At 35.5% G+C, this 61664-nt stretch overlaps 1 protein-coding gene and 1 long non-coding RNA gene across 2 annotated transcripts in view; both read right to left on the minus strand.

Moving 5' to 3' along the window:
* Nucleotides 1–5507, minus strand: part of LOC123556395 (U4/U6 small nuclear ribonucleoprotein Prp4-like) — a gene marked incomplete at its 3' end in the record, with an annotated part of 10126 nt that extends 4619 nt beyond the window's left edge. The window contains exons 1-3 of the mRNA XM_053534842.1: nucleotides 5392–5507; nucleotides 2431–2601; nucleotides 1226–1302 (exon numbers count right to left, since the gene is read on the minus strand). Coding sequence (XP_053390817.1) covers nucleotides 1226–1302; nucleotides 2431–2601; nucleotides 5392–5395 — 252 coding nt within the window. The remainder of the gene's footprint in view (nucleotides 1–1225; nucleotides 1303–2430; nucleotides 2602–5391) is intronic.
* A 17143-nt stretch (nucleotides 5508–22650) lies between these two features.
* LOC128553669 (uncharacterized) lies at nucleotides 22651–37818 on the minus strand. Its single transcript, XR_008369402.1, has 3 exons — nucleotides 37679–37818; nucleotides 34857–35000; nucleotides 22651–22782 (listed from the first exon to the last, which is right to left on the minus strand). It is a non-coding gene; the product is annotated as an uncharacterized LOC128553669 (long non-coding RNA).
* Between the last annotated feature and the right edge of the window lie 23846 nt (nucleotides 37819–61664).

The raw sequence follows: 61664 nt of genomic DNA on the forward strand, positions 1-61664 counted from the left end.
CTAAAAGGAATACGTTAAAAAACTCGGAATATCCTTGCTAAGAATGCCTCGTTTAAGGCACGATCAATGCCATCAGGTCATTGGCATGGTTGACGCCGAACTTTCATGTCACGAAATTGCATGTCGTATGTGCTGTTCTCACCTGACATTCATGAAATGGGTTGAGAGACATGATCGGACAGGGTCTATGAGTAATAGAGCGTGCACAGGCCATGAAAAAGTGACATCGATATTGTATAAAATAGTAGAGGTATATATTAGGTGGTAACTTTTCAGTGACGCTGAGTATATTTAAATTAAATGTTATGTGGAAATTTATTGATTGTAAAACAATTAAAGGGCGATTATAACTCTGGTTACTGAAGAGATCCCAACAAAATTTGCACAAACACCACTGCCCAATAGTGATTTACATTTGTGTAAAGTTTCATGAAGATCATTCAGTAAATAAGATACAGTCAAAAATCCCTATTTTTTAACCAAACACAGGGGAAAACACTGGGTCAAGGATGATTATACTAAAAGTGAGCAGAACTCTTGTGCTAATTGATAATAAAATGAGATTAAGTGATTCTAGTTAAAACACTTTTTGAAAATTGAGCATTTCAATTTTTTTACCAAATCAAGAGGAAAAAACTCTGACTTTACTGAGTCAAGGGGGATAATACTACATACATAGTATGGGCAATGGTTATGCGCTTATTAATACCAATGATTTATTAAGAATACATAAATGAGGCAGGCTATTGAAATTTCTTTATCCATTTCTACATTTGTAGCAATATTTGAATGAAACCCTGCCTGCTGATGAATAGATAGCTAGAACACTAGGGCAAGCTGATGTAATTAATCTGGCCAACAGCTTTTCCCCCTTATAAAGATTCTCTATTTTTTGTAATGTTTTTCTTGAGTTTTATGTCACACTATAACAAAATTACAGGTCAAATCGAGACTTTTCAGTTTCTGATGGTGGAGGCAAGTTCTATGAGCCCTTCATCATGGACAGGCATCATAGTAGTACTGCCAACCTTCTGAAAGCCAGCTGGATGGCTTCTACACATCAGCGGTGAGAGGCAATTGATTCGAAGTCAGCAACCTGAATCAAGCTGCCACAGAGGCCGCTTTCTATGACAGAATTTCTCAAGATTTTGTTCATGCACTTGCAACTACAAGCGATCAGTGTAATTCTCATAACATCATCCTTAATCTAATATAATATAAGTACCTTCTTCCTTTTTTCAAACTCTGCAAGAAGTTCTGCCTGACTTTGTTCATATTCCTTCTCCAAGTCCATTGTGGCACCTTTAAATGCAAGCAAATGTAGGTCTAGTTTTTGCAAGCACCTTAAAATATGACTGAAAATAGGTCTACTTTTTACAAGCACCTTAAAATACAACTACAGATAGGCCTAGTTTTTATAAGCACGTTAAAACACAAGGTCAAGTTTTACAATTGCCATAAAATACAAGTAAATATAGGTTTAGTTTTTACAAGCACCTTAAATACAAGTAGATGTAGGTCTAGTTTTTACAAGCATCTTAAATACAAGTAAACATAGGTCTAGTTTCTACAAGCATCTATGAAATATAAATATACATAATACATCTTTCTCGATTTTACAAGCACCTTAAGATACAATAAAACATAGGTCTATTTTTTACAACCATCTTAAAACACAAATAAATTCAGGTTTAGTTTTAACAAGCACCTTAAAATATAAGTAATTGTAGATCTAGTTTTTACAAGCACTTCAAAATACAAGTAAACGCAGCACCTTAAACACAATTAAAAATAGGGTCTAGTTTTATAAGAATTTAAACTACAAGTAAACATGTCATCATGTGGGTTTTACAAGCATCTTAATATACAATATACATATAGCATATAGATTCAATATACTGTAAATCCCTCAGAATAAACATGCCAGTGCTGCTGCATTCTGTAAAAGGTGAACTTTTTTCGATCAGTGATCTGGTACTATAGCCACTAACCTACATGTATCATTAGGACAAGTAAATGAAAAGTTTACAAACAACAGACTGTGAAATCATTTCATTTCATGGTCATTAACATTCCTGGTTAAAGTAAAAATAGCCATTTCCTATGCATCTGAATTCTGTGAAAAGTTATTTTTGTTTGCTAGAATTTAATATTCATGGACTGACACATTATTATATGTTACCAAGAAAGCAATGAAAAATAATTACACACAATTATCAGTGATTTTACAATGCATTTGTGTATCTATAATAAAGAATCTTTATTAAAGATTTACAGAGTGACAGATGGTAAATTTATACATTGTGTAAATAATTACCTGCAGAAATATTGATGTTTCCGGAAGCTAATCCGGCTTTAATGGCTTCACTCGCCAGCGAGCCCTCCGAGCCCCCAGCCAATCGTAAATTTATACATTGTGTAAATAATTACCTGCAGAAATATTGATGTTTCCAGAAGCTATACCGGCTTTAATGGCTTCACTCGCCAGCGAGCCCTCCGAGCCCCCAGCCAATCGCTGCTTCTCCTTCTGTTCGAGGCTGCCATACTGTAACACCTTCTGCCGCTTTGCAATAAACTGTGTTTCACTCTCCTCATCAGAATCTTAAAAGAGAAAAAACAAATGTGTCATTTTAACCTTTAGCTGCTGCCAGCCATTCTCGCATACCAGAGGTCTACCGTGGTTCCCCGGATAAACCTCTGGCACATTTCGCCGATATTTATGATTTGGTTACATTACAGGTAAAACGTTTCAGCCAATCAGCGTCGTTTCGCGACAAATCGTAGCGAACCAATCAAAATCATCCGTGAAAAGCGTGACCGCGTTCTTTCCATATCATCGAGGGAATACGATGTCCATTTACGACGAATATTATTATTATTTCTTGATGTAAATCTCTTAACGTCGAATTACAGGAATAAATCTTTATTTATCGCAATCATGGAATACAGCCTTTATCCATCGTAAGCAAGTATCCTGTTTACATATTTTTTGAAGTTTCAATTCGGAGTTCCAAATAATGGCGAACAATGATTGGCTGAAACCACTCCCGATAGTAATTACGAGTGCGCATGCTCACCAAGTAAACGATAGAAATAAATCAGAGGTTCGTCTCGGGATTTTGACGGACCTCTGATGGATGAGAATGGCTGCCAGCAAGTCACAAGTGATTTTACCTTTACGACCAGTGCCATTAAGATCAGCCTGCTGTCAGTAATTTTTTAGCAAATTCCCATTAATTTTGAATAATAAATTGTACTGTCTAAGATAGATCAGTAAGGGTTAAAGTATAAGAAGGGCAATAGCTGTGATAAAATGTAAGAGAATGATATGGTCAGGGCCTCCTTTGCCATTCACCAATTTAGCCAAATGCTACAAACTCAAAGAACTCGCTACACCCATGACTGTTAAACAAACCCAAACATATTATTTTTTGTGATTATGTTTAGGGCATGCCGTAACTTAAGCATGCTATTCACATTAAAGGATATTTCTATAATTTCTCATTGCTTTCTTTGTACCAAATGTTCTGATGCAATACTTTATCTTTTTATTTCCTTTGAAACTTCTGTCAAATATCTGCTGGGCCATCAACAATATTACTCTTGCATGGTATTTGTAACACTAACACGTTAAATGTTACTATTTTGGAAGTGTCTAGGGGTACGGATCCGTACCTCTAGACAAGCCTGTTAGGGGTTTTCTAGGGGTACGGACCTCCTTTTTCTAGATATGTTGGGTTACATATATCTTACATTTTGTTGAAAATAAAATAAAAATAAGACCAGTGTTCACTTAAAACTTGAATCTTGAATGGTTTACAGATACCAGAGTTCATCCTATTGTTTACCTTCTCTTTCAAAACCTAAATAACCGAGAAACTCCAAATGAATACACTGTTCCGTGCCGCTAAGTTTCTTGTAAAATAAACTGTTGATAACAGATAAATGAGTGCCTGTAACCCTTTAAGGAATTCTATTTGAAATTCAGCAGAAAAAATAAATTAAGCATAATAGTATGCACCTATTTATTTTGTTATTTAACAAGATATAATGATGATCGGCACGGACCTGATTGTTTAATAATCAATTAACTGACATTAAGTAAAAGAAACTGTTTGTGAAAACATTCCTTATATCTCGTAACGGTTACTAAATGTGTGGAAAACATAAATAACCTAAGGGCTAATCATCATTAAAAATATTTTTCCCCAAAATATTTAACTTTTTTTTGTTTAATCTTTATATCTTTTTTTCTGCCAGTTCGAATCATCATGATTTATTCGGTGTACCTCGGGTATTTACGTTTCGAAAGAAAATGTAACAATTCAGGTGAACGTTGTTATCAGTAAACCATTTAGATCCAAGTTTAAAGTGAATTCTGATGAATTCTTATTTGTTATTTCATTTTCAACAAAATTTGAAATGTAAATGACCCTTAATCGCTAGAAAATTCGAGGTCCGTACCCCTAGAAAACCCCTAACAGGCTTGTATAGAGGTACGGATCCGTACATCAGGTTCTAGAGGTACGGATCCATACCCCTAGACACTTCCTACTATTTTGGCACTGTACTGTTTGAAATCATGAGGCATCAAACATAGATAGTACAGTGCTTTAGGGTATAGCGGATTTTAGGGTATAGAGGATAGGTTGATAAATTTTATATTTAAACTTGAATTATTGTATAAATTTTCATATCATTCTTTTACTGGCATGCAAACAGACATTCTGACATACATTTTAAATATTTGCTCTTGTGTTATTTTTCATATGTCATCAAATGTAAAATAAAGCTATCCCCTATAGACTAAATCAGTGCATATGTAAAAAACGTCAGTGAATGAAAAGTATTTGATAGAAATTTAAAAAACTGAATGTTTTTGAAAAGAGAATACATTATTATTCTGATTTATAGTAAAGAAGTCTTGGAAAGTTTGTTAAGATGTGGATTTTAAACTAATAATGGAAAAAACGACCAAAGATATCCTGTACACCCTAAATCAGCGCATATGTAAACAATGGCTTGGAGAGAAAAAACACATGAATTTCTTTTAAAAGCTGAATGTTTTAAGAAGAATAGATGTTTTCTGTCTGATATACTGAAAAAAACCATACTTTTTTTCATTTCTTTGAATTGGAATGCGGGAAAAATTAGTTAGCTATCCGCTATACCCTAAAGCACTGTATATTATTTCATATTTACACAAATTATGTTAAGAATAGATCTCAGTGCAGAATATATTCTGGCTGGAAGCTGTAAACAGAATGTTTTCTTAATTTTGGGTCGCGAAAATATATGACAATCTAAGTGTTTTGAACATGTTTTATTTATGAAAGGTAACTTTCATAATGCGTATGAAGGTACGTATGCCATGATTTAAAAACAACCTACCCATGTCTTGTTTATTATGATATAACTTAGAAATGTAAAGATAATTAAAAATACTAAAATTCAAAAAACGTTTTCATGGGCGCCGCCATGATTGTTGTGAAGGTTGAACACCACTAAATCAAATTCGGGTGCTACTTCCATAATTATAGGTTACACTCTACCAATTCAAGTCCTTATTTATTTCATATTAATAACAAAACATTCAGACCTCATTTTCAGCACTTTAGAGCATTTCAATGATATGAAAACCATATATGGTCATTTAGTATAACATGTCTTCTTATCAAAAATAGAAAAATATTGACATGTTATGTTGAATATAAGAAAAATAATCTGTTCTGAGAAACATCACCCTCTAAAAATGCCCCCATGAAAACAGCCGTTTAGCAGTTACGCGTAGGTAGACATTTTTCGCAAAGAATAAAACTTATTCCAAGAAATTTACAATGAAAATGGTCTAGATCTATTCTCAGTACTATAAGCAATAAACATAAGCCAAAAATTTAACTGTCACCTCCTCATGTCACTCATTATACCAGATTTCATCCATAGCATGGAACTACATTTTGGACTACTTCACATGTAACACTGAGTAGTCATTTCCGGTTTGGTGTAATCCGTCCTTAAAGAAACATTTTTCATACTCAAAATGTGTTATTTTCACATAAATTGTACCAGTAACCTAAATGCATGAAAAAAATACCAGTTTCAGTTTGATACAATCAATTTTCAAGGTTTTATGGCTTTTTCAGTAACATATGCTAGCGCGCCAAATTTCCTGGAAAAAAGCTGTCGCGACATCATTTTTGACCACTTTTCCTTGCTTGAGCTCATTTTTGCCATATTTTATCAAGTTTTACCATAAACTGCACTCAAATCACACACTGTTACTGTGAAATATACCCAAACTCACCCCTGACACCTAAAACATACCAATATTTAGTCAATAAATATGCATTTTTTGAAAAAAATACACCCAAAACAGTGATTTTGAAATATTTTTAGTTTTTCTTCTTTTTCTCTGCTAAATTGCACTGAAATTGTCATCTTCTATCATAATCTGGCCAAACTAGCCTGTTTACAGCCACATCTAAACAAGTTTAAATTTTTACCCCTGCACAACTTATAGGTTACACTCTACCAATTCAAGTCCTTATTTATTTCATATTAATAACAAAACATTCAGACCTCATTTTCAGCACTTTAGAGCATTTCAATGATATGAAAACCATATATGGTCATTTAGTATAACATGTCTTCTTATCAAAAATAGAAAAATATTGACATGTTATGTTGAATATAAGAAAAATAATCTGTTCTGAGAAACATCACCCTCTAAAAATGCCCCCATGAAAACAGCCGTTTAGCAGTTACGCGTAGGTAGACATTTTTCGCAAAGAATAAAACTTATTCCAAGAAAGTTACAATGAAAATGGTCTAGATCTATTCTCAGTACTATAAGCAATAAACATAAGCCAAAAATTTAACTGTCACCTCCTCATGTCACTCATTATACCAGATTTCATCCATAGCATGGAACTACATTTTGGACTACTTCACATGTAACACTGAGTAGTCATTTCCGGTTTGGTGTAATCCGTCCATAACATTTTCGCGAATACATTTTTTTTCTACTAGGTAGATTTTAATGAAACTTCTCACAGCCGTGCAATACCATATTGTATAATATAATGTGGTAAATAAAAATATTATGTACAGGTCCGTGTGCTTATTTCGGAGATATTTGACGCTGATTAAAGTGTACCACACATTTCAAGCTAATTTTAAGACATCATTTTGAATTATTTAACGTGGCAGATATTTTAATATCATATTTTAACTTTTGAAAGATAGTGTAAGTGCCATTGTAATGAATTTACCCACTGGTTGCCATAAATTCATAAAATGATTTTCATTTCTGTACGCCGAATACAGGATTTATTCCACGTTTTCCGGATAAATAACGTTACGCCATCACTCCCGGTTTATCAAACGTGAAGAACTACATCTACAACTACATCTACATGGTACTTCCAACAATCATTAACGATTATGACTGGAAGGCGCTTGTCTGTGCAGTGTTAAAAATGAGAAAACTCATTAGGTGCAAAGAATAAAAATTACTACAGGTGCTAAGTTAAAAACATAGTGAAGGAAGTTACTGCAGATGTACAGTAGCCAGCCGCTCAGCAAATATGTTGAGGCTGGGGCTGGACTGTACATATTGAGGAAGGCCATTCCATAGTCTGATTGTACGGGGGGAAGAAGGAGTTCATGTGGTATTGAGTACGGGACTGTGGAATTAGGTAGTTCAGGTTTCTGGTCGGAGTTAAATGGTTATGGTCGACGCATACATGATTCGTTCGGATTTTGTAAATATAGATGAGAGAAGATTGTATGCGCCGTTGTTCTAAAGTTTGCCAGTTTAGGGTGTTAATCATCTGGGTTACACTGCTTGTATAATTATAGTCGTTAAAGATAAACCGTGCAGCTGATCTTTGCACCTTTTCGACTTTGTATGAGAGGGACTTTTGCCAGGGGTGCCAGATGGATGAGCAACGACTTGAAACATTAAACATAAATGAAATTATATTGTTAGAATTGTACAACAAAGTCAGAGTCACGAAGGTTTTATGAATCTGAGTATGAAAACCATGGGATAAGCAAATATCGATGTAGAATTTCTGTTGAATGCCAAAAAGTTCGAACATTGAAATTTTTCTTTCGGTTATCCAGTCTTTCCAACGTGAGTGAAACAATGGTTAATAACGAACTCTGGACAGTGCCTTTTCAAACAAGATTATATTTATGTTGAACATAAGAAGCATAAATAATGTAAACTTATTCAACAAATTTTAAAAGACTATGCGATGGAATGACTTACGGAAAAACAATGATAACAAATTATAACAAATAGAGCTGTAAATTTATGATGTGTACATGTGTCTTTGAGTTTATTTATAGTCCTTTCCGGTTAGTACCACCCTGAACTAAAAATACAAAAGGTCCCTACCAAGGATCAAATCCCGGTCCTCCCTATAGGCAGACACTCTTACTTGGTCGTGAAAGCGTTTACGCAACAGCATGGCTATTGTAGGGGGCTATATACCTACAACCAATGGACGCTATTCCCTCCCTCTTTAACATTGAAGGATAAGGCATGAACTGAACCTAATAATCAGTTCCTAACCCGAGACATCAAATGGATCTACTGTCAGTTTTTAGCCTTTTCCCAATGCACGCGTCAAACATTATCATCGTTTCTTAAAATACCAATTGGGGTCCCTACAGGATATGGACTACGGACCTTGTTGTCTTTGTTTGCATCATTTGGAAGAGTTGTGTCCGCTGAACAAGAATTAGTAAATAAGATGACCATAAATATTATTATTTTTGTATCAGATAGCTTTATATGCACTGTGCTATATTACCATATAAAACATATTTTTTAATTAAATCCTCATAATTGCTATCAAAAATCAGTACAAAAGTGACTAGAAATGTATCCTTAAAGTGACTAATAGTACAAACTTATTGACATAAGATTTTCGCGTGATATTCTGACAAATAACCAAAAATATTATGCAGAAGGTAGTAAACAATTGCAACGTTTTTGAAGTAATGCAGAAAATTTACACTCCTTTTGCGTTTCATATTCATACTAATATCTTACTTTTATTTTCAACCACTGAATCATTTTTCAGTGTCATATGCACATTTTATACCAAACTTAGTGAAACTGAACATAAGGTGAAAAATTTTATCCAAACTGTGGGCTATTAGCTTAAATACATTGATTAACTTTTCTATGTTCTTAAATCTTATCATTTTTTATGATTAATATGTTTTAACTTCTAATGATGTGCTTTTCTTTTCCATTATAGCGTATCTGTTTAAACGGGTATACATCAATATCGTTCTGTATTAAGATAGCTTGCATCAGGTAAAGTTTTATAATTATTTGTTAAAACTTACGTTATGTTTATCTTTGAGTTAAACAACGAAATTAGAGTCCTGTCCACTCAACACAACATATGCTCAAAGTCACAACGTATTAAAATTAGATTTAACTATCTCGGTATCCTAGTAGAAGAAGAGCGTCAGTTTCTACGAGGGTTCTTCAAAAATAACGTAGACTTTTTCTCTAGCTTTTATATACTTTAATGAAGCAAAACAAGAAATATATCATATTTATTTGTTATCTTTCTACTAACTGCACTGCAAATTTGACTTGAGTATGACCGTGCATTCGGGAGTTATACCTCCTCGAAAACAGTCACTTACATGGACCCGGCGCACGGCAATATATTTCAACAACGTTAACGGCGTCGTTCCTTCATTGTGATGCTTTCATTAAATTTGCATTAATTCATATTTGTAAATTTATTTCATAAATTTTCATGGGCAATACGTAAGTACAAAATGTTGTTTGGTTAGAATACTTAACACTTATGACACGCATCTCGGACAGGGTACCCAGCATGAGTACTTGGTCTTTATCTACGGCCTCATACATTGGCGTTAACGTCCACTCGCAGATTTTCCTTTTTCTCTCTCCATCTTCGCTGTCTTTATGTAATTCTTGACTATTTGAGGACCGTTTTTACCACTTGAAGATAAAGACACTGATGAATGAACATTTTTGTGGCGTCTATTTTATAACTTTATGAATTTCAGTTGCTGTTCACCAAATTTTCTCCAGAACTAAGCAACTGTCTTATTATCTATGCGAGTCGATGACGACATGACATGCGTTTTAAACAGTAATACTCACTTAATTTAAACGTTGTTTTCTTCCGCCTCCCACGCCAGAATGACTTGATACTCCAGGTGCATGTCGCCTTGACGTATTGCTGCACTTTGGCATATTTTCGTAGTGCAGGAGGTCGGTTCGATCCCCCGCCACGTAATAACAAAAGCGTGAATAATGGTACCAGTTGCTCCCTAGTTTGGTGCTCACCATTAAAAAGGAAACTGGCCCCTCCTCTTAACTCATACCCTCTTGGAAATCGAAAATACCAGGAAAGCGGTGACGAAAGTAATTAAAATAAGATGTAGAACATGCATCGCAATTCACCTAAAATAAAATGGTATTAATTGAAAGCCAGATTAAGAAAAGGAAAAAGATAAGAGTAAGCAGTTCTCCAGACTGTAAACTGGCCTGTGCAACCAGGGTACACTATTGACGTCAAGCTTCTCTATGATAAGTAAAGAATAAAATAAAAAAGGACAATAAATTATGCATGCCGGACAGGCACAACAACAAATGGAGCAAACTAAACAGAACACGAATGAAAAATAGAAATCTATAAGGAAACGAAAATGAAAAGAAACAGCAACACACACACACGCACACAACCACACAGGCAAGCACAAACACACGGGATACATATGGAGAACTACATTTATATAACTATTATAGAAAATAATAAATAGACAGAAAAAAGGCAGAATAAAAATCCCTTTAACTTAATTTGTGATGGCAGGTAATTTTCAAAGTTTTGATGATACAAAATCAATTTAGCAGACACATTTTATTACATATTCCATTTGAAATATTTACAAAGTCTAGACCTTTATGACATGAATATCAACAAAAAAATTAAATGACATACCTATGTCACTCTCGGGGTAAAAGTTAAAAACAGAAAATGAAGACAGAATGATGGAAAAAAACCAAGACTGAATAGACCATAATCAAAACGGTATCGAGATGACTTGGGTACGAACTGACTTTGGTATGAAAAAGATGCAAGGGTCAGTTTCGTATTGTGGCCCGGGTACGTTTTCTGAATAAAAAGGGTATAATAATTTTAACAGCATAAATATACAACTGCTTATTTATAATGTTTATGCAGCAAAGGACAAGTACAAACGAACAACTTTTGTGTTAAACAACCATTTTTCCTAGCTCCATGTAAGCGGTCGAGCCTAAATTCTTACCCCAGATAACGGAAACAGTCGGGACCTGTTGAAAATTCGAGTTTTGGGATGATTTTGAGGACCCGGATATTTTGCCTTCAATTCACGCTAGGACAGTCCTAGAGGCGCAAGCAGTGACCTACTTTGAAAAATAATTAGCGAAACGGCCCGAAACGGTACCCTTGAAAATCGTCATTTCTGCACAGGTCGGGACCTGTGGAAAATTCGAGTTTTGGGATGATTTTGGGGACCCGGATATTTTGCCTTCAATTCACGCTAGGACAGTCCTAGAGGCGCAAGCAGTGACCTACTTTGAAAAATAATTAGCGAAACGGCCCGAAACGGTACCCTTGAAAATCGTCATTTCTGCACAGGTCGGGACCTGTGGAAAATTCGAGTTTTGGGATGATTTTGGGGACCCGGATATTTTGCCTTCAATTCACGCTAGGACAGTCCTAGAGGCGCAAGCAGTGACCTACTTTGAAAAATAATTAGCGAAACGGCCCGAAACGGTACCCTTGAAAATCGTCATTTCTGCACAGGTCGGGACCTGTGGAAAATTCGAGTTTTGGGATGATTTTGGGGACCCGGATATTTTGCCTTCAATTCACGCTAGGACAGTCCTAGAGGCGCAAGCAGTGACCTACTTTGAAAAATAATTAGCGAAACAGCCCGAAACGGTACACTTGAAAATCGTCATTTCTACACAGGTCGGGACCTGTTGAAAATTCGAGTTTTGGGATGATTTTGGGGACCCGGATATTTTGCCTTCAGTTTACGCTAGGATAGTCCTAGAGTCCCAAGCAGTGACATACTTTGAAAAATAATTAGCGAAACGGCCCGAAACGGTACCCTTGAAAATCGTCATTTCTGCACAGGTCGGGACCTGTGGAAAATTCGAGTTTTGGGATGATTTTGGGGACCCGGATATTTTGCCTTCAGTTCACGCTAGGACAGTCCTAGAGGCCCAAGCAGTGACCTACTTTGAAAAATAATTAGCGAAACAGTCAGAAACGGTACACTTGAAAATCGTCATTTCTACACAGGTCGGGACCTGCTGAAAATTCGAGTTTTGTGATGATTTTGGGGACCCGGATATTTTGTCTTCAGTTCACGCTAGGACAGTTCTAGAGTCCCAAGCAGTGACCTATTTTGAAAAATAATTAGCGAAAAGGCCCAAAACGGTGCCCTTGAAAATCGTCATTTCTGCACAAGTCGGGACCTGTGGAAAATTCGAGTTTTGGGATGATTTTGGGGACCCGGATATTTTGCCTTCAGTTCACGCTAGGACAGTCCTAGAGGCGCAAGCAGTGACCTACTTTGAAAAATAATTAGCGAAACAGTCCGAAACGGTACACTTGAAAATCGTCATTTCTACACAGGTCGGGACCTGCTGAAAATTCGAGTTTTGTGATGATTTTGGGGACCCGGATATTTTGCCTTCAGCTCACGCTAGGACAGTCCTAGAGGCCCAAGCAGTGACCTACTTTGAAAAATAATTAGCGAAACGGCCCGAAACGGTACCCTTGAAAATCGTCATTTCTGCACAGGTCGGGACCTGTGGAAAATTCGAGTTTTGGGATGATTTTGGGGACCCGGATATTTTGCCTTCAGTTTACGCTAGGATGGTCCTAGAGTCCCAAGCAGTGACCTACTTTGAAAAATAATAAACGAAACGGCCCGAAACGGTACCCTTGAAAATCGTCATTTCTGCACAGGTCGGGACCTGTGGAAAATTCGAGTTTTGGGATGATTTTGGGGACCCGGATATTTTGCCTTCAGTTCACGCTAGGACAGTCCTAGAGTCCCAAGCAGTGACCTACTTTGAAAAATAATTAGCGAAACAGCCCGAAACGGTACATTTGAAAATCGTCATTTCTGCACAGGTCGGGACCTGTGGAAAATTCGAGTTTTGGGATGATTTTGGGGACCCGGATATTTTGCCTTCAATTCACGCTAGGACAGTCCTAGAGGCGCAAGCAGTGACCTACTTTGAAAAATAATTAGCGAAACAGTCCGAAACGGTACACTTGAAAATCGTCATTTCTGCAGAGGTCGGGACCTTTTGAAAATTCGGGTTTTGGGATGATTTTGGGGACCCGGATATTTTGCCTTCAGTTTACGCTAGGACAGTCCTAAAGTCCCAAGCAGTGGCCTACTTTGAAAAATAATTAGCGAAACGGCCCGAAACGGTACCCTTGAAAATCGTCATTTCTGCACAGGTCGGGACCTGTGGAAAATTCGAGTTTTGGGATGATTTTGGGGACCCGGATATTTTGCCTTCAGTTCACGCTAGGACAGTCCTAGAAGCCCAAGCAGTGACCTACTTTGAAAAATAATTAGCGAAACAGTCCGAAACGGTACACTTGAAAATCGTCATTTCTACACAGGTCGGGACCTGTTGAAAATTCGAGTTTTGGGATGATTTTGGGGACCCGGATATTTTGCCTTCAGTTTACGCTAGGATAGTCCTAGAGTCCCAAGCAGTGACCTACTTTGAAAAATAATTAGCGAAACGGCCCGAAACGGTACCCTTGAAAATCGTCATTTCTGCACAGGTCGGGACCTGTGGAAAATTCGAGTTTTGGGATGATTTTGGGGACCCGGATATTTTGCCTTCAGTTCACGCTAGGACAGTCCTAGAAGCCCAAGCAGTGACCTACTTTGAAAAATAATTAGCGAAACAGTCCGAAACGGTACACTTGAAAATCCTCATTTCTGCACAGGTCGGGACCTGTTGAAAATTCGAGTTTTGGGATGATTTTGGGGACCCGGATATTTTGCCTTCAGTTTACGCTAGGACAGTCCTAGAGGCGCAAGCAGTGACCTACTTTGAAAAATAATTAGCGAAGCAGTCCGAAACGGTACACTTGAAAATCGTCATTTCTACACAGGTCGGGACCTGTTGAAAATTCGAGTTTTGGGATGATTTTGGAGACCCGGATATTTTGCCTTCAGTTTACGCTAGGACAGTCCTAGAGTCCCAAGCAATGACCTACTTTGAAAAATAATTAGCGAAACAGTCCGAAACGGTACACTTGAAAATCGTCATTTCTGCAGAGGTCGGGACCTTTTGGAAATTCGGGTTTTGGGGTGATTTTGGGGACCCGGATATTTTGCCTTCAATTCACGCTAGGACAGTCCTAGAGGCGCAAGCAGTGACCTACTTTGAAAAATAATTAGCGAAACGGCCCGAAACGGTACCCTTGAAAATCGTCATTTCTGCACAGGTCGGGACCTGTGGAAAATTCGAGTTTTGGGATGATTTTGGGGACCCGGATATTTTGCCTTCAATTCACGCTAGGACAGTCCTAGAGGCGCAAGCAGTGACCTACTTTGAAAAATAATTAGCGAAACGGCCCGAAACGGTACCCTTGAAAATCGTCATTTCTGCACAGGTCGGGACCTGTGGAAAATTCGAGTTTTGGGATGATTTTGGGGACCCGGATATTTTGCCTTCAATTCACGATACTTTCGATGCTGAAAAGTCTAAACAACACGACTACGATAGGGAAATGTCAAAACTAATTCGTACTTTCATCGTGGTACTTTTGACTTTCCACTATTGTTTTTCGTTGTTTTGACTTTTCGTTATTGTGCTTTCGTTGTTTCGACTTGTCACCATTACACAATTACACAATTACACGCGGGGTAGAAGATTATCAGATTGTCTGAAGATGAATTTGTACTGTAATGCTCTGTTTTACATTGATAAATATACAATTGCTTAGATGGATATTACGGTTGATCTAGCTAAAGGGCGTATAGGTCGCAATCATATCCTCAACACATTTATGCTATTTGATCCTGCAAAGTGCTTTCTGCACTAACTTGAGTGTTTTTGATTAAAATCATTATGATTAAATAGTATTTGTATAACATTCAATTGTAATTCGATTTTCAAGTAAAAATGCTCCTATGAATCTTCCAGGTTTCTTCAGTCAACTTAATTGCAACAGTAATTACTTCCCCTGACTTTGATTATATATATGTAGCTGATCCACATGGTGTATTCTACGTGTCTAATTCTCAGCAAGGGTCTTTTTTCAGTGTCAGTCAGATGGTTCCCCTGGATGAAGCAAACTGATCGTTTCTTGATCTGACCCATATTCACTTATTTTTAAGAAGCTAGACCTATAATCTGGTGTAGGGCTTACCTATAAGCACATGTCTGTACGTTGTTTTTCTCTATTTGGCTTTATTTGGTATGAATAGGACCTGTTTACCAAACGAATAGTATGTTTTCCCCACATTTAAAGACTATATTTCATAGATCTCCGCTTGAGAATTGATATAATATAAAATATTTCATAGTATATCTATACTGGTCCAAAAGTGCATAATATTATTATATTAATACTATTGTTATGTGCCAGTTCTTGCAAATATTATGATGCTCATTTGTGCTTTATAACTTAGTTTACTTTTATTATTTAAATCTGAAATGGAACCGACTTCATTTTCAAATCACTGAGATAAAAAATACACATATTAGATCTAGCACTGTATGTGTAATGGAGAGTTATAAATGTGATTTTATGTACATATATTATATCGTTCCATACAGTCTCCAAATTATGAAGATCGAAATTTTTTCAAAAACAATTGTCTGTTTATACATATACAAACACATTATCTTCAGACGACATGATAACGTTCTATGGTATGAAAGTATTGACTCTATTGATATTGCCAGGCGTTTTCGTGAGTTTATGTAATATTTGTATTTTGAAACGGTGACGTAGAGATAAGGCGTCTGGTTTCCACGCACGTTACCACGTGCTCAATGTAACCACAGACTACCTTTTACGATCTTACATTACTAGTAATTTATGAAAAATATCTGACAAATTTTAACTGTTTTCTTTTCTAGTATTTATTTTATTTTATTTTTTTTTTAATTATTATTTTTATTTTTGAAATGCTGCTGACAAATAATTTATCTATTCTTCATAAAAATTACTTTCAAGAGTTTTATTGACATTGTCTACAACAGTTTTAGTGTAAATGTACTTGAATGCATTGTATTTCTTTCGATAACTGAACCATAAAAAAAGCAAAAGCTTGATCAGATAAGTGTGGCAATTTTCCTGCCTATTAAGTTTGCAGATAAAATTGATACAAAGATATGGTCAGATGTAGGACTCGAACACTCAACCCCGAGAATGACAGTTAAAAGTCCTGTCTGCACAGCTACCTGCACACACGTGACATAAATATGTGTGCAATAGTAAAGTGGCATATTCATGTCACGAGATAGTTACGTAGTTATCGCGATACTTCTGAAAATTATCTTGATTAGCGAAGTTTTCTAAACTGATTACCTCAATAGTTCAAAGGTTTCTGGAAATTTCATTACGATAATTTGCATAATTATCGCGGTACGGTTTAAGTATATGTTAAATGTTGCCATTTGTTAGCTAAATAGCGATGCTTTTAGAAATTATCTTGATAATTTAAACTGTCTCTAAAGTTTATCTCAATAATCTAAATTTTCCGCAAACAAAAGCATAATGTAGAAAAAAAAAAGTATTTTGATAATATTTTTAGAACACAGAATACGTCTACATTTGTCACAATTACATGTATGGGGAAATAATTCAAATGTGGCAGTCTTACGGCGGTATAGCCTCAACAAACATTTTATATAAAGGATTCATTGTTCTAGTTCATATACTTTTTAAAGTTATGAACATCAAAACCAAAACATCCACTATTTTAGTTTTTCAAGGACCATATAAGCATTAGGATTCGCATGAAGAATGCCAAGTGTGCAATATCACATCGTAATAAAGACTTATGCAAGGCTTTATGAATTTACAACAAAGACTTTCTGAGCATGTCATAAGGTGAAATGTGCATTTTGACTATTATAGGGGCCAAAACTTTAAAAATAGTTACACATAACGATAAAGAGTCATGCAAGTGTTCATAAATTTATATCAAACAAGTTGTTTTAGCTTTGCGCGTCACAAGATAAAAATGTGCAACCTTTTTATTATTTTTTTATTATTTCAGGGGCCATAACTCTGGAAATAGGGGCGGCATCATACGAAAAATAAATAGTGTTCAAGTTCATACCATGATTAAGACTTGTGCAAGGTTTATTTAATTTATATCAAATACTTTTACCTAGGCGCCTTACAAGTTAAAAACGTGCATTTTGATTATTTCAGGGGCCATAACTCTGACAATAAGAGACAGAGCAAGAAGAAAAGTTGGAGGTGCGCAGGTTTATATCATTATAAAGACTAAAGCAAGGTTTCATCAATTTATGTCAAATACTTTTTTGAGCTAGGAGCATCACAACATCGGACGAACGCATGGACAATACCAAATCTATATATGCCCCATCATTCATTGTGGTGGTGGATGGGGAGCACAGAAATGCAGTTCTTTGTTTGAAACTTTAGAATAGCATAGTGGTAGTTTTCTAGCATCTCGACAAGCAGTTTGCAGCATTAACGCAAAATGCTCTTAAACTTTTTCGGAAAAGAAATAATACATCTCGAAAATATTATTTATTGCTGAACTCTTTTCAGAACAAGAGGGTCACGATGACCCTGGATCGCACACCTGAGTATTGAGCTACATGTTTCAAATGTCAAACTGATGATTTTTAGATTTTTTTTTAACATTTCCGATGTACAATCAAGTAACCCCTGGGGCGGGGCCAACTTTACCCCGGGGTCATGATTTAAACAAAGTTTGTAGAAGTCTACTAGGCAATGTTACATATCAAGTATCTAAGCCTTCTGGTTTACTTTTAGCAAATTTTTGAAGATTTCCCTATGTATAATCAAGTAACCCCTTGGGCTGGGTCAATTTGACCCTAAGGGCTCAAGATTTGAACAACTTTTGTAGAGGTCCTCTAGGCAATGCTACATGTCATATATCTAAGCCCTAGCCCTTCTGGTTTATTTTTAGAAAGTTTTGAAGATTTTTCTATGTACAATCAAGTAACCCAATGAGACGGGTCAATTTGACCCTGGTGGTAATGATTTAATCAAATTTTGTAGAAGTCTACTAGACAATGCTACATGTCAAATATCTAAGATCTACGCCTTCAGGTTTATTTTTAGAAAACAAATGAAAATTTTCCTATGTACAATCAAGTCACCCGTGGGATGGGGTCATGATTTGAACAAAGTTTATAGAGGTCCACTAGGCAATGCTACATGTGAAATATCTAAGCTCTAAGCCTTCTGGTTTATTTAAATTCTTTTTAAAGATTTACCTATATAAAATCATGTGACCCCTGGGGTGGGGTCAATTTTGACCCCGGGGGTCATGGTTTAAACAAGTTTTGTAGAGGTCCACTAGGCAATGCTACAAGTCAAATATCTAAGCTCTAGGTCTTCTAGGTATTTTTTAGAAAAAATTGAAGACTTAACTATCATGTACAGTCAGAGTCAATTTGGTCCCAAAGGTCATGATATGAAAAAATGTTGTAGGAGTCTGCTAGGCAATGCTACATGTCAAATATCTAAGATCTAGGCATTCTGGATTATTTTTAGAAATTTTTTGAAGATTATCCTATATCAAGACAAGTGACCCCTGGGGCGGGGTCAATTTTGACCCCAGGGATCATGTGATTTGAATAAATTTTGTAGAGGTCCACTAGGCAATGCTACATGTCAAATATCTAGGATCTAGGCTTACTGGTTTATTTTTAGAAAAATTTTGAAGATTTTCCTATATAAAATCAATTTTGATCCGGGGATCATCATTTGAACAAATTTTGTAGAGGTCTACTAGGCAATGCTACATGTCAAATATCTAAGATCTAGGCCTTCTGGTTTATTAAAAAAAAATATTGGTTTTTCAAATATAAAATTAAGTGATCCCATGTGGCAGGGTCAATTCTGACCCCGAGGCTCATGATTTGAAAATTTTTTGTAGAGGTCCACTAGGCAATGCTACATGTCAAATATCTAAGCTCAATGCCTTCTGGTTTATTTTTTTATTTTTTTTTAAGATTTTCCTATAGAAATCTATGTAAAATGAAGTGGCCCCTGGGGCGGGGTCAATTTTGAACAACTTTAGTAGAGGTCCACCAGGCAATGCTACATGTCAAATATCTCAGCTCTAGGGCTTCTGGTTTTTTGAGAAGAAGATTTTTTTAAGATTTTCCTATGTAAAATCAAGTGACCCCTGGGGCAGGGTCAATTCTGACCCCGGGGTTATGATTTGAACAAAATTGGATGAGGTCCACTAGGCAATGTTTCACACTAAATATCTAAGCTCTAGAGGTTCTGGTTTTTGAGAAGAGGATTTTAAAGTTTTTCCTTTCGGTTGCGATGGCAACCAGAGTTCTACATGGAATTCATTTCTTTCAACAATTTTTTGTAGAGCTTCACCCAAGGCTTATTCCTGTGAAGTTTGGATGAAATTTGCCTAGCGGTTTATGAGGAGATGTTGCTTAAAGGAAAGTGTGGACGGACGGCCGCCGGACGGTGAGCGATCACAATAGCTCACCCCGAGCACTTTGTGCTCAGGTGAGCTAAAAATGAACGCATTTTCTGGAAAGTTTACAATATTGTCGTGATAGCTACACAGTTATTTTGTGGCAAAAATATAACACCATACACCAGTTATATCGCTTTCTATGTTCGGATACCGACAATAAATTTACTGTAATATACGGAATATTCTTAAGTGCTAGGTCAGTGCTTATAGACAATACCTCGTGTAGTGATAATCAAATCTGTGCTCACGGACACCAGAGTGACGTTACTACGATGCTGAAACTCAAAGCTACGAATGTGACAAGTCGGAGGCACGATGACAGAAAGTCGGATAGCGAAAGCACAGTGTTGAAAGTCGAAAGTAAGATGATGAAAGTACGAACAAAATCGACTTTTCAGCATCGCAGCTTCGTTATTTCGACTTTTCACAATCGTAGTTTTTGCGCCATTATCATCATGGAGTCGTCTTTTCACCGTCGTAGTTTCGTTATTTTGACATTTTAACATCCTAGTATCGTTCTTTTGTTGTTTCGAGCTCACATTATGCGGAGATGGCCCTAGCGAGACACTGTATTGTACGGTCGATGTATATTTGTGTACAAGAAACAAAGAAGCAACCCAATTACCACGCTTGGGGTAGAATCAAAATTATGTTAAATTCAGCACATTTCTCCGATGGAAAATTGTCGGATGTTATCAGAAATATTCACATCCGTAAAGAAAACAGATTTATCAACATGTATTGGTATTTTAATTTAGAGTTCTTATTCTAAACGCAGTTAAATATGATTTAAATCAATGCTTTAAGTGGAGGACCAGTAATGGGCAAATTCCGTTTGTTTTTCCGATTGCAATTCGACTTCGTCCGGCTGTTACGAAAAAAATAATGTTCTGTTATCGCCGAATGATGCCGAAATTGCATACGGAGGATACGTAATGGCGCGGAAATTGTCGATCGTCATCACGGGTCCATTACTTTAAATAATGTATAAAATTATCGCACGTATGATTAAAATTCTAAGATATATAGTTTAATTTGGTCGAAAATACTGTGAGCTTGCGATATTTAAACAGGTTTGCTAATTTTAGTGCAATATCTGCCGTCGGAAATAACACTGAATTTCGAAACCGTTAACTGTTAGCCTAAATTTTCAATCTGTAATACTAGAATCGTTTTACAATAATATCCGACATTTTACCAAATACCTTTCAAATTACTTTTGCAATCAGTGTAGAAAATCCATTTGCAGTCTGATCATGATCTACACTAGTCGCAAAGGCAAAATCAATCGTGTCCAGCATGGTACGGGTTAAATGAACCACAGACATCTATGGTCAGGATCTCAACCAATCCATTCTCCTCCGCCCCTGGTAAAATTTAGCGATTTTTCAGCATTTTAACATGCGTTAAGCATAGGTGAAAGCATATATGACTATCATAAAACGCATTTAGCGGATTTTAAAATGCATTTTTACCATCAATGCTCTTAATACATGTATTTCAAAATCCCATGATGAATGGCAGAGTTATTGAGCGGACAATAAACAGACCCTGTTAACCTTTGACTTTTAAGTGTGACCTTGACCTTAGAGCTAGGGGTTTGAGTCTCGTGCGCATGACACGTCATCTCAATATAGGGAACATTTATGCTAAATAAATAAAAAATTTCTTTATGAATGGTAGAGTTATGAACCGGACACGAAAACATACTATGTTAGCCTTTGACTTCTAAGTGTGACCTTGACCTTGGAGACAGGAGTCTGAGTCTTGCACAAGACAGACTGTCTTATAATGGTAAATATTTATGCCAAGTTATTTTAAAATCCCTTCATATATGGTAGAATTATGGATCGGTCACAAAACAGACCCTGTTTACATTTGACCTCTTAGTGTGACCTTGACGTTGGGACTAGGGATCTGTGTCTTGGCAGGACATGTTGTCTCATTATGAAAATCATTTATATTAAGTTATTTTGAAATCCCTGTATGAATGGCAGAGTTACAGCCCGGACAATAATTTACACGGACGTACACATGAACGCACGGACGGACAGTGTAATTTTAATACGCTCGCCTTCGAGTGCATAACAAGAAGACAAGAATACAATGCCAAAAGTTAAGTATTAGAGGGAAAGCAAACAATCATAGACGAACAAGATATATCTACTGAAGAACTGCATTAAGGATAACTAGAAGCTGCTTTTTGTCTCTGCCTCACCTACACCCCGCCCAATATGTATTCTTAGGATAGAAAAGAGGCATGCTTGTTGATATGCAGGGCGAAAACCAAAACATATGTTGCAGTGGGTTTTATCGGATTTAGTACATGAGCAGTTTGACCTGTAAACAAGAGCACCGCATTGCGGGTGCTGACGCTCATCTGATTTTTTGTATAATAGAAATATTGTCCTACCCATGATTTTCTAAATCTAAAAAGGGTCACCATTCTTGCAAAAAGCAGGATAGAGTTTTGTTTCTTGACGTACAGCGTCCACTTATGATGGTGAAAAACTGTTGCAAGTTTTAAAGCAATAGCTTTGATGGTTAATGAGAAAAGCTAACTTAAACATAATACTCAACCAAGAAAACTGATTTTCTAAGTCCAAAAGGGGCAATATATATAGGATATAGGATAATAGCTTTTTATAAGTCTGTGTCAAATGTATCTATTAATAACAGAGACAGAGAAATGTATCAAAACAGTAGGTATGTATAAAAAGGGAAATAATTCCTTGAAGATTTCTGCAAAAGAAAAGCACCATGGCATTGTGTCATATGATATGGGTAGTAATGTTGAGAAACTTTCAAATAAATGAGATTGATAGACCACGCCTTAAAATATTTGACAAGAATAAACGTACGAACGTATATTATTGATATTTATTTCGAATGTCTGATACCACCAATCCTAAACCGTACAATGGCATAGTCCATCAATGCAGTGCTTTTCCTGAAAATGTGAACAGTCGGGACAATCAGCCTTCATTGTGCACGCATAACCTGAAAAAAGGGCATATAGCTTTAATCCTGTGTACGTAACTCGTTATTTGATATAAACGTATGTTAAAACAATGATAAACCTGTTATTCTTTTGGGTTCTTTAACAGGAGGTTTCATTATCATACATACGAGTCGCAACATGAGAAAACCAACATAATGGCTTTGCGACGAGCATGGATCCGAACCAGCCTGCCCCTCCGCGCAGTCTGGTCAGAATCCATGCTGTTCGCAAACAGTTTCTCTAACTGCGATAGGCTTTGAAAGCAAACAACATGGATCCTGACCAGACTGCGCGGATGCACAGGCTGGTCTGGATCCATGCTGGTTGCTTTCAAAGCCACTATGTTGGTATTCTCATGGCGCGGCTCATTTCATATTAATACGCTCCCTGGTGAAGCGGAAACGGTAACACATGTTTCAACCAATCTTAGAGGAATTGGGCGTTTTACGATATCATATACATGTACATTTAATTTAGCCAGGAAAAATCACAGGCACCAGTATCGGACCTGGGACAAAAATATGTTTGTTTTCATCCTAAATGAGTTAAAAATGAAAAATATGTAGTGAAATATGAGCCCCCTTCAAAATATACATATGTCTACTGAAGGCCAGAATCTCGAGAATCGAGCCTGCGAGCAATGGGTTCACTTCCCGGGCCGTTGTGAAATAAATTCTCTAGACAATTAAACAAACTACCTATCAATATTTCACGTGTACATTTAGCTACAAAATGAGACCGACCCGAAGTCTCTAGCCCTTCCCGTTCATGAAATATCTATCAGAAAACGAGTGCCTATCTGTTGAAAGTTCCAGGTAGATAGAAATGTGGCACAACGGAGCGGTACGAAATCACGGACTAAAAGATGTTTGTCAGCCTAGCAAGGGTCAAATTCATTTGACATTAATAACAAGTATAACTAAATATGCAAATTATGGCCACTAACCACCGTCAGTATCATCTGTTACACGCGATATTTACTTTTTTATTTTTCCGTCGGTCTTTCAATTGTATTATCCGCCATTGAAACCGAAACGATAATATCAGAGTAATTTTGTGCGAAACGATGCGGTTCTGTCGGAGATGTGTCGCTATTGGCCAATCAGAAATTGCGTTTAAAAATACCTTACGAATTCTGTTCAATGGCGTAGCATTCAATTGAAAGACCGTGGAAAAATTTGAAACGCCAATATCGTGTGTTTGAGATGCTACTGACGATTGTGAGTGGCCCTAGTTTATGTACAGTCGAACTTCGATGGCTCGAACTCGAGGGTCCCGTGGAAATTAGTTCGAATTTTCCGTTGTTCGAGCCATCCAAATGGCGACCATTTTGAATTTGGGAATTCGAGGGCATGATGTGTTACAAACCTTACATCGTAATATAATGTCATATTGTATCTAAATGTGTGTATTATATGATGATAATTAAAAAACGAACGCTGCAATATGCTTTATTATTTATTTTCAAACATAACATAGATACGAAAATGAAAGACAGATAACACACTTATATAATTATAAGAATTTTTGTGAAGACAGCATCAAATAGAAAGACATGAATAGCAAACCTTTATGAATCATAGTTCAGTACAAATATTATCAAATATATTGCTTTCCGGTAGCCGACTTAGCTATCCACCCGTGTCCGGGTCCTTTACTAAGTTGTTCAGCCATGCTAAAGCAGTATGAAAGTTGACATCGGATCTCCCGATTTTATGCAGAAAAAATAAAGACAGACACTGCTCAATTATTTTAAATAATTTTATTCGTATAATCAAAGCCCATTAAAGCATTGCAGTGAACGAAAGTCACTTTGTTTAATTTTTTTGTCGTATACCGACGCTAATTACATAAGCGTGTGAAAACTACGCACGCGCCGGTTAAAGGAGAAGCTTGGCGAATGTCAGGCAGGTGTGAAAAACTTTGTAAACACAAGCCATTCCGGCGACAAATTGTCTGTTCGACTAAACAGGTGTAATTATCACTTAGTTAAGCCAAGGGGACCACCAAATGAGTTCGAGAGTTCGAATTTTCGAAGTTCGAGCGATCCGAGTTAGAACTATATAGAATAAAGAAGGAATAAATTCGGGACCGGGCAAAGAGTTCGAGCGATCCCGGGTGTTCGAAAGATCCGAGTTCGAGCCATTGAAGTTCAACTGTATTTATTTATACTATTTAGTATTTTTTATTGAATTTGACCCTTGCTTGGCTGACAAACATATTTTAGTCCGTGATTTCGTACCGTTTCGTTGTGCCACATTTCTGTCTACCTGGAACTTTCAGCAGAAAACCACTCGTTTTCTGATAGATATTTCATGAATGGGTAGGGCTACAGACTTGAGGTCGGTCTCATTTTGTAGCTAAATGTACACGTGAAATGGTGATAGGTAGTTTGTTTAATTGTCTAGAGAATTTATTTCACAACGGCCCGGGAAGTGAACTCATTGCTCGCAGGCTCGATTCTCGAGATTCTGGCCTTCAATAGACATATGTATATTTTGAAGGGGGCTCATATTTCACTACATATTATTCATTTTTAACCCATTTAGGATGAAAACAAACATATTTTTGTCCCAGGTCCGATACTGGTGCCTGTGGGAAAAATGTATTGTATCTATTTATGTCCCTGTTTTAGCCTTTGACGAATTTCATGCCAGAATAGCAAGTTTGTTTTCCGATGTTCTATTTACAAAACTTATCATTGATACGACGGTCAAGGAACACCAATCAAATCTTAAAAGGGTAACTGAATTTCCTTTATTTCTTTAATGTTTTATTAACTAAAAAGCGACCATACTTTAATATACAGCTGCATAAACTTATTAATGTACACCTGTTTTATCTGGAAATAAATAATAACAAAGATATAGAAAATATAACATACTAGTTTCTAACACGACCAGCAATTAACCTACATACATACGGGTGGGCCGGTGGTCTAGTAGTAACACGCTTGACTGCCCGGGGCTTGAAACCCAGTCAAGGAACTGGAAATTTCTGAGATGTTCTTGAGTGTCTCCAACCCGATTACCGGTAAGAGGCATGTACTGGTTCTTCACATGAAAGACGGTTTCGCGTGTATCGGTGCTATACTAAGGCGTACCGTTTGGGTCAAAGTCAAAAGTTCCCAGATACCACCAGTAGTATTACAAATATACCTAATAGTTTTATACCTGCGGGTATAAATTGGAAAATGCACCTGCGGGTATAAAAATTTTACCTGCAAGTATATTTGTTTATCTTGCCTCCTACAAGTTTCTTGCATTTCTATTGGTCAATCGACGTCACGTGGAGACAGGATATATTCCATATCCTGCTAGTATATTTCAGATATGAATTTTGATCAAAACAAAATGGCTGCCACACTGCTGGCGTAATTGAATCAAGTCAGATTATATATTAGCTCAAACGAGAGTATCGTTTCCGAGAGTAAATTAAGTGTTTTCTTACCGATTTCATTCTATATCTACGTTGAGGCTCATGAAGTTTGACAAAATTAGTCGTAAAAGCGGAATAACTCTGTATAGGATAAGGGACGTTTAAATCTTGTTTTGGAAGTTAAATAGTTAAATCATCGTGAAATTAAGGAATTGACATATTTGTTACTCAGCAGTTTGTTGGATCATTTAATCTACGTGCAAGATAAATGATTTAACAGGATGCGGGTATTATTAGTTACACTGCTTGTTGGTGACAGGATACGGGATATACGCTGTCGAGGAAATCCATATCAGGCGAGTTTAATGCCAATGACGAAACAACAACAAAGCTTTGATTATAGTTGATTAACACCAGACATAAAATGAAAAAAAAAACTGTATTTTAACAGAACCACAAAACACAGAAGCTCATTTATACAGGTTATGAACTGGTTTTGAAAAACTTTTACGTTCCATTATCAGATTAGACGATGTCAGAAATGTCTTAAAACTTCAGCTTTAGTCCCGTTTCCTGTTAATTCCTTTATCTTGCAGGTAGATTAAATGATCCTACAACAAACTGTTGTCTTACAAATGTGTTAATTCCTTTGCTTTTCGATGATTTTACTAAAACAACATTTCAACCTGTCAACGGTCAATGTCAATCGGGGCCGTGCCGGGTTACTGTTCTTCTATATAATTTACACTCACTTCACAAACCTAAATTAAATACGAAAAATAAGAGCGGCAAGAAAACACTTTTTTTTTCTCGGAAATGATATCTATAGCTTGGGCTTATAATCTGACTTGTTTTAATTACCCTAGCGATACGGCAGCCGTTTTGTTTTTAATCAAAATTCATATCCGTAATATACTGGCAGGATATGGGATATATCCTGTCTCCACGTGACGCCTGTTGACCAATAGAAATGCAAGAATCTTGTAGGAGGCGGGATAAAATTGTATACCTGCGGGTATGTAAAAATTTATGCCCACAGGTATAAAAATTGTACCTATACCTGCAGGTATAAAACTATGACCGCAGGTACAAAATCATACCTGCAGGTATAAAATTATACCCGCATATACAATATATATACCCGAAAATACATTTCCAGTTTATACCTGCTGGTGGTATCTGGGAACTTTTGACCCAAACGGTTCGCCATACTATACACCGGACACGTTAAAGAGCCAGATCACTCTTTGTCTGTACTAGTAGAGGAAGAATTTCGCGCCCTGTGTGACTGCGTTTGCTATATGTAAAGCGCTGTCGGACCACATTCGTAACAGATCGCATTTGTACATGTAATAGGTGTTACAAATGAGATCGCATATATAACATAAATCAAGCACATATGTAACAACTTTTGAGACGAATGTGATCGATGCCGATTTTTGATGTGACCTCAGATCGCATTTGTCACATGTCATTTTCAATTGGAAAATTGAACAAAAAAGTGCATTTTTACATCTGAAACCCATTTGTAACATGCTTTAGCTCACTTGTACGAAGTGACAAAGTAAGCTATTGTGATCATTCTTTGTACGTCGTCCGTCGTCCGTCTTCCTACCGTCAGTCCGTTCACATTTTTCTTGTGAATACGACAGGGACTATTTGATGATTTTGACAAAACTTGCACAGAACATATATATATATATATATATATATATATATATATATATATATATATATATATGGCAATAATTACTGATTTTAGCCTTGTGAACGCGATGAAGGCCAAGTTATTTTGACTCAAATTGCATACATCTTAAATATCTACAAGAATTCGGTTCCTTTCAAAAACAACCGAATTGCACCAGTTGACTTAGAGTTACGGCCCATGAACTGGCAAAAAAAAAAAAGATTTTTATCCTTGTCAACACAATGGAGACTATTCATTATTTGATTTTTATTAAACTTATATAGGTTCTCACTGCCTTTTAAATCAGCCATATCGCGCCATTTGTCTCGGAGTTATTGCTGAAATGGCAAAACTTGCTTATTTTACTCTTGTGAACACATAGAGACCGTATTTATTATTTCATTTTGACCAAACCTGTATAGAAATTAAATATCTATAACATCTGGGTTCATTACGAAAACCAGCTATATAGCAACACTTGTGCCGGAGTTATGGCCCCTAAATCGACAAAATTTGCTCTTTTTAGCATTGTGAACATGACAGAGATCACATTTATTTTATTTTGACCAAACTTGCGTTGAAATTATATATCATTAAGATCTTTTATTTGGTTTTTTTCTCGAAGAGTAGCCATATCAAGCTATGGCCTCTAAAATGGCATTTAATAACATGTATAGTGTAGTATTACTCATGCGAGCGATAGTGGGCCATGACAAGAGGGCTATTTCCGGTTAGGTTTATATTTTGGTACTTTATGAGTCTGGTCAGGTATCTAAAACTGTATTTTTTAAACTTTTTGACAGTAAAATTTGTCCACAACTATTATATGGTTCAGAGATTTGGGATATATGTAGGTTCGATCAACTAGAACGGGCACAGTATTATGCCTGTAAACGTTTCATGTGTGCTAAACAAAGTGCCTCAAATTTTGCTACGCTGGGTGACTGTGCAAGATACCCTATGTACATAACCACGTATAAAATGTTGGCTGAAGATTATAAAAATGCCGAATAGCAGATTGGTAAAAAAATGTTATAACATGATGCTAAATGATGACATAAATGGTCTTAATAATTGGGTATCTTCCATTAGGCATTGTTTACAAAGTTATGGTTTTGGGTATGTATGGGCTTATCAATTTGTTCAGTCTGAATTCTCATTTTTAAAAACGTTTGAAAATAGATTGAAATACATATTTTTACAGGAATGGAACATAGCAATACATTCAAATGTTAAACTTTCAAACTATGTGTTATTTAAGAACGAATTTAACTATGAAATGTAACTGGATGTACTAGATGTTAAAAAATTTAGATATACCTTCGTTAATTTTAGAGTAAGTTCGCATGACTTAGAAATTGAAAGAGGTCGATATATTAATGTACCAAGACAAAACAGAATATGTAAAATTTGCAATTCCAACTCGGTAGAAGATGAGTATGTGAATTTTATTCCGAACTACGTAAGTTACATATACTAAAAAATATATATCTCCGCCAAATTTAAATAAATTTAATGTTCTAATGTCTGTCAAAAATGGAGAAACAATTAAGTCAGTAGCAGTATATTTGTTCTACGCTTTTAAGAAAAGAAAACAATGGATTACAAGACTTACAAAGAATAACATAAGTAGGAAGAAGTCATTTATTACCATTATATTAAATTGACATAATGTTGTAGCTGAATATAATATATTATATGTTTGTCAGCATGATCTACAATGCACATGCTATGCAGTTTGAAAATATTTGCTGTTTATGTTTTGCATGGGCCGGGGGCCGTAGAGCAAATAAAATTTGTCATTTGTCATTTGTCATACTATTTTGCTATCTGGCAATTTAATTCGGCAAGGGTGTCGTTATCATGAGTGGTCTGTCCATAGTAGCATGGTATTGCATGTAAATGTCACTTATAGATTTCCCATATCGGCTTTAGTTTGTAAGATTTCATTATTACTAAATGCATGAATACATGTATATGAGTATGTATGATTAAAGGGGACGATGCACACCACATGCAATCTCTGTTCAACTTTTATAAATGGCAATTTGCGGGTTGTATCGCTTCAACAACAAATAAAGTGCACTAAAATCAAGATCAAGGCATTCTCAACTAACATAACTAGTCTTGTTAAAGCTGAACACCGGGTATATGTACATTTATGTGTACTTAAAAGTAGTAACTAGCTTGACTATTCGAAGACTGCTCATGGCTATTGTGCTGATCCTGATGTCTTCGGCGTCCGCGGGTTCGCTGCAAGATAGGTTTTTCGTTTTCGTTTTGTTGCGAATAGTTTTAAACATCAGAAATACTTTTACTGACGACAATGGACATCAAATGAACTAATTATGTTCCATTTAAACCCTGACTTGAATTATATTGTATTATATTTACTAAGAGAGTTTTCTTGCCAAGCCTGGTGTCTGCATTCGTATGGAAACACTCTTATTCTATAAGGGCGGCACGAGTAACTCCATCGGTGAGGGAGGTGCAGTGGATAGTTTTGCAAATAACGGAACGGACGGAGCGGGTTGAATTCCTAGTCAGGGCCGGAATTTCCAGAGATATTGTGTCTCTCATCCACCCAGTTAAGACCTTACGCGTATCGGTACGTTTTACCAGACACGTAAACGAACGTATGAGAGTAAACTCGTATATATACATATCCGTATATATATGAGCTAGGAAATAATTTCAATTGAAATTAATTGGAAAAACTAACCATCGACTAGAGTGTCGAGGGACCCTTGCGTGATCGTAAAAGGCGACTAATAGGGTCTTAACACTTGGTTTTGCTGTAACTCTGTGATTCCAGCAGGTATGCAAATTTTGATTCCATACCTCATGTTTTTATTTCGATGTAAATGAGATATGACACCAAAATTTGTAGTCTGTTTTGGCCCTATATAACCTATAATGTATTGGTGGGTCGTAAAACCCAAATAAAGTAAAAATAAATAAAGAGTGTCGAGGGGCACACGTTAGAGACCGGGTGAAAACTTCTCGTATATGTTGCGATTTTCGCCACACGGTGCTGTTTCAAGCTGGGAAGTTGTTGGTTACTAACGTAAAGATACTGTTGTACTGATTTTAAAATTATTGATATTTTTGTCATCATTATCATCATCATCATCATCATCATTATAATGATAATCAGCATCAACATTTTGGACTGGTCTGTTCTAGGATCAATGGTAAGATTAACTGCCATAAGCTGTATAATTTAAATACTGTTGACAACAGGCGCTCTGAATCCAACAAACAAACATAATATTCATCAAAACCATTCTACAGGATGCCAAAGTTTGAAACGTTTGCAGTAATAGGTGTAGTATGATCACTACAGATTGTCAATAAATGGTGGTAATTTGTACCAAAGTATTTGGAAATCTGACTAAAGTGAGTTATGATCCGGACACAAACATATATATTACAACAAAATAACAAAACGATTCTAAGCTCAACTGTGACCTTGATCTTGGATATAGCAACAAGGATCATGATCGCAACACACATATTGATGCTGGTCATTTGCACCAAGTAATTTGAAAATCTGACTATGCATTGGCAAGTTATGCCAAAGACAAGAACCTATTTATATATATATAACCACACGAACGCAGAGACTTCGCTATTTCACGGCGGAAATATAATAAAAGAAGGCCTATTACCTTACAGGCGGGCTCAGTGGGGTGATGGCAACTAGAAAATAAGGTGTATTTTCTTAAAAGCTCATAGACATTAAGGCTAACTACTCCGCCGATGACAAGTTGTACATAATTTTTCCCATGACATAGAAACTTCCTATTTGTCAACCAGCTTGAAACAGCTTTGGATGACGAAAGATAGCTACAAATGTATGTCGCCAACGGGTTCGAACCAGTGACCAGAGCATGTGGGTCTAAATTTCAGCAAGTCGAAATAACAGTAGAAGTAGCTGAAGTTGTAATCATATTATAGTGGTATTGGCAGTGAATGAAGAAATGATTTAAAAAATGAGCCACGTCACGGGAAAATTGGTAGACATTTTCGTGAATTTCCGGAAATGCTATATTTAGGCTGACCTGTGGATATATACATAAGAATTAGGGTCAGAAAATTTCATATTCAGATAGAATAAGATTTCTTTGAAATAACAGCGAACGGTGGATGCGCAGGCTGATCTGGGTCCACACTGCCATGGTTGCAAAGCATCGAGGATTCCCAAAAGCGCATTTTGTCATGATGCGGCTCAAATAATGTTATGACATTAATGACGTCGACGACGACGACGCTAACTTTTGATGGTGCTTATGACGGTCATTTAATGATGTTGCGATGACAACCAACTGATTGAACATCTGCAGTATAAAACTCAATATGATACATAATTATGTGCTTCTCATGTCAACCTCTATGTTGGACAAACACATTCGTAACACATTTTATCTGTTACGAATGCGATCGCATACGTACGAAATCTGTTACAAATTTATGCGATATGTTACGAATGTGGACCTACAAAGCGCCTTTAAACGTGTCTATCATAAAGAGGGTGCTATATAAATCTAGTATTATGATAATAATACATGTAGAGCAAAATCTATCTCGGGTTATTCTGCAATAAACCGCTCGTGTGCAATGAGGTCATCCAATCCAGGCGCGTAGCACGGTCGTAAAAAGTAGTTACCAATTTTTCTTACACTGTTGCTACTAGTATGTCGTGTTAGAATCGAAAGAATAAGGTCCAAAGAGTGATATATCGTAGAATAATCCGAGTTTTTCGTTCTTATGCGAAACAATAATTATATCACTCAGGCTTACGGCCTTCGTGGTATATTCTTACGCATAAGAACTTAAAACTCGGGTTATTCTATGATAAACCATGTTTGGAAACTTACTATTTCTTAAATATTAATAAAAAAAAAAAAAAAACAAATGCCTTGAGGAAAGTCATAGATCACAAAAGAAAATTATCATAATGTTTTCACCAATGGTTAAATCTAGCAGTAATCTTTGTTTCTGAAAGAAATTACTCATTAAAAACCGGAAAAGTGGGCATTTTCGTTAAACTGCCGTTTCAAGCCTATTCTTCCATATTAAAGAGTAGACGGTATAGAGCAGATTAGAAATATAAAAAGCATTTTAGCGATATTATTATATCGAAAAAATCTCTGTGAACTACGGTCCCATTTTGAGATGAACATTTTAAAATCTATGTGAATATAGATGTACTATGATCAGCCTCTAAGTCAGTCAAAACAAAAAAGTCAAAAAAGGTACAATATGAAATTATTTCGTTCATGTGTCTTGATAATTTTTCAAAAATCCCCTTAAAATCGATACTCCTTAAATCTACATTATTTTGTGAGGTACGTTACCATACATTACTGCTATTTGCATTAAAACAAAGGTATGCTTATTTCTCACTATATACATATTAGTAAACAGTATGAATTAAAGCAAAAATGTTTTACTGTACATCATGATTAATAATTCAGACTTAAGCTTCCTTTTCTTGTGAACTACGTTACCGTGAACTACGTTACTACCAAATTAGCAAAATGTCTAATATTTAAATCTATGAATAATTTCTTGGGTAGCAATTCACATAGGCACTGACTACACTTCACGGTGTTCTGTGCAAACAAGGACGGTGCGTCCCCTGTGTAATTTCATCAAATAAAGGTAACAAAAGTCAGATTTTAACCAGTTGTCGTTTAGTAACAGATCTAGTAAGTTAACCAAATTATATAATATTAATTTTCTACATTTTCCAGTAGTAATATGATGACTTTGTGGTGTGTTACCGCTACAATAAATGCAAACATAGGTATACATGCTATAAATGGAGAGCATGCTGGAGATGGTAACGTAGTTCACAAAATGGGAAAATAGTTTGTGATCAGAATCGTTTTAATCATTTCAGATATTGACGTTGCATTGTTGATTCATTTTATGTCTCATGTTTAACTTTTATTTCTATCATAAGCAATGATATAGTTCTTACAAATAAGCATTTTTATGAACTACGTTACCAAATACATGTACTAGTCGGCATAAGCTTCCCGTCATTTTCGTTCCTTGTTCTTTTAATTAAGTTACATCTAGTTTACATTTCTTACCGTTAAGTGTGACTACTTTTATTTGTAAAATTAAGCGTAAAGCAGCATTTGATCAAACACTCCCAATTGAAATCCTTATACATAAATGTTGGTTACACTTCTTACAATATGTAGTTATATAGTCAGCAATAGCAATGCCCTCATACATTCCTGCTTTTATTGTGATCCACTGTCTATATTCGTTAACGGTGGTGACTCTGTGTCTTTTTTGAATAAATATGGTAGTATTCTTCACATCAGAACTAGTCCAATTAAGTTAACTCATATTTCATAATCCACTTTTCTTAAGATATTGTAAAATAAGAATTTTTTTTTTTAAATATAACATGTATAAAATCATTGTAATGCAATATAAATTGTCAATAAAAATTTTGGCTTTACTTATGAAAAAGTATGTATCATAAATTAACGGCAACGTCATATGTATGATTTGCAAACTATAGAACAATGTAGAACGGTGAACTACGCTACCAAACAACATGATTGTGCGCTACCTTAAACCAGTAATGGACTTTTGACGGTAAGTCAATCAATATGATACATCAAGTTACAAAGAAAACACATACTCGTACAACGGTGTTACCATCTGAACCAAGGCAGAGTCTAAAGCTGAACATACCGAAGCACTGTTAGTTTAAAAATATTTATTCCCAAAATAGAGTACATATATTTATACATATGACATACTGTAGAGAAGACGAAACAGGAAAGGATAAGAATGAAAGACAAGTTTTATAGAATTCTTCTCCTTTAAGCACTATTGATCAGCAATTTATATTTACCATATACACATGTATGTGGAGAAGCTGGGTATATTGTTTATGCTTTAAAGCAATTTTCTTGGCGTGACTCTGCGTAGCTATTTGTCTGTGTATACATACAAATGGTATAAAACTTTGTTTACCTCCTGCACCTCCGTCGGTACATTTGCAATGGCCTCCAGAAAATTGATGTTGGACGCATACGACTTTGTGTGCGCCTCCACATGTAATCATCCCATAGCTATAGCAATCAGTGGTTGCAATGCATTGATCTCCACTCACATAGACTGAATAGGATATGTTTTGAAAAAAGTAAGAAAGATGTACAGTGTACTCGATTCCAACACAGTAACTGGGATAAAAAAATAATAAAACAAGAGGGTCATGATGACCCTGGATCGCTCACCTAAGTAATATGAGCTACATGTTTCAAATGTGTAACTGATGATAAAATATTAGGAAAGTCTGTAGGTCACATTCATGGGTAATGAAATTCAGTTTTACGATTTGTGTGCAAAACCGTGTATGTCATCAAAATTTCAAGGCAGTATCTTAACAAGAGCTGTCAGTAGACAGCGCACTCGACTATTCTCAGTGCCTGATAGTATAATATAAGCAATGAGTAAAACTTTAACATTACAATAAGCATATTCTTAGTCGCAAAGGGGTCATAATTCAGTCAAAATGATTGACAACGTTGCCTCCTCCTTTTTACAGACTGGAGTTATGATGGTAAACAAGTATGCAAAATATAAAAGCAATATTTCAATGGACTTTGAAAATATTTGGAGTAGTACACAAACATTTACATTTATTCTAATTTGAAAAGGAGCCATAATTTAGTATAATGCTTGATAGTGTTACCTCCTCCTTTTTACAGACTGGGATCATGATGGTTAACAAGTATGCAAAATATCAAAGCAATATCTCAATGGACTATGAAAATATTTGGGGTGGTACGCAAACTTTAACATTTATTCTAAGTCGAAAAGGGGCCATAATACAGTCAAAATACTTGATTGAGTTGCCTCCTCTTTTTACAGACTGGGGTTATGATGGTAAACAAGTATGCAAAATATCAAAGCAATACCTCAATGGACCTTGAAAATATTTGGGGTGGTACGCAAATTTTAACATTTATTCTAAGTCGAAAATGGCCACAATTCAGCCAAAATGCTCGATAGAGTTGCCTCCTCCTTTTTACAGACTAGGGTCATGATGGTGAACAAGTATGCAAAATATGAAAGCAATATCTCAATGGACTTTGAAAATATTTGGGGTGGTAAGCAAACTTTAACATTTGTGTGACGCTCACGCTCACGCCGACGTCGGGGCGAGAAGGATAGCTCCCCTATTCTTCGAATGGTCGAGCTAAACAACAAGAAAGTATGCCAGTAGATCAAGGTCACAGTCAAGTGACATCATACTACTTGGGGTCATCAGGTAATTACAATTACAGTCTTGGAAATAGGATCAGACGATTTTTAAGTATTCTTCGTATATAACTCAAATAATAACTAAGTGACCCCAGGGCGGGGCCTTTTTAACCCCAGGGACATAATCTGAACAATTTTGGAAGAGGACTTCTAGACAATGCATCATACCAAATATCAAAAGCCTAGGTCGTATGGTTTCAGACAAGAAGAATTTAAAAGCTTTTTCCTATATAAGTCTATATAAAACTTGGGACCCCCAGGGCAGGGCTCTTTTCACCCAAGGGGTACAACTTGAAAATTTTGGTTGAGGACCATAAGACAATGTTACAAACCAAATATCAAAGGTCTGAGTGTTGTGGTTTCAGACATGAAGGTTTTTAAACTTTTTTTTCCTTAATAAGTCTATGTAAAACTTGGGACCCCACGGAGCCATATTTGAACCTAGGGGGATAACGTGAACAGTCTTGGCAGCGGACCACTAGATGATGATACATACTAAATATCAAAGCCCTATGTTATGTGGTTTTGTACAAGAAGACTTTCAAAGTTTTCCCTATATAAGTCTATATAAACCATGAGACCCCCGGGGAGGGGCCATATTTGACCCTTGGGGGGTAATTTGAACAATCTTGGTAAAGGAACATAAGATGATGCGACATACCAAATATCAATGCCCGAGGCCATGTGGTTTTGTACAAGAAGATTTTCAAAGTTTTCCCTATATAAGTCTATATAAACCACGTGACCCTCGGCGCGGGGTCATATTTGACTCTAGGTGGATAATTTGAACAATTTTGATAGAAAACTACTAGATCATGATACACACCAGATATCAAAGCCCTAGGCCCTGTGGTTTTAAACAAGAAGATTTTAAAGTTTTTCGTTTCGGTTGCCATGGCAACTACAGTTCTGCATGGAATTCAATTCTTTGAACTATTTTGAAAGGGAGCCACACAAGGATCATTCCTGTGAAGTTTGGTGTAATTCGGCCCAGTGGTTTTCAAGAAGAAGATTTTTTTTAAAAATTGTTGACACACGACGGACGACGGACAACAAGTGGTCACAAAAAAGAAGAACTACTTTGTCACTTCGTGACAGGTGAGCTAAAAACAACACTGTTTAATCTGGTTTACAGTTCTGCTATAAGCGTTTAATGAGGACAGAACTAATGTGTTAAATTAAAAGAAACGACATACAAAGAAAACTGTAGCAGAATTTATGCTGTCTTATAAGCACTTTTTGTAAATCACTTCCGCTTAAATATGTAACATTACATCTGGTGGCCCAGATTCAGATTAAAATGAGTAGGGGCTGGCTAGATTTTTTTCCGAACTTGACGCCATGAAATGGCCTAATTCATCTCCACAAACCCTGCTCTTTTACCTTACCACTGAAATTGTTGAAAATAGTTTTTATTGTTTACAGTACCTAAAATTCCTTGCGAATTAATTTTTAAAAAGTTTTAATCTATCGATTCTGTCTGGAAAATGATCTACTTGCAGCTGACAAATCGTATGTTTTCCACTTACCTACAAACGCAATCAAAATAGCTGCAATTAAAACCTTCATGGTTGCTGACAGTTGTTTTGATCTTTAAGAACAGCAATAAATAATGAAGTACTGGAGTTCTAGTGTAAATAGAGAGATTCGGGGGCGGAATTGATCTTCCGCTGGTCGGATGATGTCCTTTCGTCAGGGGAAGTAAGACGCATTTGAGGAAATCGGCACTTTCTTGCTGCTTAAAGTTGCCTCCACAGATTTAGAGGCGTCTGGAGATTTTTTTTCCTTGTTAAAGGCACCGAATCTTGAATTTGAAAAGCATTAGTCTTGTTAGGTACAACACGCTAAGGATACGCCTGTGATAACGCCGACATTTAGATTTAATGTCAGTCGCACTTCTGAGATAACACGGTCTTGACCTGTTCATATTTCATGAGTTAAAGTAATGGAATATATATCTTTAACTTCAGTCACGCGTTTTGACAAACAAGACAAATATAGACTTTCGGATCATTACGAAGCGATAAAGATTTGTTTAGACTGGCTCCCGTCCTTATTTTTGTTCTGTTATATTCCCCATAGATAAGTTTCTTCATTAACAGTGAAAGTAACTCCAGCAACCTTTTTATATATTGGCATTCTTATTTCCCATGTCTGTCGGTCTGTCTGGTTAAGCCATTAGACAAAAATGTGAAAAATGTGCTTAAAATTTACTAATCGACAGTGTTTTTCAAAAAAAAAAAATAAAAAAAGAATATAAAAAAAAACCTAACCAGCCATGGAGCCAGACTAGACTTTGATGTTTATGTGAACTATGGAAGGCTTTTGCTAACTGCCAAATTTTTCAAAATATTTATGCTAACTGCTATGCTAAATGCTTAATATTAAATATCGACGTAAAATTATACACACGTGTGCGATCACAATTGGGTTACCATAATAGTAGCTCGATTTGGAATGCTGTATTGGGCTCGAGTGGAGTTTTGCCAAATCAGATATCATGAGGCGCATAAGTCTACGACAGCCGAATACAAAATTCCAGATCCAGCTACTGTTATAATGACCCATTTATTATACACCTCCACCTTTTTGTTAGTGCAATTGAACGACATTTAAGCTTCAATATTTATCGATGTTAATGGAACTTAGTGCAGTTTTTATGTGTGTTATTTATAAAACTTTGTCAGGTCATGCATATGAAAGTAGTCCGGCAACATACAATACAAAAGGTACAATACGGATTTTTTTTCTGCCTGTTCAAATTTACTTGTCAAATACAAGCCGATATTTTATAGAATATATATAGGTATATAACAAAGAACAATACATTCAAAATGATCATTCATAAATTCATCTTTGAATGATAAGCTAGATACATGTATAGCAGTAGATATATGCACAATGTAGATAGTCATCGGCTGTATTGAAACATTAATTTGTGACCTGTAACTTCTTAATCGTTTTAGAGCAAGCAGATTCTCATTGTCATGACCGGTAGATCATGTGAGCTGGTACGGCATTTTATGTTTTTTGTTCAAAATGTGGCTGCCATGGTGTAGTCGAAAGTAGTCCCTAATAAATAGATCCTATTTGTAATTAATCCATTTTTGTTGCGCATTTGCGCGTGAATCGGGGACAAAATGGGTCGACATTATTTCACCCATTAAATGAATTTTAAATAAAATAAGACACTTTTCATGTTAATATTCGCTTGTTTTCGAATTGTTTACTTGAAAACGAAAGTAGGGTGTTTATTCTATGGACCGCTTTCTTGAATGCGGCAATTTGAGGGTACCTGACTTCAGTTGACTTGGATTTCACTGCATACTATTCAACATCCCTCTTTCTTTTCGTTTTCTTGAAGGAAATGTATGGATATTTTATTGAAAATAGGTCTTCGACGGAGTTAAAATCTAGAAACTGTAACAAAATTGTTCTGAAGTAGCTAAATTTTATATGAAACAAAGAACAATTTCTTTTATTGGTATATAGCCTTGAGTCTCTTGTTTTTATTACATTTCTGTAATGTTCTAACTATTACAGTTCATGTGCAATATTACAAGTAGTGCTTTTCTAACCTTGTTAAGTACGCATAAAATCTATTTGGAATTCTGTTTCACTTTAAGATAAAAAAATTAAAGCATTATGAACTTTTAAGCACATACCTATAATAACATGAGGCAAAAGGAAAGTTGACAAAAATATATTACACTACAGTGTGAAATAACTGCATACAAAGTGCCTATCTTGGGCAGCAACCTGTGGTTTAGTGATCAACGTTACACATATGCAAGTACTAATTCAAACAAATAGAAAGTGGTGGCACACTTTGAAAATATATTTATAATCGGAGATATCATTCAAGAGATATGTTTACAAGTAAGTATTTATACGATAGTTGTTACAAGGAATTTGCCATAACTCCAAACTAAATACTAGACTAGTCAACAAAGACATGCCAAGTTTCATGATACTGATACAAATGTGCCAATCTGAAACTGATATCTTGCATAGGGAAGGCATTCCGGTGTAGTGGCGTCTTCATCATGTCAAATTCGTTATAGGTATTTCCCTTATCTTTTTTTTATATTAAAAATGTTTCTTGTACCTTTTAAAATCATTTTGCGGTCTTGGGAAAACCTCTTGTTTTAGTTATGTGTGCGGGGAACGACGGGGAGGAGTACATGGGCGGGGGGGGGGGGGGCGTAAGTTACATGCCGTACACCAACTCTCATAGTTGTGGGTGGCCTTCAGGTCCCGCTGCTCCTACGCCTATGTTACACTTTCTGCTTATCATTGAATAGTCTATCATATTTCCTTCGATCGGGCGCCTCGTCACGTGTAAATTCTGATACACATGTGAGCACCGGCCGAAAACAGAATTATCAATCCGTCTCCGTGGACTTTATCAACAAGACTTTGTGCCAGATACAATAATTAATCTGTGTTCGCTTAATCCAGAAGAAAACTGAAGTTACGTAACACTTGCGACGATTACGCACATACCTTGTGGAATGTAAAAGCACAACCCACCTTGCAAATTCACTTTAACGGGAAAAAAACTTTAACGGGAAAAAAGTTTCAGCTCGCATTACCGTTAATTATTCATCAATGATTTAAAAATGGTATTTAAATGTTTAAATCTGTTTCTGGGACATTGTAGCTCTGATGGACAATAAAAGTTGATAAAATGATAGTTCGGGGATAGATTCTATATTTTATAGTTGAAATCGGCGGTTATAAATAACAATATTCTACGCTCTATGAATGCTCTCTGGACTTCATACCAGTTAAATAAGTCAAATTTAAATCTGGCATGATAATAATAATAATTATAATAATAATTCAATAAACAGAGAGAATGGGTTCGCGATCCGATTTCGCTTTTAAAGAAATCTAAATTAGCAACCTTCGGATCAAGAGTAAGTCACGGGTTTAAGGTATTAGGCTCCTAATAGTGATGTTTGAAAAATGGCATTTGCTTTGTATATTCTTAAAGTTAACCGTACTTCGCACTTTGTTGCAGATTTTTAAAAACTTTTACCGTGCCGTATTTTATAAATTCTGTGTAATTTACGGTATTTCCTCAAGCTCAAATTGAGACAAATTTCAAAGTGGCGGCCTTTATCCAAAACGTTCGCAGAGAATTCATTATACCATTATTTTTTATGAAAGAAACATCAAACTATTGGTATACAATTATAAAACTTAAGATAAAACTGTCAGTATAATTTTTCCTAGGGTACCTCAAGTAAACGGATTTAATGAGACAGAATTCTATCTCCAACATTGAAAAGTTAAGGGCGAATCCTGCGGGTCTGTTTTGAATTTTGCTCACTTCATTAAAAAATAACCTTGGGGCAGAAGTAAAACCTACCTACATTTCTTCCACAATATGTAATCTAAAGAATGAAGGCAAAATGGAGAACTTTTACCGCATGTAACTCAGTATTTTTAATGATGTCTAACTCTACCCCTTCAGTTTCAGAGGTAAATTCACTTTGAACAGCAAGAAATCGCTTATCAAATGAATGTTTTCCACTTTTTGTAAAATAAATCAATAACAAGTATTGAAATACATCAAAACTTACTAGAAAAAAAGGAAAATAAGGAGATAAAAAATTTGGTCCCAGTGGGGCTTGAACTTACGCACCCCTGAAAATTGCAGTCAAAGTAGGTTTATGGTAGGAATTGAATACTCTTCAAAAAGGAGGTACTCTATTATGGGCCTAATACCTTAAAAAGAGATGCTCCCATATAAGCAGCAAATTATATATAGAAAAACAGATAGGTTGATGAAATGATAAACATTCTAACACGACAAATAACGAATAAGCTTTCTATCTTCTATCGGCTGATTGTGTATTTGTGTATTTAGATCTACACCTATGTACTTCTTCCCTTGTGCGCCTCGTTTAATCTGCATATTGCCAGCACTACTACGTCATTTATCTCATACGTCATAAGTTTCTTTCGGAGAAAAAAAAAGAATTTAAATTTGCATATACAACCGGGACTCGATATGGCGAATATTATTTTTATTAACCAGGTTTTCGTTGAAAACCTGAGTTATTAGATTGGGGTATGTCGTTGGTCGGGCGGGCGGGCAGGCGGATGGGCGGGCGGGCGGCGGCGGCGTCAAACTGGTGTTTCCGACCAATAACTTTTGTTTCGGTAAAGATATTTGAATAAAACTTGGTATGTATGTAGCTTATATCAAGACAAAGGCTTGGATTGATTTTGGGGTTTCTGGGGTCAAGGTCAAGGTCACTGTTACTTAAAATAGAAAAAGGGTTTCCGGCCAATAACTTAACTTAGGAATGAGCTATCAAGATGAAACTTGGTGTATAGAAAACTTATATAAAGTTGTAGCTTGGGATTGATTTTGGGGTTTCTGGGATCAAGGTCAAGGTCATTGTTACTAAAAATAGGGTTAGGGTTAGGTTAGGGTTAGGGTTAGGGGGTTGTGCTTTAAACTGGTGCACTGTGATTCAGTATACTTTTTTATTCTTATGTTGTAGCTTGGGATTGATTTTGGGTTTTCTGGGATCAAGGTCAAGGTCATTGTTACTAAAAATAGGGTTAGTGTTAGGGTTAGGGTTGTGCTTTAAAGTTAGGGTTAGGGTTAGGGTTAGGGTTGTGCTTTAAAGTGGTGCACTGTGATTCAGTATACTTTTTTATTCTTATGAAAAGTGTTGAAAACCTGGTTTCGTGGCATTGCCGCGTTTCTTGTTTTTTTTTTGTTTTTTTTTTGAAAACTGAGCATCGTGAAAGAAATTGGATATGTGGCGGAAGTAAATACTTCAGTAAGGATGCTAAAATAGAGCTTATCTTTGAACCATACGTTTGGAAATGAAGTTAAATTGAACAAGTCATCGTTTCAAGGGCATGGTGCAATTGATTCCTGAATTTCATCGATGTGTAAAAGAGCGTTTTTGTTTACAAATGATTCACTGAGGCTTGGATAGAGCTACCGAAAACTTGGAAGAATTTTGGAGTGTTTACAACTTTGATAGTTTAAAAGTGAGTCAAATTACATTTTTGTTAGGTCTAACATGTTTTTAAACACAAAATGTTAGTTCACTCAATGCGTTCTCATGTAGGGAATTGTAAACGAAATGAGTTTTGAGTCGCTCTCAATAAAATTCAAGTGAATTTTCCCGTAATACTTTAAATTTAGAGAGCAAACTCCAAAGGCGACAAAAAAATAAAATGGGAAACTGCCGTTGAAAATATATTTGTCATTTATTTGGATATTTGGCAAAGCAGAAAAAATCGTTAAATTTCTCGAGAGTGTCTTTTTTTTTACTTTATCAAACCATGTTTACTTTGCCGGTAATTGTCGTAGTTTTGTCATATGAGAACAAAGTTGGGGTACACCATTGGAATGGAACAGACTTTAGAAATTTAGTAGCAGCGTTGCTTTTGTTTTTGTTTGTTTTGGGTTTAACGCCGTTGTTCAACAGTATTTCAGTCATGTAACGGCGGGCAGTTAACCTAACCAGTGTTCCTGGATTCTGTACCAGTACAAACCTGTTCTCCGCAAGTAACTGCCAACTTCCCGGACATGAATTATCAGAGGTGGAGGACTAATGATTTTAGACACTATGTCGTTTATCAAATAGTCACGGAGAGCATACGCATCGCCCGAGGATCGAACTCGCGACCCTGCGATCCGTAGACCAACGCTCTTACCTATTGAGCTTGTAGCAGCGTTGCAGTTTATTGTAAAGAATCTTTAAAGGGAATTCCGATAGTTTTTTATGCGCATCTTTCTGCGCAGCGGGCACTTTCTATGGAAAACTGAACTGAAGTCAACATTTGTTGAAACATGTTACAGACAGTCTTAAATATGAGGAATCTTGAATGAAATAACATTTTTGATAAGTTTTATCAGTAATCAAATGTTGATACTGGTTTATGTTGTAGTGACAAGTATCATGCATGACAGGTATCTTGCTATTTTTGTGGTTGTGTTTTCAAATCGCATCAGTGTTGTTCATATAATGTAAGATTATTGACTTAGTACTAATAAGACAATATCACCTTTCAGATTATTTAGAATTCAATTATAGAAAGAATTAAGAATTTTTAAAACTTTTTTTTAACTTCTAGCAGACATACATGTAATCAATTTGGCCAGATACGCGCCATTTTCCGTCCGAACAGGTGTTGTATTCTAGCGGTCTTAATATAAAATTTAGCCTGGTGACCCATACATTTTTAGCCATTTTTATGCTCACAATACAATTATCTATACACAACAAAAATCGGAAAAAAATTCTATGAAAGAATTTTTTCAAAATTTAAAAAAAAATATTCTTCACTATGCGTATTTTTCACTGAAAAAAGTTCACAAAAGTAAATATGAAACAAAATTTTTTTATTTGTACCCATTAATGTAACGATAGAGTATTACAAATATGACTATGATATCAAATAAGTATATGATAAAATCTGTAAAAAGAAAAAACTTTATTGTGCTGTCTTGATATATATTTTGGTTGGTATTTATAAAAAAGCAGAAAATTATGAAAATGTTGAAAAATCGCTAGCAGTTTCAGCAACAGTGGGTGTGTTCAAAACAATTTTTCACAAAAACAAGCCTGGTGATCTATTGTTTTTATTTGTTCATTGTTTTCAGCACAAATTTTCCTATCATATATGTGAATTTAAAAAAATTCTATGAAAGAAAAAAACTATAGGAATTCTCTTTAAAAGATGGGATAAGAATTATACGCAGTCATTATGACACTGCATTGTGGTTAAATTGAATAAAGAATTCTTTAATTTTGAATCAGACGTTTATATTCGTGGTGTATATATATGGTGTGATGATTCCACTGCGTACACATTTTGTTTGATATTAGTGTTATTCAAAATGATATTTTTGACTTTGATAAAGATGGCAATATACTTGGTAGAGGACTGGAATAGCGTTGTTGACAAAAGTTCCGTATTGCACCTTTTAAAGTCCGTTTTATACCTTCCATATTGTATGCTGCCGGACTATTTTCATAAATATGCATGACCCGACACATTTCTATAAATAGCGCACATAAAAACTTCACTTAGTTCCATTTAATATCGATAAACATTGAAGATTTCGCTCAAAAACAAAACAAGAATCAAAATGGTAAAGGTATATAATAAAAGGGCCTCGTGAGATCCGATCTGGCAAAATCCACTCGAGCCGAATACTGCATCCCAGATCAATCTACTGTTATAATAACCCTAGGCCTACTTCAAAGGTTTTGGTTGGAATATTTGTTTATTGAATTTTGAGAGGGGTTGGGTTTTGGAGAAAAATGGGGGAAAATGGAATCGGACCGCTTTTCGGTCCACAGAAATATGCCACAAAATTTGGAGCTCTATTTGACGATGCTGAGAATTATATTTCCAGCTACTTTGAATCTTCATCCTCTGAATATAGATGATCTGTTATTCGGCAATTAATGAGATTTGACTTAGAGAAAAATATAAAATATTTAAGTTCAGAATTATATCAAACATGCTTATCTTTTTTCTGAACAGTAGTTAGCGTTTAATTTAAGAGTGGTTAATCTAGGTGTTAAAACTAGACTGAATTATTGTGTGAACTAGGTGTTAAAATTGGCGACATAACAGGTCTGATAATTGGCGACAAAGGTGTGAAAATTGGCGACAAAAAAGGTGACAAAATTGTGACATATCAAGTGTAAACATTGGCGACAAAAAAGTTATAAAATTTTTCAACAAAAAGACGCGGAAATTGGCAACAAAACGGTGCGAAAATTGGCGACATAACAGGTGTGAAAATTGGCGACATAACATGTGTGAAAATTGGCGACAGATAAGGTGCGAAAATTTGCAACAAAAAAGGTGCGAAAATTGGCGACATATCAATTGTGAAAATTGGCGACATAACAAGTGCGAAAACTGGCAACTAAACAGGTGCAAAAATTTGCGACATAACAAGTGTGAAAATCTGCGACAAAAAGGTGCGAATATTGACGACAAAAAAGATGCAAAAATTGACCACATAACAGGTGTACAAATTGGCGACATAACAGGTGTGAAAATTTGTGATAGAAAAGGTGAGAAAATTGACGGTATAACAGGTGCGAAAGTTGGCGATAAAGATGTGAGAATTGGCGACATAACAGGTGCAAGAATTAGCGACATAACAGCTGTGAAATTGGCGATAGAAAAGGTGTGAAAGTTGAGACATAACAGGTTCGAAAATTGGCGACAAAGGTGTAAAAATTGGCGACGAATATGTGAAAATTAGCGAAAAAATGGTGCCAAACTTTGCGACATAACAGGTCTTAAAATTGGCAACAAATGTGTGAAAATTTGCGACAAAGGTCTGATACTTTGTTGGAAGTCAGGCAATAAAAATGTCATAATTACACAGATATATCCGTACAATAAATGCAAACTATATTAAAACTGACCAAATAATACCAGCCTACCTCCATGCTATCTAAAATGTATAGCTCAAACAAAAATCTGAAAATACTATTTAAGTATTCTCTCGCAATATCTAATTGCGCATAGAATATCTAAGTCCATATAACTTTTTATTAAACATCAGCAAGTATAAACAAAAATCAACCCTCTCATCTATTTGGAAACGACCTTCCTCTTCCATGTGCAAAACTGAAAGGACCCAAAAGGAGATTAAATCGCAACAAGCATATTAATATACCAACAAGACATAAGCTAAAACGGGCCCTTACAACAGGATAAGAGCTCCTTCAGTAACAGGTTTTGAATGGTAATCATTAAAAACACAGTTCAGACACTACCTTCTGGAGTTACATCCCCTGTTCACTAATAGGTCAAAAATATGACAGAACAAACAGTCTGAGGAACCCTAACAAATCCCCGGGCTAACCAGCGCTAGATCAACCGCCAAGCTATAAAGCTACTAACTACATTTTTCACGTCCTTGGTGTGATGCGGCGTCATGATTAACCCATATATTCATATATTTACATGAAAATTGATATGTGAATATTTTTTCATTTTTCCAAAATACAAGTTGATATTTGTTTTCGATATATTCTCTTTCAGTTTGTTTTAGCAAAACTTTGTAACGGACTAGTCCAATCCATTTAATTGATACAGTTATTTCAACATTTTCTAGAATAACAGAGTCACAATTTCAGTGTTTTTATCATAAAAAAGTCTTTCTCAATAAAATCACAAGACAAAAATGTGCAAGCACTCGTGAAAGAACTTTATTGTATCATTTACTTCAATCCTCCAGAATTTACACCCTTTTGAAGCTTTAAGGATCTCTTAACTAACACAGTTATAGATGTTATGGTGACTTTCTGTTGTTTTTATTTAGCATGCGATGCCGACGCATGAGTGTGTGTAATTGTTTATAATTATTCTATGAATTTGAAAATTGAATATGTACTATCATCTTTCTAATGGTATATGCATAAGCTTGAAAAAAGTAGAAATGCCATGGAAACACATCTTTTTTATTTTTTAGAAAAGAAGCTTCACTACTGTTCTTTTGTTTTTGTTTTGGGGATTTAACGTCCCATCGACATAATTATAGGCCATACAGTATGCCGACTTTTACGTCAAGTATTATGACTCACGAGTGACGTTCAATAAATAATATTATTCTGTATGTAGTTCCGTAACCGGTGGTTATTTTTAAATGAGGTTTTCCGCACATTACTGAGCAATTTATTTGAAACAAAATGCCATAAGAATGATAAAAATCAGTAGATTCATTGTCAAAAATATGAACAATTGAGTGAGGTATACTTGGGTATACTGGACCGTTTTATGTCCAAAATGTTGAGATCCTTGATTCTACTATTCAACAACTAGACCTGTAGTTCAGTTTCCAGTTTTAACATTTGAAACTAATCATCATCTTTACATAAACATTTGAAAACCAAATAAAAATAAATGATCACAGTATTAAATGGTGTGTGCATATTTGACCTGAAAAAAAATGATAAGTTTAGTACACAGTAAGCCACTTCAGTTTTGTCAGGTGTGATGTTTATTGTTGAAAAACACCTTGCATTTTAAGTTGATATTAAATTCTCGATTGCAAAACAAGTTCTTATAACTTTGATTAATCACTCTCGAGACTCATTCCAGATGGAATCAACCTTGAGTTTAGATATTTTAGCTGTTTTGTAAAATTAAAAACCCAATAAGTAGTTAAAACAACCTAAAACATTTGCTGTATCTCGTAGAATTTTTTTTTACAAGTTATACTTTTTTCTGAGACCCTGGATGCCAAAGTCAAAGCTAATTTTTAATTATTTTTGCTATGGTCCAGTAGACCTGAGTACACCTCACTCGAATGATTATATCTTTACTTTGAATCTACTGATATTTTTCATTCATATGGCACTTTGTTCCCAATACTAGTAAATTCCTCTATTCCTCTATAATGTGCTGAAAAACGCATTCAAAAATAAACATCAGTTACGGAGCTACACACGGAGTAACATTATTTATTGAACGCCCCTAGTTCATAGGATATGCACAGAATAACAAACTTTTAACATTGCTTACCAAAGTATATGTACATCATTGCTACAAAGGAAAAGAAATGTTTAGAATCGTGCTTTTTCCTAATTTTTGTTAGTTTTTTTAAACAATTTTTGGACATTTATTTCTTTTTTCATATATAGCTTAGTAACATACATGTATACAGAAAGGTTACCATTCTCACAGCTTAGAATGCTTTTTATGAATTAGAATACATGTAATTTGAACAATCTTATTTTTGAAGCATAACAAAAGAAAATTATATGTAAAAAGTTGCCTTGAAACAAGTTATTATTTTTTTCTAGTTCTGTTGGTCGTTCAAATTCGGCAAATAGGAATGCTTCAAAACCTTGGTAAAAGTTCACACAAGAACCGTTTGTGTAAAATTCAAATTTGGCAAGCGGTTTTCGCCACGATTTTTCTTTTTCAAAGAAAACTTTCCTCGTAAACATAAAGATACAAATGACCACGCACTTTTTCGACTGTGTTTATTGACGAATCAAATCATTTCTACGAACTTGGTAGAGGGTCACCATAGAAGCATTCTAGTAAAATTATTTTGGGGTTATAAAGAAAAGTTTCGCACCCTTATACTAACAGATGAGGGTCAAGTGATTCGAAGTCAATGGCCTTATTCATTCGGTCATACGACCCCAAACGCCAACATGTGAAAAAAGACGCTAAATTTTAGCAAACAATGTTCGTTTTAGAATAAAAGGGTTGTTGCTGAATTGCTTTTAACAGATAACAAATATTTTTGTACATTTCGGTATAAGAATTACAAATCTAAACGTGTTTTGTTACAGCGTTGAAATAAATTAAAGACTTGCTTCAGTTCAGTATCTTTAACCTTAAATTGTCACTGAAAAAGCATGAAAATCCTTACTATGACTATGAAATAAAGTGTGGCGCGTGGCCGTAAACTGTACCTATTGAAATCACGGGTTGCATACACACAATAGAATTTGAATAACCGCAGAGCAGGGATTTAAGATATTAACTTAAAGATAAAAATAGAAAGATGTAGGGTGCGTTTTAATCAAGGATATTTTATAAAACTATGCCCGCGGCTGTGTACTTGAGAAATAAAAATAATGTACGCGAGGAATAAACAAGAGCTGTCAATTGACAGCGCGCTCGACTATTCTCAGTGCTTGATAGTATAATATAAGCTATGAGTAAAACTTTAACATTACAATAAGCATATTCTAAGTCAAAAAGTGTCATAATTCAGTTAAAATGCTTGATAGAGTTGCCTCCTCCTTTTTACAGACTGGAGTCATGATGGTAAACAAGTATACAAAATATGAAAGCAATATCTCAATGGACTTTGAAAACATTTAGGGTGGTACGCAAACTTTAACATTTATTCTAAGTCGAAAAGGGGCCATTATTCAGTCATAATGCTTGATAGAGTTGCCTCCTCCTTTTTACAGACTGGGGTCATGATGGTCAACAAGTATGCAAAATATGAAAGCAATATCTCAATGGACTTTGAAAATATTTAGGGTAGTACACAAACTTTAACATTTATTCTAAGTCGAAAAAGGGCCATAATTCAGTCAAAATGCTTGATAGAGTTGCCTCCTCCTTCTTACAGACTGGAGTCATGATGGTAAACAAGTATGCAAAATATCAAAGCAATACCTTAATGGACTTTAAAAATATTTGGGGCGGTACGCAAACTTTAACATTTGTTTGACGCCGACGCCGGGGCGAGTAGGATAGCTCCCCAATTCTTCGAAACGTCGAGCTAGAAATAACAAAATGTTGAATATCATAAGTTAAAATTTGATAACAGTAAGTGCAAATGACATGTTGATTTTAAAATCTATCTGAAAATATATCTGGGAATATTTTATCAAAAAATGCGCGTATTGTCCTTTTTGTTAGTAAATGTCTTTAAAACAATTATTTTAATTTTGTTTTTCATTTCAGTTTTCTTTAGAAAGAAAATTAGCCATTAGTACAGAATTTTGAACAAAAAAAAATCAAAGACGTTTTGTTTATTATCAAAGGTTATCACACTCTTGTAACCACAAATACAAGGACCGAACAGTTATCATGAAAAAAAAGTAGAAAACAAATTATCATAAGTGCAAACATTATATGAACCGTGCCCTGGGAAAACCAACATAGTGGCTTTGTGACCAGCATGGATCCAGACCAGCCTGCGCATCCGCGCAATCTGGTCAGGATCCATGTTGTTCACTTTCAAAGCCTACTGCAATTAGAGAAACTGATGGCGAAGAGCATGGATCCTTAACAGACTGCGCGGATGCGCAGGCTGGCTGGACCCATGCTGGTCGCAAAGCCACTATGTTGGTTTTCTCATGGCACGGCTCAATTATCATGTTTGCTCAGATCAACATAAAAAGAACATAATAAAGCCAAGTACAGAATATGTTAAGAGTGTATTTACCTTTATCTGATTCTGCCTTTGCGATCGCTATAGATCATGATCAGACTGCAAATCCGAGCAGTAGCTTGGACATGATATGTCAAAATTTCTTCTTATTTTCTTAATGTCTTGGTGTCATTAACAAATACGAAAGAGCGCCAGTTAACGCAACAAAATATATTTTTCAATAAATAATGATGCTCTTATTATTTTTACATTTTTTTTTCATCGGCAAAGTTTTCTGATACTTGTTCAGTAGGAAAAGTAAAAAGAATGTGCGAGTTTACCATTTTATAATTGTGAATAAAAGGATAAAAAATATGACATATTACTATTTAAATATATAAAAAATCTTAAGATTAACACGTGATCTGATTATTAGTATATACTTAGTCATTCAATAAGTGTTTTATTTCATGACATCACAAATAAATATAATTCATATTTTTCCAGTCAAGCTTTGACTTTAGTCCAGCAGGTTTTAGTGTTGAACTGTTGACCTGTCAACAACACAAACTATTGCCCTGCGATTTTACGTAAGGAGTTGCATAATAATATATAATATGCAGATCAAGCATTATTTAGTGTTATCTATAACAGAATAGTTCTGTTATATGTAACACTACTGTATCTTTCAATACCTGGTAAACAACAACAAGAAGCTGTAAAAAAGGTAAACAATGAGTACTGGCGATGAGGTTCAGCATCGTATTTTTACACTTGTTACAATTCATAAAGTATCTTAATTCTAAATACAGTATTTATGATACACAAAGAAAATTAGTGACAACGTACATAAGTATACGTTTTTATTATCTGAATATGTGTGTAGTATATACAATTCACGATGCGACAATGTCTTTTCTTGGCCCTGCATCAATACCGGAAGAAGAAGATTCATAAAATATCTAAATTCTAAATACAGTACTTTAATACACAGGACAATTGGTGACAACGTACAAAATCTTAGTTACTTGAATATGTGTGTAGTATATCCATAGACATTTGTCTGTTCCACAAAGTAAAGATAATGTCATCATTTTTCAAAACATTTTAACATTATAAGTAAACAGATGGTGATTGGTTGAAATATGTCATATGATTGAATATTTGTATTGTCTACCCTCAGGCCATCAAGTTGGATTTTTAGGTTAGTATGAAATATCATTTTGAAAGGGATTATTTCTAAACAGGGGCGTTTTCAATAGTTGCAACAAACACTCACTAATACCTGTAAAAGTAAATAACAGATATAATGATAATATTGGAGTTTGCACGATCTTAATAAAGTATGGAACAGCTGCCAGGTCTTACTATGAAAAAGAAGAAATAGAGAACCAAAATACTAGTACCCTTTATTACCCTAAGAGTAATCTGTGTTCAGACTCCGTGTTTTGTTCAAAGGAGATGACTTCTGAGGCTACACAATTTTGTATAATTTTCCCACTTGTCTTCTCAGTGACCTACTTTGAAAGATAACTAGCGAAACGGCCCGAAACGGTACCCTTGAAATCTGTCATTTATGCACAGGCCGGGACCTGTTGAAAATTTGAGTTTTGTGATGATTTTGGGAACCCGGATATTTTGTCTTCAGTTCACGCTAGGACAGTCCTAGAGTCCCAAGCAGTGACCTATTTTGAAAAATAATTAGCGAAAAGGCCCAAAATGGTGCCCTTGAAAATCGTCATTTCTGCACAGGTCGGGACCTTTTGAAAATTCGAGTTCTGGGATGAATTTGGGGACCCGGATATTTCGCCTTCAGTTCACACTAGGACAGTCCTAGTGTCCCAAGCAGTGACCTACTTTGAAAAATAATTAGCGAAACGGCCTGAAAAGGTACCCTTAAAAATCGTCATTTCTGCACAAGTTGGGACCTGTTGAAAACTGACTTTTGGGATGATTCTAGGGACCCGGATATTTTGCCTTCAATTCACGCTAGGACAGTCCTAGAGTCCCAAGCAGTGACCCACTTTGAAAAATAATCAGCGGAACGGCCCGAAAAGGTACCCTTGAAAATCATCATTTCTGCACAGACCGGGACATGGGCAGAAAATTGGAGTTTTGGGATGATTTGGGGACCCGGATATTTTGCCTTCAATTCACGCTAGGACAGTCCTAGAGGCGCAAGCAGTGACCTACTTTGAAAAATAATTAGCGAAACGGCCCGAAACGGTACCCTTGAAAATCGTCATTTCTGCACAGGTCGGGACCTGTGGAAAATTCGAGTTTTGGGATGATTTTGGGGACCCGGATATTTTGCCTTCAGTTCACGCTAGGACAGTCCTAAGCAGTGACCTACATTGAAAAATAATTAGCGAAACGGTCCGAAACGGTACCCTTGAAAATCGTCATTTCTGCACAAGTCTGGACCTGTTGAAAATTCGAGTTTTGGGGTGTCTTTTGTGACCCGGATATTTTGCCTTCAATTCACGATACTTTCGATGCTCAAAAGTCAGAAGAACATAACTACGATGGCGGAAGATCAAAACTAGTTCGTACTTTCATCATCGTACGTTTACCTTTCCGCTATTGTGGTTTCGCTGTTTTGACTTTTTATTATTGTGCTTTCGTTTTTTTGACTTATCACCGGTACGCTATTGTACTTTTTTCGCCATCGTAGTTTCGGCTTTTTGTCAGCGTAATTTTGACTTGTCACCATCGTAGTTTCGATTTTCTATTAGCGTACTTTCGACTTGTCACCATCGTAGTTTCGAGTTTTCGAACTGCCTTCCTGATGATTCCAATGCGCATAGGTTTTTTTACCACCACACGAGATAAAACATTATCAGATTGTCTGAAGATGAACTTGTACTGTAATGCTCTGTTTTACATTGATAAATATACAATTGCTTAGATGGATAGCTACTTTTAGTAAAGGGCGTTTGGTCACAATCATATCTTCAACACAATTACGCTATTTGATCTTGCAAAGTGCTTTCTGCACTAACGTGAGTGTCTTCTGATTAAAATCATAATAATTAAATAGTATTTGTAAAACATTCAATTGTAATTCGGTTTTCGAGTAACAATTCTCCTATGAATCTTCCAGGTTTCTTCAGTCAACATAAGTGCAGCAGTAATTACTTCCTCTGAATTTGATTATATATATATATATATATATATATATATATGTAGCTGATCCACATGGTTTATTCTAAATGTCAAATTCTCAGCAAGAGTCTTTTTTCAGTGTCAGTCAGATAGTTCCCATGGATGAAGCAAACTGATCGTTTCTTGACCTGACTCACATTCACTTAATTTTAGGAAGCTAAGCCTAAAATCTGGTGTAAGGCTTACAGTAGACTGACTAGCACGTGTATTTACAGAGTTTTTCTTTATTTGGCTTTATTTGGTATGAATAAGATCCGATTGCTAAATGAATAGTATGTTTTTTCCCCCATTTAAAGACTACATTTCATAGATCTCCGTTTGAGAATTGATATGATATAAAATATTTCATATATATCTATACTGGTCCAAAAGTGCATCATATTATTATAGTAATACTATTGTTATGGGTCAGTTCTTGCACATATTATGCTCATTTGTGCTTTATAACTTGTTTAACTTTTATTATTTAAAGCTGAAACGGAATCGACTTCATTATCAAATCTCTGAGAAAAAAAGAAAACACTGATTAGATCTAGCACTGTTTGTATACTGGTGAGTTATGAATGTGATTTTACGTACATATATTATCGTTCCATACAGTCTCCAAGAAATGAAGTTCAAATTTTTTACCCAAACAATTGTCTATTTGTACATGTACAAAAATATCATCTTCAGACGACATGTTGATATTGCCAGGCGTTTTCGTGAGTTTATGTAATATTTGTATTTTGAAACGGTGGCGTAGAGATAAGGTGTCTGGTTTCCACGCACGTTACTACGTGCTCAGTGTAACCACAGACTACCTTTTACGATCTTACATTACTAGTATTTTGTGTAAAATATCCAACAAATTTTAACTGTTTTCTTTTCTTGTTTTTTATTCATTTTTTTTTGGAAATGCTGCTGACTATAGTTAATTATTTTTTACTTTCAAGAATTTTATTCGTCATTGTCTACAACTGTTTTAGTGTTAACGTACTTGAATACAAGTGTATTTCTTTCGATAACTGAACCATAAAAAGCAAAAGTTTGATCAGAAGTGTGGCAATTTTCCTGCCTATTATGTTTGCAGATAAAATTGATACAAAGATATGGTCAGATGTAGGACTCGAACACTCAACCCCAAGAATGGCAGCTAAAAGTCCTGTCTGCACAGCTACCTGCACACACGTGATATAAATATCTGTGCAGTAGTAAAGTGGCATATTTTTGCCACGAGATATTTAAGCAGTTATCGTGATACTTTTGAAAATTATCTTGATTAGCGAAGTTTTCTAAACTGATTACCTCAACAGTTCAAAGATGTCTGGAAATTTTATCACGATAATTTGCATAATTATCGCGGTACAGTTTACGTATATGTTAGATGTTGCTATTTATTAGCTAAATAGCTATGTCGATGCTTTCACAAATTATCTTGATAATTGAAACTGTCTCTAAAGTTTATCTCAATATATATTATATATTTGAAAGGGGGGCAGGTTGAGGGTACAAAGCTTCACATGTTATAATGAATATTAATGGAAATATGAAAATAATGAAGAAAAGATCTTTTAGGGAGAGGGATGCTGCATGATCAGGGTGGTGGTGGTGACTTGGCGGACGAGCCAGACAAGGCATTGTATAACTTTGCAAGTTGGTCAATATTTATGGAACATTTGAACAAATTTGAAATAAGGAATGATTTTTGGGGGGTTGTTGGGAGTTGAGGAGGGGTGACCAAGACGGTGGAGAGATCAGGTGTGGGTACACTACTTCACATGTTAACAATAAAAGTTCATGAACAAAAACGAGAATGAAGTTTCATGAAATTCTACCAATTGGTTGGTTTTTAAACAATTAAAGGGCAATAAATGTGAAGTTACTAAAGAGATCCTAACGAAATGGTGATAATGTGTGATCTAAATTGAATTTAAGTTTCGTAGTTTTAGGTCAAATAAATATCACAAGTTATGAAGCAGAAATTGCCATATTTATAGTACACTATAAACTTCTAATTATACGGGCCGCATATTATTAACCTCATAGTGGTGAATATGTATATGAAGTTTTTTTGAAAGAAATCTTAAACAAGGAATGAATTTTTTTGCGGGTTGAGGGGGGGGGGGGGGCGGAGGGTGAGAATGGGGGCAGTTGGGAGGGAGAGGGGGTGTGACCAAGTCATAGGGGGTAACCAGGTGTGGGTACACAACTTCACATGTTTATAATAAATGTTCATGGGCAAGAATGGAAGAAATTTAATGAAATTCTACCAAATGGTAAGTTTGTTATGTACAAATTTGTGGATTTTTATACGCTTAAAGGACAATGACTGTGAAGTTACTAAAGAAATCCGAACGAAATTGTGTGTGCACAACCACATTATCGTGATCTAAATTCTATTTAAATTTCATAGGTCTAGGTCAAATATATCATAAGTTATGATGCAGAAATAGCCATATTTATAGTACCTTATATAATTAACACTAGAAACTTCTAAGGGCCATAACTCTGGAGTTACTAGGGCAATCTGACTGAACCTTGACGTTATAGTGATAAATATGTATAGTTTTATTTAAATATTTCTACCCACGTCCTAGATATGGCTCCAACTTTTGTCGGGGGATAAAAATGCATTTTTATAACGCGCTGATATTATTACAAAAAGCGTTTTATGTTCGTCATCTATGCTCAATACATGATAAAATGCTAACAATGTCGCTAATAAAACTTAATTATAGGGACGGGGGGAGTAGGGTGGGTGGTCCTGATCCCAAGTGTCTGTGAAATGAATGAGCTGCTAAAACAGACACACAAATATAATGCATATACAGCACAAAAAATACAAAGCAAAGCATAGTATCATACAAGCAAAGCAAAAGTAAAAACTGAGCGGATTATGCTAATCATGACCAGAGGCCTAAAAATTAATCAAAAACGTAAGGTTTAGAAACTGAAAGGGGAAAAGGCCACAAATGTTTTTATTATAACAAAGTGCTAAGAACGTGTATTTCATCAAACAAGGTTTGAGGAGAACAGATTACTAGTAGCCTAACAAATTTGGAATAAAACAAGCATGCATAATTATAATACGGAGGCAAGCATGCAACCCACTTAAAACAAGAGCAGTCACTATTAATGACAAACGCCCTGGAAGCCTGACCAACAATGCTATAATTATCTGCGCAAAATATACCAAAATACTATAGATATGAATCATTTTGTGACCAGACAAACAGAAGGTTATGATGACGTTGGGGCTAACGATCCCAGTCTTGCGCAAGACATATCAACTCATTATAGGGAAAATTTGTGCCAAATATTTCAAAATCCCATGATGAATGGCAGAGATATTGACCGGACAAGAAACAAACCCAGTTAACCTTTGACTTTTAAGTGTTACATTTACTTTGGAGCTGGGGGTGTGAGTCTTGTGCATGACACGTCATTTCAATATAGGGAACATTTATGCCAAATAAATTCAAAATTCCTATATAAGTTACAAACCGGACATGAAAACAGACCGTGTTAACCTTTTGCTTCTAAGTTTGACCTTGATCTTGGTGTTAGAAGTCTGGGTCTTGCACAAAACACATTGTGTCATTGTGAAAATATTTATGGCAAGTTATTTGAAAATTCTTTCGTATATGGTAGAGTTATGGACCGACACAAAACAGACCCTGTTAACATTTGACCTCAAAGTGTGACCTCGACCTTAAAGCTACGGGTCTGGGTCTTGCACAACACATTATCACATTTGGTAAATATTTATGCCAAGCTATTTTAAAATCTCTTCATATATGGTAGATTTATGGACCGGACACAAAACAGACCCTGTTAACATTTGACCTCTGTGACCTTGACCTTGGAGCTGAATCTTACGCTGACACGTCCTCTCATTACGAGAATCATTTATGCCAAGTTATTTTAAAATCCGTTTATTCATGGCAGAATTACAATGTGGTCAAAAATTTACACGGACGCACGGACAGATAGTGCGATTTTAATATGCCCATCTTCGGGGACATAACAAGAAGACAAGAAAAAAATACAAACATTAAAAAAAATATCGGAGGAAAAGCACATACTCATAGAAGAACTAGACATATCTACTAAGAACTGCAATAAGGATAACAAGGTGTTTTGTCACAAAGAAACATATATCTCTCTCCCTTCCTGCTCCCACACACCCTCCTCTACCATCAATGTATTCTAAGGATAGAAAAGAGACATGTTTATTGATGTTTATTGGTATGCAGAGCGAAAGTCAAAACATAAGAACGTTAAGACATTAAACACATTGTCAATCATAAATCATTATCTAGAGATAGTACCTAAGTTTTTCAAATCATAGGTTTGAAGTTAAAAAGCTTTGAAATGAAGACAAATGTCCATATATTTCTCAAAAACAGAAATATAGACAATATTTTAACCAGAAGTGTGGCGTTATGAGCATTTAATATTTTCATGTTAACGAAAATTTTGTGATCAAGGAAATGTAACTCTTCTTGAACATGGATAGCATAAACATCTAAGGGACATAATATAGTCATATTTTCTAATCGGGTGCATTTGATTTAACATTCAATTTTTATCTGGATTGCTAAATAACGATCCATGATACTGTGTGCTAAAAATTAGAACATCTGGAACAGTCTATTACCAGCAAAACTATGCTTTAGCAGAATCTAAATAGTTAAGCTCTAACTGGGACTCGAACCCAGGACCTCTCACACCTAAGGCAGCCACTCTACCACTTCCCTATAACAGCAGTAGCTAATAGCTATGCAGTTTAATTGCTGAATTACATTGCGTGAACTGGAACAATAATCGGTGAACTCCGGATTATCGGCGTATTCGCTTTGCTACCTAACGGTAATTTTTGTGTAAAGAAAAAATATAATCTAATGCTGCCAACGTCATAATCGGTCAAATTTGCCCAAATTTCTCTAACGTATTGTTCAGAGTATGAACTTACTAACTGGTAGTACCAGTGAAATATTACTTACACTGAATCTTTTATATTTGCCCTTTTTGCAGCTGTCGAACGGCAAAGACGGTGAGTTTTGTCCAAATATAAGTAATTATTTTACCAGTTTTGAGAGGATTTCAATTGATAGGAAATTACAGTTACAAACTATATACCTTTCTGCAACACATGGAGTCATTAGCATTCACTGTCAATCAGTATTATGACTAAGATCGACTGTCATTCATTCCTTTCAAAGTTTCATAGACAGAGTCCGTTGTTTACATTTTTATCGTAACCGGTGCACTTGTAAAAATCACTTTAGTTTGAAAAATCAAAGTATGCGAAGAGCTATGGTACGGTCCCTACATTATCAATATATAACTAAATGCTTGTATATCCCTTTTTTCATGCAAGTCATGTATAATTACCATCATGGAAAAACAAAAGAATATAGTTACTTTGTTGTGCGTATTTCAATGACATTTTCTTTCTACAATGTAATATAGTAATTCATCTACAGTTATTCAGGCCTAACAAAAAAATTGTTTGTTTCCAGTGACATGGCCAAACACCATCCTAGTTTCAAACAGGGAGATTATAAACCTTATAAACATGCATCCTATTGTTATGTTTGATTTACACCTGAATGTACAATGACTTTGATGATGTTTTAGCAATATAAAATGCCATTTGATTGTGTATTTAAATATTATGAAATAAAATATGCTTTATGTTTGTGTTTTATTGTTGTTGTTTTTTCATTTCCAGAGTAGCCCATCCGATTAGCTCAATAGGTAGAGCAGTCGATCTACGGATCAAGTGGTCATAGGATCGTTGTGTCCTATATCATTCATTCTCCGCCGCTAATTCATGTGGAGAAGTTGGCAATTACTTGCGGAGAACATGGCTTATATTTGATTAAACATGAAACTTGAATGAAATCTTGCTGTGGATTCTCTCTTTAAATAATAATTTTAATATTGAATATTATTCAACAACCAACATTTATATTTCAAACTAAAACCAAGTAAAAGCACACTGGCCAGGAATATGATTTGCATCTTTGATCTGCATTGAGATTAATATCATCACCCCCTACCCCAGTCTAAAATTCTGGATTAACTGGAAATGCTAGACAATGGAGTTTTGACTGGTATGCCCAAATTGTGAATTAATAAAGCTGCAAGTGGTTGTTCAACGTCTTACTACTATAAATCCAGGGTTTTCCCTAGGAAATTTATTTTGAGGGACATCATGTCCCCCCAAATTTATTTTTCTGGAAAAAAGAGACTATTTTGGGGGACATGTTATGATTTGCTTGAATACTTTGATACTCATTTGGGCTTTTAATAGTTTAAATTGATTGAAATTAACTTTTAATTAAATTGAAAAAATGTTTTTTTGGGAAAACTCATGCCCCCCTTTGCTAAGAAAAGGGGGACATGGACCTCGAAAAGTGGTAAATTTACCACCTTTTTTGGGGCTAGGGAAAACCCTGTAAATCCCATCTAAAACCTGAGATTTCAAGACTCTGCAGGCCTCGACCTTAACTTTTTTCAGCAGGTCCACCAACTGCTGAAATCTAGGAGAGCTGCTCAGACTTTAGTGGATCTCCAATTCTATCACATAAATTGTGATGTTGTAGACGTCATAACTTCATATGACTCAAAGAAACAGGACTTATTTCTAAAATAATTAAAAATGGAAGACTGTAGCAATCTGTTATCCCGAAAAATAATTATTTTGAAAAGTGTCCCAAAATATGGACACAATAATCATCATCCACCCGACGTCGACCTGTGTTGAAAGTGAAAAAAAAAAATAATAATTATCGGTAATTATTCTGATGATAAACTAAGTAATTAGCCTTGTTTTCATCATCAATTAACACCCCCTCAAAGAGCTAAAAGAAGTGTGTCGGTTGTTATGGCATCTGAAGTGGAGATCAAAGCGGTATAGTTGCCCGAAATTGTCATGGCATTACGTCATGTTTTCGCGCCATGTGACACATCACTGTCTGATCGTACTTTCTCGATTCCTTAAATTGTTGAGAAGAAATCAATAAAAAAGTTTTTTCTTTATCTTTTTTTAAAAGCGAATGTGCAATATCCCGAATAAACTGACATGTATATGTGTCGTGAACGATGATAGTGGATAGCCTACCTCTTTGACTTATTTGCCCTCAAGGAATTTACATTATTGTTTGAAAAGAATATCTAACAAAGTGTTGTGTCAAAAAATACATGTACTATGAATAATTTAAAACTTATTAACATCCGCAACAACATCATACTGCTTTATTTTAAAACCACATTTCTATTTACGTTCACGTTCACGAGGTCACGTAACCTATTCTGCCGTGCTAACAGAAATCTGTTTGCCAAAAATAGTTTTACTCCATGTATTTAAATTGCTGCCGCTTTTTCATTATTTAAGATTTTTTAATTGTGTTTTTTGTACATTCTGGTCAAGAGTCTGAATTTTATTACCATAGTATGTACCGTTTATTTACTTTAAGAAAGAAGTAAATAATCAA

Source organism: Mercenaria mercenaria, unplaced genomic scaffold (genome assembly GCF_021730395.1).
Source record: "Mercenaria mercenaria strain notata unplaced genomic scaffold, MADL_Memer_1 contig_4161, whole genome shotgun sequence".
Classification (NCBI taxonomy): Eukaryota; Metazoa; Mollusca; class Bivalvia; order Venerida; family Veneridae; genus Mercenaria; species Mercenaria mercenaria.